The sequence below is a fragment of the Halichoerus grypus genome, chromosome 5 (genome assembly GCF_964656455.1).
Source record: "Halichoerus grypus chromosome 5, mHalGry1.hap1.1, whole genome shotgun sequence".
NCBI lineage: Eukaryota > Metazoa > Chordata > Mammalia > Carnivora > Phocidae > Halichoerus > Halichoerus grypus.
In genome coordinates, this window is record NC_135716.1 from 86,455,255 (window position 1) to 86,525,751 (window position 70,497).

The window sequence follows — 70,497 nt, forward strand, 5'->3', positions numbered from 1 at the left end:
GATGCTTAATCATCTGAGCCACCCAGGCACCCCTGAAAGAGTTTTTGTATATGTCTTTGAATACATGTAGTGGCCACCTTGGGATGACTTATAAACTAATGTTATTATTTTTTTTTAAAGATTTTATTTATTTATCTGACAGAGAGAGCACAAGCAGGGGGAGCGGCAGGCAGAGGGAGAAGCAGGCTCCTTAGGAGCCCAATGTGGGACTCGATCTCAGGACTCGGGCAGGGAGAAATTTTTTTTTAACAACAGAAATCACACAATGAGGTGGTGGAAGTGAAAACAACTGTCAGCAATCTCTAACCAACACTAAATACAACCAATTACAATGGATTCAAATCCTCTCAAATTGGTGTAAAAGTAAGTTCCAGCTATGGCAGTGTGTTAGACAGAAAAGGGCTATATATTAAGAATAGTACAAGTCTAGGGGCACCTGGGTGGCTCAGTCGTTAAGCGTCTGCCTTCGGCTCAGGTCATGATCCCGGGGTCCTGGGATCAAGCCCCACATGGAGCCCCGCATGGAGCCCAGCAGGGAGCCAGGCATCGGGCTCCCTGCTCAGCGGGAAGCCTGCTTCTCCCTCTCCCACTCCCCCTGCTTGTATTCCCTCTCCCTCTCTGTCAAATAAATGAATAGAATCTTCAAAAAAAAAAAAAAAAAAAAAAAAAGAATAGTACAAGTCTGTACCAGGCTAATTGTAAGGCACTGTAAGTGAAGATATGACTCTCATACAAAGACAAAGGGCAGGGGGATGCTTTTAAATTGGTTGAAGAAGTGATATTCTAGTGTCTACAGGAAATGTCAAATTGTTTTTCACTGACTGCCTTCTGTGGCCAAGATGATGTGATGAAGGAAAGAAATCTTGGAATTTTCACTTTTTATCCATCCTGTATAGGTCTCTGCAAGACATCACAGTTTAAAAGCTGGGCTATTTTTTCCTTGGTCTTTTCTAGACACTCAAAAGAAGCTTCAGAGGTGAGAAACTCAATTATCACCCCAATTTTCCTGAGTAACTCCGCGCATACGCAAAGAGCCAGCCTCCTGAACTTTCACTGTATAACGAACTGGTGAAAAAAATGGGAGGAAAGGGTTTGGGAGGCACCAAGCAATGGAAGGGCAGAGTTTGCTTCAGCCAGGGAGGAAATTAGCTTTCCATAGGTCCACACTAGATTTAGGACCGGACACAAGAGTCTGAACTAATTTCTTTTTTTTTTTTTTAAGATTTTTAGTAATCTTGGGCGCCTGGGTGGCTCAGTCATTAAGTGTCTGCCTTTGGCTCAGGTTATGATCTTGGGGTCCTGGAATCGAGTCCCGCATCAGGCTCTCTGCTCCGCAGGAAGCCTGCTTCTCTTTTTCCCACTCCCCCTGCTTGTGTTCCCTCTCTCGCTGTGTCTCTCTCTGTCAAAAAAAAAAAAAAAAAAAAAGATTTTTAGTAATCTCTACACCTAACATGAGGCTCAAACTCACAACAATGAGCTTGAGTTGCATATTCTACCAACTGAGCCAACGAGGTGCCCCATTTTCTGATATTTTTCTAGAAGTCTACTATCTACTTGGGAAGATTCCCGCCCCCCCCCCCCCCAGAATTAGGCTCTTTCAAATCAGATATTTTGATTTGAGTGCCATTACTTTATAGTGCTACTTTACATAAATCCCCTATGCAAGTCTTTGCTGCAAGTGTTTTCTATGTGCTACCTGTTTTCCAAAGAGAACAGCTGTGTAAAGCTGTTTTAGAATTGCTTTTTCAAAGTCCTTCCAGAGACTCGTTCTGATTAGACCTACTCCAGCAGTTGAGAAACAAGCATCAGTGGTTCAGTAGCAGAATTCTGGCCTTCCTTGTGGGAGGTCTGGGTTCCATTGCTGGTCAAAGGAGGGTTTTCCTTGCACTTTTTCGTGTCCAGTGCTCTCTGTTGGATTATCTATTGCACTAGCAGGACAGGTTATTACAGGGTTGTGGGTCTCAGGAGGCAACGCTAAAAAGGAAAAAGGGCAACTATACCCCTTAGGTTAATTCCAAAGCAGAACAGGCTCCAAACAAGGGATTTTTCAGAGCTCTCTGTCTTTGAAAGGACAGGCGAGTATGGTGGGTCATTTTGAATACTTGAAACCAAAGCCATTGCTACTTTTGATCTTTCCGCGGGCAGATGTCTGGAATTTTAGGCGTCGTCAGGTCACTGATTACCATGCTGGGTCTTGGTCTGACCACTGAGCAGCGTCTCACTCTGGAGTGAGTATCAAGAAATGAAGGTCCAGGAAAGAGGGAAACTGGAGCCCAGCAGACACCCTGGTGACTGGGGAGGCATTAGCCGCCTAAGGAAAGGAAAGGTTTGTGTGGAAGAATTAGCGTGAACATGATGAGGGAAGCTACAGAGAAGGGGCCTCAGACTTTTCTGTGGAAGTGGAAGTAGGCCCTCGACTTTGGTGGTCTTGGTAAAATTAAGGACAAGAATGAGCCCCAAGTAGAGAGCAGCACGTACAAGAGAAGCATTATCACCCCTGCTTATTTTACATTCCCCTAAGCAAGACTTTTGGTCATGGGGGTCATGTGGGGGAGGGTCATGACAGTCGCTGGCTCTGGAGGTCTGCAAGAGGAGACTCTGGAAAAGGCTCTTGGAGTCAAATCGTTTGTTTAGGCCTGTTTTCATCAACTCCTTTCCTCAGCAAAGAGTGGGAGAGGTTGCCGAGGAGAGGTGCCCGTGAGACCCGGGGTCCCCAACATCACCAGGTGGACTCCGGGGGACGCAGCAACCGAGGCGGCGCGGCCCGAGACCGCTTTCGGGAAGGTTCGGCGGCCCCGAACTGGACCCCGGTCTTCCCCCTACGACCCGCCGCCCTGCGCTTCCACCCTACCTCCGCCGATGCTCTGCACGCTCGGGCCCGAACTGGCCTCTTGGACGCCGGCCTCTCTCCCGCCACACAGCCGCTCGGTCAGAAACTCGTGTGTCTTCTTTCTTCGGCCGCGGCCTTGGAGCCACGCTTCTCCTTGCTGCCCGCTTTCGGCAAACGACCCTCCCGGTACAGGCGGGGAGAAGGACTCCACTCGCGACCCCCGCTCCGCTAGCACTTCAGGCTTTGGGACCTTTAACCTCGGGACCGGGCCTGGGCCGCCGTGGACACTCCCCCTGCGCTCTGCGCGTCAAACTAGCCTCTTCCGGGCCCGGCCTCGAGGGGCAGGGGCAGCGCCGGGCCCCCTCAGCGCGGCCCCTCTCGCCGGTGCGAGCCCCGCAGCCCTGCGCGCGGCCTGCGGACCAGCTCCGGGCGGCGTCGATTCGGTGTGTCGGGCGGGCGACGCGCAGGTGCGCGATGCGCGCGGACGCGGGCGGCGAACTCGCGACCCCCGCACCCGCTGCCCTCGCGGCCCCCGCACCCGCTGCCCTCGCGGCCCCCGCAGCCCGCACCCGCTGCCCTCGCGGCCCCCGCACCCCGCGCCCGCACCCGCTGCCCTCGCGGCCCCCGCAGCCCGCACCCGCTGCCCTCGCGGCCCCCGCACCCCGCGCCCGCACCCGCTGCCCTCGCGGCACCCGCAGCCCGCACCCGCGGGCCCTAACGTCCCGGCCCGACTGAGCTGCCAAGACGCCCAGGCGGGAGGGACCGGGAGGAGAAGGGCAGCCTCCCCTTTCGGTCCTGCCCAGAATTAGGTTCCCAGAACGCTCTGGAAGAGACAGAGAGGGAGAGGTGGAAATAGAACCAAGGGAAGGGAAGAACTCCGTCCGATTTTCCTCATCTGAAAACCGCATGAAGATGAAATCAGGGTCCTGGCGCTGGTGAAGGTGAGTCGAGCTCTCGTCTTCAGTGGGAGCCAAAGCCTACCTGGCTACTGATAGAGAAAAGACGTTCGGGTTCGAAGCCGAGGGCCAAGAACTTGAGATGTCTTTGGTGCAAAAAGGTGGTTTTATTAAAGCACGGGACAGGACCGGTGGGCAGAAAGAGCTGCCCTGGGGGTCATGAGGAGTGGTTGACTATATACTCTCAAGTTGGGAGGGGAATAGGGATGGTGTAGGTCTCTGAGAAATTTTGGAAGCAAGGTTTCCAGGAACTTGAGGGGGCTAGCTATTGTTGGGAAAAGGTCATTTATTACTGTATAATAAAACCCGAGTCATGAGACCCTTCAGGTGTATATCGGTGGATCATATGCTTGGGGAACGATTGCCAACATGTATCTTGTGGGGTAGAGATAAAGGAAGTTTCCAAAGGAATTTTTATTTGTTAAAGTAGATTTACAGGATCCTGGGGATTGGGCTAGATTGCCTTTTGCCCTTGGCAAAGTATTAACATCCAGGCAGCTGAGTTTCTAGAGGAATGTCATTCTGCCTGTTTCAAGGACTGATCAATGGGCCGTAGATAGTAAGGACATTTTTTAAAAAAGATTTTATTTATTTGAGAGAGAGAATGAGAGAGAGAGAGCACATGAGAGGGGGGAGGGTCAGAGGGAGAAGCAGACTCCCTGTTGACAGGGAGCCCGATGCGGGAGCCGAAGGCAGTCGCTTAACCAATTGAGCCACCCAGGCACCCGATAGTAAGGACATTTTTTAAAAAAGATTTTATTTATTTATTTGACAGAGAGAGAGATAGCGAGAGCCGGAACACAAGCAGGGGGAGTGGGAGAGGGAGAAGCAGGCTGAGCAGGGAGCCCGATGTGGGGCTTGATCCCAGGACTCTGGGATCATGTCCCAGGACTCTGGGATCATGACCTGAGCCAAAGGCAGATGCTTAACGACTGAGGCACCCAGGCGCCCTGGTAGTAAGGAAATCTAATAATTTTTCTTCTGCCTTTGTTTTCCACATCATCTACCAGTGAGTAAGCAGCCCCTGTTCCTTTTGGCACTTGAACATCTCTCCCTGGGCTTTCTGTGGATTCCAAGGATGCAACTGGTAAGTTTATTATTTTTTTTAATATTAAGGATTTTATTTATTTATTTGGGAGAGAGAGAGAGAGCATGAGTGGGGGGGAGGGTCAGAGGGAGAGGGAGAAGCAGACTCCCAGCTGAGCAGGGACCCTCCGACTTGACTTGAGGGCTGGATCCCAGGAGATCATGACCTGAGCCAAAGGCAGACACTTAACCAACTGAGCCACCCAGGCGCCCCTGGTAAGTTTATTTTTAAGGCACTTATTTGAAGTAAAAGTACTTTAAAATCTTTTAGCAAAGGAAATGGTTTCTGATGGGTTTTGAATGAGGACTTCCAGGTGTGGGGGAAACTAGAGAAAGCAACTGTAGAGGCCGCAACAGGCTTGAGTGATAGAATGTAGAAAGGGCCCGCAGCAACCCCCTGGCTGAATACCAGGTGACCCGCCTCAAAATATCTGTAGGCCCTAACTAACCAATGAGCTATTTGCAACCAGACACGGTTACCAAAAAAGGGAAAATGCCATAGTCGCCACACATCCTCACCTTCCTCCTTTAAATACAGCCCCCACCCACTGCCTGGTTGCCGACAGTCTCTGCTTTGCTGACCTGCCCGATACTTCCTTGCAGTGTATTCAATAAACTTCTATCTCCTTTGTTCTGCCTCAGGTGAATGCTTTCACCACCGGTGCCACCGCCCCCCCCACCCCATCAGGCAGACCCCACATTTGGGGGCCCCATCCCAACAGGTGACACCACAGCAACTACAGTTGAGAGTGTCACACACCTCGGGGCACGCCAGCCAGGTAGGTTTGACCTCCAGGTTGGGCCTGTCTTAACTTTCAGTGCATTGTTTGTGGAACTTACTTAAATATGCATTCAAAAAATATATAATAAGTACATCAAGTCCACCTTTTGCTATTTTTACCCAGATAGAAAAGAAGAACTAATGATAGTGTCATAAGATAGCCTTTAAATATCTGATATTTCCATTAAAATTCCTCCTCTCTTATATATAACCATCCAGCCTCCTTTTATCCAAAATCTGATATCCATGGCCAAACCCTAAAATCAATTTACTGGTTCCAGCTTATTCTTCCTTCTACTGTATCTAAACCTCACTCCGATCTTCCTTCATATGCCAAAAAAAGAAAAAAAATCCACTCTCCTGGAGTTGCCAATTTGCAACCTTATGTTTGACAAATCAGTGTAGCAAATGGGGCTCTCCATAAGACTCTCCCTAGAATTAAGCAGAAAATTTAAATAACATTATTTTTCATGATCAGAAATAATTAAAAGGCCTTGAAAGTGAACTAATTTTACTTCAAGAAAAAAATCCAGAGGAAATGCTAAGTATTGTAGACATTGTGCCTCTCCATTATCTTTGCAGACAACTGAAGATTTATTCTCTTCAGAGGGTACAAAATATCTTTAGCCACATGATCAACCAGTACACGTAAGGACATGGATACAATACTAAAGTGAGAGCGGCAAAGTAACAGCATACTTTAATCTGTGTGGTGATTACATAAGTATATGCATATTTCAAAATTTATTGAGCTGTGCAAAAAAAGAAAAATACAAAGCTGGCAAACTAAGGGGTGCTTGGGTGGTTCAGTCAGTTAAGTGTGTGACTCTTGATTTTGGCTCAGGTCGTGATCTCAGGGTTGTGAGATTGGACTCCACCCTAGACATGGAATCTGCTTAAGATTCTCTCTCTCCCTTTTCCCCTCCTCGTTCGTCCTCTCTCTTTAAAAAAAAAAAAAAAAAAAAGCTGGCAAACTTATACTATCTAACTTTAAGACTTACTATAAGCTCTTCTAAGCAAAACAGTGGGCAGTAGCATAAGGAAAATGGTATAGGTAAACGGAACTGAGTTGAGAGGCCTGAAATAGACTCACACCTATATGGTCAGTTGGTTCTCAATAAAGACTTAAACCAATTCAATGGGTAAAGGAATATTATTGAAACCAGTGGTGCTGGAAGAAAACTCTATTCCTATCTCACAAAAGTTAATTTTTTATGACTCATGGATCAAAACATTAAAGTTTTTAGAAGAAAACATATGAAAATATCTTTGTGAACTGGGTAGGCAAATATTCCTAGCACAGGGCACTGAAAAAAAATCATTGTAAGAGAAAGGAATAGTAAATTAGACTTTATCAGCATTTTAAAAAATCTACTCAAAAAGACACCATTATGAAAGGAAAAAAGCAAGCCATAGACTGAGGCTAAATATATCTGATAAAGTACCTGTGTCCAGAATATATTGTGAGCTCCTAAGGTTTGTTTTTAAAAATCAAGCAATGCATCTTTTAAAATATGGGTAAAAGACTTGAACAGACACTTTAGAAATAATGATATAATAGTCAATAAACACATAAGAGTGCTCAGTATCATTAGCTGTCAAGAAAATGGAAATTAAAACCACATTGAGATATCATTACACTCAGTAGAATAAATAAAATTAGAAGTCTGAAAACACCAAATCTTCGTAAAGATGTGGAACAATGTTAAAAAATCATTCACGACATTTGTTAAACAGTAAGGCAGGCTTTATTCAGGAGGACTACTACAATAGGGTTTTCTTTTAGACTAGCCTAGGCTCAACTCCAAGTCCAACAAGGGATAGTGGGAATGTATAGCTTGGAACAGGAACAGAGAGAGGTTTAGTGAAGAAAAATTTACTAAGAGGAAACATCAGGGGTAAGAGAGAAGATTCTGGCTAAATCAACCCAAGGGACTCTTGCTGAAGGCCTGCCAAAATGATCAGGTACCACCCCCGTGATGGTGGAGAATGAGGAACCTGACCAGATATCATGGGAAGGGGAATTCTGGTTAAAAGGACTTGGTAGGATTCTTGCTAAAATTGGACAACACAAAGACAAACTCAGAAGTCTGAAAATCAGGGCCTACTTGAGAAGAGAGTTTAGAGGAGTCTGACAGAGTTTGGTCAAGGAGAGAATTTTTATCAACAACCAGAGCACTCATACATTGTTGGCATGACCATAAAATGGTACAACCACTTTGGGAAACATTGTGGCAGTTTCTTATAAAATTAAACATACACCTCTCCCTCATTGATTCCATCAAACCCTCTCTTAGGTGTTTATCCAAGAGAAATTAAAAAAGAATGTGTATATGAAAACACTTACAATAAGAATACTCTTAGCAGATTTATTCACAACAGCTCAAATTGGAAACAACCCAAATATCCATTATCGGGAGAATGGTAAAGAAATTGTGAAATCTCTATGTGATGGAATCCTACTCAGCAATGAAAAGGAATGAAAATCTGATATACTAAATAACATGGATAAAATTCAAAGACATTATGCAGAGAGAAATAAGTAGACATAAGCATACATACTCTGTGATCCCATTTACAGGAATTTCTAGCAAAAGCAAAACTTAAGGTGAAATAAATAAGGATAGTGGTTGTCAAAAGATTCAGAGGATAATGACAATATTCATGATTCTACTGCTTTTAACATGAATGATCTGGTATTTCCTAAATCCAGCACATCTGACAACAGAATGAAGTAGAATGCTCTTAGTCCCATTTTATAGAACAAAGAATGAGATAATTGAAGTATATTTATCCAAAGCCATACAAGGGCAAAACCATTTATTTTAAATTGAAGTATAATTAGTCAGTGTCATATTAGTTTGTGGTATGCAATATAATGATCCAAAATTCTATAAATTCTATACATTACTCAATGCTAATCACAATAGGTGTATTCTTAATCCCATATATCTATTTCATTCATCCCCCGCCAGGGGCTGAATGAACCATCTTTACAACCAAGAGCTTGTCCTCTGGAGCATACATTAGTTCGGTCTTTCTTCTCAGACAGTATATCAGGATTTTTCAGCTGTAGGGATCAGAAGGGAGAGGGAGAGGGCAAGTGAGGGAGGGATGGAAGTAGAAATTCTTTCATCCCCTCCCTGTCTCTTCCTCCCTCCCTACCCCCCTCTCTCCGCTTCTTTCTCCCTCCTGCTTTTTCTACCACACCTGGCTCTGACCCTTCTCCCCCTTTCTGTTATATAACAAAAACAATTCTCACCATTCTGGATCTGGCTTCTGTCCTCCCCCCCACACACACAAGCCTCCTAGGAGGTCTCATTGCCCTTTTCCAACCCCCATTCCCGCCCACTCCCCCCCCCCCCATGTTTCCTTTCCTGCCCTAGGGATCTACCCCGCCTGCCTCAATGAGTGAGTACACAACACTGCTGAGCTGGGCGTGGGGAGCTCAAGCGCCTAGGGTGCTCGGTAGGCCTTTCAGGTTGCCCGCTGCACGGGGGCTGAGCAGTCAATCCAAATAAAGGCTTTATACAAAGAATTTTCTGCTTTGAAAAACTTCATTATTTCCATTCTCAGAGTTCTTTGCGGGACTAGAAGCTAAACAACAATGTATTTAACAAGTCTTAACAGTGCTTCAGACCCTGTTCTCTGGGAGGAGACACCACGATCCCTGCCTTCCTGGAGTCCGGTGTTAGACACGGGAAACCAAACAACACACCGTCCCCCTAGGCCTCTTGGGGAAGGGCAGGCAGACTCTCCTTTGGGTGAAGGCGGAGCAATGGAAAGAGCCACCTCCGGAGCACAACAGGCCTTCAGCTTCCCAAAGACCCCACGGAGCTCAGGTCCGGGGAATTGCGGCCCCGGGGTCTACGCAGGTGCTGGCGATGAGGCAGGTCAGGAGCAAAGTGTGGCAAGGCTGTTCTGCTGCCCTTTGAGTTTCGGAATCACCCAATGCACCAGTTTCAAATGAGACAAACAACATGGTCTATCTCTGTTCTGCAAAGCTATAAAAATTGCGGTTTTCCTGCAGAATGGACAGCAATAAATCCTGGGGTGCAAGTTCCAACTGCCTATGAAATCGGGGGAACTGCAACATCAAGTCTCTGTGGCGCAATCGGTTAGCGCGTTCGGCTGTTAACTGAAAGGTTGGTGGTTCGAGCCCACCCAGGGACGTGTGCCTGGCTTTTAACTCAATTCCGCCTGTTTCCTGCTGTTTATCACCTGCAGATTTCCTCACATAAAATCTATGTTACTGGATTCTAGGTCCTGCCATCTCACATCAGCTAACTCTTAAAATAAGATCCACCCACCCCACCTCCCCAACTTCATTCTCTTAGAATATCTGCTGGCCTATCAGCTTTATACCCCTAAACAGGAACTCAGACAGAAATAAGAACCCATGTTCTGGTGGGGTAAAGTTTTTTATTCTGCTCTTAAAGATTGGATGAATAAGTTAAACTTTTGTGACTGAATTTTTTTAAAAGTCTAAATTTGTTTGCATTCATTGTTCAAAATTGCTTACTTTAGGAAGATTGTTCTTAAGGGTGCTTACTTTAAAAAAAAATTAAGGCTATTATTGTTTAGAGCAGTCTTAGATTCACAGCAAAATGAGGGGAAGGTACAGAGATTTCCCATACATACTTCCTGCCCTCCACCCCCACATGAATTGCCTCCCTCATTGTCAACATCCCCCACTGGAGTGCTGCATTTGTTACAACTGATGAACCTACATTAGCACATCATAATCACCTGAAGGCTATAGTTTACCTTGCGGTTCACTCTTGGTGTTCTACATTCTGTGGGTTTGGACAAATGTATCATGAAAGTATCCACCATTAGAGTATCACACAAAGTATTTTCACTACCCTGAAAAACCTCTGTGCCCCCTTTCTGGCAACCACTGATCCTTTTACTGTTTCCACAGTTTTGCCTTTTCCAGAATGTCATATAGTTGGAATCATACAATGTAGCCTTTTCAAATCAGCTTCTTTCACGTGGTAATACACATTTAAGATTCTTTGATGTCTTTTCAAGGATTGGCAGCTCATTTCTTTTAAGTGTTGAGTATTACTTCCTTGTCTGTATGTATCACAGTTCATTTATCCCTTCACCTACTAAAGGACATCTTGGTTGCTTCTAAGTTTTGGCAATTGTGAGTAAAGCTGCTATAGGCATGGGTGGGCAGGTTTTTGTGTGGGTGAAACTTTCAACTCCTGTGGCTAATAGCAGGGAGCCTGATTGCTGGCTCCTATATTAAGAAAATATTTTTAGTTTTGTAAGAAAGTGCCAAACTGTCTTCCAAAGTGCCTGTACCATTTTGCATTCCCACCAGCAATAAATGAGAGTTCCTGTTGCTCCACATCTTCGCCAACATTTGGTGTTGATGTGCCTCAGTTTTTTCATCTGTAGCATGAGGCCAACAGGGGTAACCTGTACCCAGGAAGTGCCTGGATTTGGTAATTGCTCTATCAATAATGTCCTGATCAGTGGAATCCTCATCATAATTATCCTTTGCATTTTTTTGACAGAGGCATTTCTACTGTTGTATGTGTGCTATTTATTTAACCTCTTTCATATTGCTTTTGCAATTAAGTCGGTTATATGGTTTTATGATTCTGAATAGGCTGCAACCATCATTCTTGTACACATACCTTTGGCCACCTGTGCAGGTATTTTTATAGTGTACAGAACTGGAAGTGCAACTACTATATTATAGCATTCCTAGGATTCTAATTTTAGGAAATCCTGCAAATTTGCCTTCCAAGGAAGCAGTACCTAAAAATTATATTCCAATTTATTTCCCAGCCTGTCCATGTCCCTTTCTTCGTTTCTTTGCCAAGACAACAATCTCTCTGAACCTCTCTCTATGATATTCTGATAAGAGAAATGATGCCCTCCCGACTTAACTAAAGGGCAGGTACAACACAGGGACATCGTGAACGTTACACAGAAACATTCTGTTGCATATGTTGGACAGCTAACCTTTCAGGATGCAGTCATTGAATACAGAGTCCTCCAATCACTGTCATTGTTTTCTGTAGTCAGCTAAGTTTAGGGCAGACTGCTCAGAGTGATGGCTTTGCTTCCTGCCAAGTAGCTTATCCAAGGGGAGAAAAGTCTCTCTGGCTCCAGATGGCTTTTCCTCTTTTTAAAAATAAATTTAGGGGTGCCTGGCTGGCTCAGTTGGAAGAGCATGCGACTGTTGATCACAGGGTCTTAGGGGCACCTCGCTGGCTCAGTTGAAAGAGCCTTTGACTCTTGATCTCCGGATCGTGAGTTTGAGCCCCCTGTTGGCTGTAGAGATTGCTTAACTAAATAAAACTTTAAAAAATAAATGTTTGTTTTGCTTTTATTTGATGAAAACAATCTCTAATGCCTATTCTCCTTGGTATGCAATGGTGAGCTGGCATGCAGATAACTGTCTCTATAGTATTCCTTGACAGTTTTTGGCTTTTTGCTATGTCCATAAAAATTAGCCTATCTGAGACATATCATGGGAGCCAATAGAATCCTGCCCTTGACCGGCTCTTCCTGCACACCTGGACCATTAAGTGCTATTGGCTCAGTTCTTCTGTTGAATCTCATGAGCAGAAAGTGAACAAAGATCTTTGCCTTTTCTATACTAAGTGGGGTGATTGGAAAACTCTTCTCTCTCTCTCTCTCTCTCTCATTGTGCATCATTATTTTCTCCTATCAGCGGCCATCAGTGTGTGATTGTGGTTTAATTTTATGAAGTAAATTCCTGGGGCTAATCTCTGATGAGTGGTAGTTGACAGGGATCTCTAGTCCCTGGTAGGTCATAGATGACAACTAATCTAGCCTGTGAGACTTTTTGATTGCCTGTTGTCCTGAGGATTCTGGTCGGTATTTTCTGGTATTTACTTGGGGAATGCTATTGTTTGCTGGGTTCACATATATATTTCTGTATATTGTGGGTATGTGGGTGGTGCTGTGGATATTCTTACAGGTTCTCTTGACTCGCTGCAAAAATTTAACAGAGTAATTTGTTGTTTTCAGTGTTCTGACATTTCAAAATCTTATGCCTTGGTGTTGTGCACTGCACGGCTTCTCAGACCTTCTCAAACTTCATTCCTTGTCACACGTTGTTGTTGTTGTTGTTGTTGTTGTTTGCATGGTGCTTGCTTTTTATCACAGCAACCACCCAAATCCAGCTTTGTGAAGAAATGATATCATTGAGAAGAATTTAGCATAATCTAATGTTCATGAATTTTACTGTATGTAAATTACATCTCTATAAACCTGACTTAAAAAATTTTTAAAAACACTGACAATCCCAAATGCTGACAGGATGAGGAGCACTGGAATCTCTTAATTCTGGAAAGAGTAAAAATAAATCCTAAAACTGTTGGAAAAAAAAAATTGGCAGTGTCAACTAAGGGTCATGCATTCATGGTTGTATACTGTGGCCCAGAAATTCGACTTTTAGCTACATACCTTAGTCCTGTGCTGTGCAATATGAAAGTTCAAGCCACATTCAGCTACTGAACACCTGAAACGTTGTTAGTATCACATGTTGCAATGACAATAGTTTTGATATAGTAGGTCTAGTACAATATTAAAATACATTTCATCTTTTTCATTTTACTTTTTTAAAATGTATCTACTATGGAGTGCCTGGGTGGCTCAGTGGTTTCAGTGGCTGCCTTCAGCTCAGGTCATGATCCCAGGGTCCTGGGATCGAGCCCCACGTCAGAGCCTGCTTCTCCTTCTCCCCACTTGTGCTCTCTAGCTCTCCTTCTCCCAAATAAATAAATAAAATCATTTAAAAAATGTATCTACTAGAAAAATTAGAATTATATGTGACTGGCATTATATTTCCATTAAAACGGGCTGTCCTAGAGAAATGTATATGTCCACTAAAAGACATATAAAAGAATGTTCATGTAAATCCATAATATCCTAAACTGGAACCAACTCAAATGTGCAAGAGCAGAATAAATATATTGAGACATAATTCATACAAGGAATATGGAAACAAGAACTACATGGAAAACATGGATAAATTTCAGACATGGTGTTGAGTGAAAGAAGTCAGACCAATGCCTCTCTCCCCGCCCCCAAAAAACAGTATATGCTTTCTGATTCAATGTTTGTGAAAGCAAAGGCCAAGAAAAATTAACATATATTGACAGAAGTGGGGGGCAGTGTGGTGTGGGGGTTTGGGATGGAGATGACTCTGTGAGCTCTTGGGTGGGAAAAGTCATGAGGAAGATTTCTGTGGTCTGTTAAAGTTCTGTACTTTACTTGGTACTACCTCAGTGCTTGTTCGGGTTGGCTTACATTGGTAACGGTTTTTTAGTGGTACACGTTTTGTACTTTATATTTAGTAGGCCTTGGTTTGAAAACGTTTAAAGCCACTTGGCTATGCTAAAGTGAAGTTGATACTTCTTCTGGTTTGGCGGAGGCAAGTGGGCAAAGTAAGTTGAAACTATTTGTTGTGATATTTTTTGCTCTCCTCGGATTTTTGGCTTTCCTCTGCTATCTGCTGTCTAATTACTTCTGTATTGCTCACAGCCATTACCTTAAGCTGACATCCAACTGTTAAAGGTGTGTCAAGCAGAGAACAAAATTGGCTCTTTTCAGAATAATTATGACTCAACAGGGGTGGTGGTGAAGTTGAGAAATCCTGATGGAGAAAGTAGTTCAGTTAGGCTTCATTAAGAGATGCCAAGGGAAGGACCCTGGCAGGTATTACAGAAAGTTGGGTGGGCGGGGCAGGGAGTCACCACATTCACCCCACAACTATACTTTCAAGAACTTCTGGGAGCATTCACAAATAGCCAAAAATATTGACCTGATGAGTTAGGCAGCTTCACCAGAATGAACTGTCTAGACTAGCTGTTTGCAGGCTTTCAGCTCATCCGTTTACCAAGGAAAGGAAAACAAAACCAAAATATTCTCAAGCCTTCTGTGGGTTTTTTCTTTCTCCTCTTGTTTCTGTCTCTTTTCTAAATCCTGTTTTTCTCTTTGTTTAGTGACAACATTCTTATAACTGTTTGCATTTCTATAAGTCGACTTGAGTGAGATAACTCATTCAAAGTCTCTTTACTACTGATATTGAAATAAAATTTTCATATTAACCTCTGTATACACATCATAGCTAGCTTTGAAATATGTTCAGGGGTGGAGAAGCTTCTATGGAAAATGTAGCCCTTGGAACATCCGAAGACAGGTCCTTTCTAGTCTTAAATAAAGCCAATTCCCAGTTATCTTATGGTCAACATACCCGTTGTCATTTTCTGTGTCACTCTCCATTCTGGTCCTTTGTGTCCCACCCTCAGCTTCTGGTGGATCTGGGAGACCTGTTGTGTTTTCGCTTTGTCTAGGATGCTCTTTCACTCTCTGGGACAGACTTGGGGAATGAAAGGTATTGGTAACCAGAGTCAAAGCCCCTAAGGTGCCAGAGCTTTGCTGGGCTTGGCCTTCTGGCTCCCATGGAAGGTCAAACCTCGCCATCACCATTTAAGTCCTACCTCAGAACTTTGTCTTTACTCTTTAATGACCAGTAAAGCCATTGCTTCTGTGACTTCCATTCTTGTTCCGCAGTCTTGTCTGTGCTATAGAGAAATTAGCTTTGCAAAATTCAGTAAAAACGCTGCTCTTGGGAATCAAACGCAGTGTCCTGGGGATGGGACAAAAATTCTACCAGAGACCCACAATGGCTGACATGACTCTTTTACTCCTGCATCACCTAATCCACACAGAGATTGCATGGCTCTGTGTGACCTCCTGCAACCAGAGTCTGGAGTCATGCTCTTGTCCCAGGAACTTTCAAAAACAAGGAAACTTCTGCAGTGTACGACGTTGGTTGTACAACAGTGCTTCAGCAACATCAGTCAAACCTGTGGGGAACGGCGTGAAGCCACCACCTGGGTAGAGCCCCATGACCATCCAAGGGACCGAGACCCCACCTGTGAGAGAGCAGGACTGGCTGAGGCTCCCATTTGTTCCTTTGCTTGGGGAAAGTGTGTGGATCTGATGAGGAAGCAGAGGCAGCAGGGGAGATGGCCCCTGGAGTTGAACTGACATTCAGCTGTATCTAGGCAGCTGAAGAAAGCCATTCAGAATTGTTGTTGGGGCTGCCTGGGTGGCACAGTGGGTTAAGCATCAGACTCTTGGTTTAGGCTCAGGTCATAATCTCAGGGTCGTGAACTGTTGGGCTCTGCACTCAGCACAGAGTGGGCTTAAGACTCTCCTTCCCTCTCCCTCGCCCCCCACCCCACACTTGCTCCTGTGTGTGCACTCTCTCTCTCTCTCTCTCAAATAAATCTTTAAAAAAAAAAAAAGAATTGTTATTAAAAGTGAGGTGTCATTAATCTGTTTACTGCTACAGAGAAATAAAGCAGATGATTTTATGGTATGATGGTTATTCTCTAACCTGTGCTGCCCTATACTGTAGCCACTGGCCACATGTAGCTATTTAAACTTAATTATGAAGTAAAAAAAAACAAATTTGAAAATTCAGTTTCTCAGCACTAGCCACATTTCAAGCACTCAATTGCTGTAGGAGTCCAGTGGCCTCCGCATTTGAAACTGCACATCTGGCTCATTCATCTGGCACGTCAGTTACACATAAGATTTGTTTATTTCAAGGTCCTGACTTTTCCTTTAGCATTAGATTCATTTTAGTGCATCTAGGACATCCCTAGGACCAGCAGCTCCTGTGTCTGTATGATCTCTCCGCTTTCCCTGAGCTATAATGGAGAGGAGGACTTTCCTGTTTTCTCTGGGCTGGTAGAGAGGAACCATTCCATGCCCTGGCTACTGCAGGGCAGTGGTAAACCAGGCATGACCAGGGTCTTGCATTGATCAGTCCAGCCCCAGCGTTGCTCTAGGTTACTCTAAAGGCTGCCCCTGCCCACACCTCAAGGGAATGCTTGTGGAGGCTCCTGGGCTCGCTTATTACTTCTGTTACGAACTATAACAACACGATTTTTTCCTTTTATGTGATATTAGACTTACATCCTGTTTGTGGCAGTTCCTACTGGTATTTCAGTTGTGATGCTGATATACAGTTAACTTTAAAAATAAATTGACTATGTAAAAGATGTAAATCAAAGTATGGAAAATATTAGCTAATCGATGATAAAGGTACGTGGATGTGGCCAAATATGGAAGTGCTGTGTTCACTAATGAACTTTGAAAAGCATGATTCTGTCTCATTTTTGTGGGCTAGCCTCCCTTTCCCTTGTCACTCCAGGAGCACTCCCTTTTGCCCTAAGTCGGGTAGGCAAGAATGCTCAGCGGTCTCTCTGCACTTTGAACACAAAAGGCACAGTCAACCTTTTTTTTTTTTTTTTTTGCGAACCTCTCTAGGGAACTTCCTTGTTCAGACCATTAAGAAGAATCAAAATTTCATAAACACTTCTGATGATGTGATTACATCATCCCTGGGACCTCGGAGTGTGTTTCTGGGGAAGACTAAATCGTTCTGTGTGCTCTTTCTTCTTTATTTCATCAATTAGTCCTCAGTGTTTTGTAGGCTTTACTTTGAATCTTCTCTTTTTTTTCCCCCCAGATCAGGGAGGTTAAGCAAGAAGGAGGGGAGGCACATTTCGGTAAAGTCTTCTCAGTGAGCACTGGCATGATGGCCAGGCACAGGGGCTCTGGAGGGAGACGGCCTGGCTCTGAGTGCTGGCTCTCACTATCACCAGGCTCGGGCCCAGGGAAAGTCAGCTCAGCCTTTCAGTGCCCTAGTGTTCTCGTCTGCAACAAGGGTGGTCATGACCTACACACTCTCAGGGTTGTTACGTGCACTAGATACGCTGCACACGGTACAGCACCGAGGAACTGTGTGCCGGTCACACAGTGAAGCTCTGAGAAGTAGTATGATCATTAAGACTTTGGTTTCCACTTCTAACTGTACCACTGCTGACCTTCGACATTCCTCAGAATAAAGGAGTGTTAAATGGTTTGGTTGGCCTCTTCTCCGCCATATTAGTGACCAGCACCTGGAAAACTGGTTACTTGGTAATTTTGATAGTGATTTAACTGAGTGGAGATAGCGCAGCAGGGAACTGGTTCCAGCTTCATCAAATCCTTGCACCTTGGACAGGCATGATGATTGTTCTGCTCATGGTAGACAGTCTATTGCACATGCTTCTAGCAAGAGCTTTTACTATCATCCAGTCAGACTTATCCCTAGTATTCTAAGAAAACTTCAAGTATGCACCAGTGATCCCTTTAAGGAAAAAAAGGAGTAAATATAATTTATCTGGAAGTTATAGATTTCATCTTTCAGTGATGGTGGGGTATTTGTAGCAAACCAGCATTCACCCTGAAAAGAAAGAAAGTCTGAACGGAAGGAATTCTGTCTGAAGTCTTTGGAGAGCTATCAGTTCAGTTCCAGAGAAGAGAAGACGGAAGAGAAACTCAATGGAATAAAACTAATTTTCTAGCTTTTCCCCCTCAGGGCATTTGCCAGTTCTTGGCAGGAACAAGAGATTGAGAAACTGGAGAGAGGGCGGCTACTAAGAGCCAGAGAAAACAGCCACACATTAAGGAATTTCATAGATCTGGACAGAGAAAGAGGAGAAGGAGGTAGGACGTGTGGAGCTGTCCAAGGATTCAGACTTGAGGAGCCAAGATCCTGGAGTGGGTTGAATGAGCTGGATGCTTGGGACAGAACTTCCCCCTCGATACATTTGCAAATTAAGCTATGTGCACGTAGGAGGCTATGAAGGCAAGCAGAGTGTAGCTGAAAGAGAGTGGAATTTGCAGCACTACCATGGGGCTAAGGAGATACAGACTGAAGTTCAGGGTTCATCGAAGAGGAGGGGCCTGAGGAAACATGCCAAGGTCTCAGGTGGGAGCCCTAGCCGTCTACAGCACAGCAGCCTGAGCAAACTAGCTGTAGACTGAGTCTTCCCATGAGTGCAAACAAGCTGCAAATCAGCGTAGTGAAGGATTGGAGGTGATCCGTTCCTCTGCTGCCTGCTGGGGGAGAGGGTGAATAATCTTCAGAGAAAGACGACATCGTCCAAACAGGCTATCATTCTTCACACAACAGGGTCATCATTCAATCACAATATTCTAGGATTGTAAGGGAAGAGAAGCAAGAGGGGGAAAAAAGCAAACCATGGAAATTGACTCATGGGTGATGGAGATACTGAGTTATCAGATAGGAACTTAAAGTGGTAGGTCTTAGGGCCACCTGGCCGGCTCAGATGGTAGAGCATGTGACTCTTGATCTTGGGCTTGTGAGTTCAAGCCCCACATTGGGTGGAGAGGTTACTTAAAATATTTAAAAGTTACTTCCAATTTTTTAAAAAGATAAAGTGGTATGATTCGGCTGTCCAGAAAGTAGATGACAAGATAAAAATTTTCATCAGAGAAATAGAATCAATTTTAAAAATCAGATGAAAATAATAGAAATAAAAGATGTAATAGCTGACATTTTTTAAAAAAGTCATAGCAGTTTGGAAGAGAGATTATTAACCTGGAAATATAGAAGTAGAAAAAAACTCTCCAGACTTAAGCATAGAGAGCTAAAAGCAAGAGAAATTGAGAAAAAAAGAGTGTTACAAAGATATGGGCCTTGTCCTGAAGGCCTAACACGTGTATAATTAAAGTCTCAGAGGTTGGAGGAGCCAGAAAGTGGGGCAGAAACTATATTGAAAGATAATACGGACAATTACGGAAAAATCGTGATGACCTATCCAACCACATGTGCAAGAAGATCAATGAACTTCAAGCCAGATAAGGACAAGAAAATCACACCCCCAAACTTCTGAACACCAAAGACAAAGGAAAACAATCATAGCAGCACCCGGATTGGGGGAAGGGGGCGAATTCCCATTACATCTTCCAAAGATTGGGAGCTGAATTCTCAGCAAAAACAATGAAAAAGAAGACCTCAGGGAAGGGCTAGAGCAAGATCATTTCCAGCCTATTGGTGCTGCTAACCCCTGGCTGAGTATCTTTCAAGAGGAAGTGAAGACCTTACCACATAAGCAGCTGACACTAACTAAAGGAAATGCAAAAGGTAACTCTTCAGGCAAATGCTAACCGGCCACAAGGGAAATGTGGAAAATGAAGGTAGGAATGAAGAGCAATGGGTGGATAGGTTAAACATGTGACTAAGTCAAATAAATCTCACTATACAAACAATAATAATAATAATGTTTATGAATTCAAAATGTATGTTGAAAGAAAATTAATGTGAAACACTCAAAAATGAGGTGAGTAAATGGAAATGAGGTGTTCCAGAGTTCTAGCATTGTCTAGGAAATGTAAGAGGTTCTAATGTATCAGTCTTTTGCATAGATTTTAGAGAATACATGAAAGTAACTTATTTGTGTCCATATGAAACAAATATTGAACTAAATATTTAGTGTAGTATTTATTGAATTAATATTAACTAGAACTAAAATGAGTCAACCTTTTGGGAATTCTCAGGTTTTAAAAAATAATTAACTTTCTTTATCGATGCTGTATATATCTATCTGTTATGTCCATCTGGTCTAATCTGTCATTCAAAGACACTGTTAATTAACTTCATGTTTGATGTTAAGGTTGTAAAAATAGAAAGTAGACAGTGAAATGTGATAAAGGTCTAAACCCTTGTGACTATCAGACAGACCCATGTATTTCCATCAACCCAGGAAGTTTCTTGGCAAAATATTTCAAAGAGGGAACCACTCTTCTCCGCGGATCCTTCCTGGGAATGGGATCACACAGGAGTATCAGATAGGTACGTTTAAATGCATATGTTTTAGGTGTTCAAAAATGTCTTTATGGTGGTCATCTTTTGCTGAACACACTTTTGGAGGGGGTTGTCCGCGTTATTGCCTTATCCATAGTTTAGATGTTTTTACTACGCAGTACTAATCCATTCTAAAAGTATACAAGGGTTTGGGTATAGACATGTGTTGATGGACATGGGGGTTTTATCCAGCTTTGCCTAGTATAAATGACATCGCACCAACGTTTGTGTAGAAGCCTCTTTGGGATGTAGGCATTCATTGTTCTCAGGAAGTAAATAGCAATATTACTAGGAACAGGGTAGGTATATTTTTTACATTTTCGAGAAACTGCCAAATATCAGGAAAGTAGTTGTGCTTTAATTACACTGCAATCAGTATCACACAGTAACCTCATACTCATTCGAATGGGGGAGGGAGAGGGAAAGCAACTTTAAAAATCTATTTTTCTAGGCTTTTCGTCTTCACTTTGTTCCAAATATTAAAGCCTCTGTGAATGTGGCTGGGGTCACACCAAGTGTCCCCACCAGCCTATTCAGCCACACAGAGGCTCCAAGGCAGCCCACCCAGGAATCACTGATAAACGCCAGGTAGGGATAGACCTTCCCTCCCCAGTCATGGCTCTGTCACTCTTGGGGTCTGTGCTACTAAGAACGGTTTCTTGCGCTTCCTTTTCATCCCGCCGTTCCATGGCCTGGATTTCACTGGACACTGTTCGATGGTCATGGCCACAGGCCTCTTGTCAGTGGCTTGAAAGCAGCCCAGGCAGGAACCGGAGGGACCGCTTTTGCCCGGAGGATACCAAAGAGACGCCCCTCTACCGAGAGGACGGCGCAGAAGCGCAGAGCCCAAGGGCCCGCGAAGGAAGAGCGCGCGGGTGAGGCGCCGCGGGGCAGGCGGGAGGCCGGGGAGGGCGCGTCCTCCGGTTCCTGGGAGGATTCCCGGCGCCGAGCCGCGGCCACGAGCCGAGAGCACCGACCGCGCCCGCGGTGAAAGGGGCCGCCGACAGCTCAGGAGGGCGGGTGACCCCACGGCCGGGCGGCGGGGGCGCCTGGGGGCTCAGACGCCCCTGACCGGCCCCCTCCGGGAGCTGGGGAGTCGGCGGGGCGCCTTCTGCACCGGGGCCGTCGTTCCGGATCTGGAAACCCTGCGCTCGGTGCGGATCCCGGAGCCAGACTGCCGAGGGCCCCCGGGTCTTCGCCTCCTGCGGGGAGACGCGGAAGCCTAAGGCGGCGCCGCGCGGGGGCTGCGGTCCCTTTCCCTGAGGCGTCGCGGGGGCTCCCGGCGGCCTTTCGCACTTGGAAAGAAGTTGGTGGCACGAGCGAAGGTGTTCAGGGTTCCGGCCCGAGACCCGCCACCCGTCCCGTTTCCGTAGTGTAGTGGTTATCACGTTCGCCTCACACGCGAAAGGTCCCCGGTTCGAAACCGGGCGGAAACAGCTCCCTTTTGCCCCCAGTTCTATTCTATTGTTGGTGAAAACACAAAGGAGGAGCCTTGGAGCCAAGGCGGCCTCGGCGGGCGCAGCCCCATTTTCCATTCAGAAAACCAAACACAAAGCAAGACTGCGCTTCCCTTGCTTCCTGAAAGCCTGCTCGGCACTTCACAGCCTGGCCTCGCTCGTCCGCGGCGAGTCTCAGCGGAGAGCAGCGCACAGCCAGTTCGTCAGGCCCACGAGGGCTCCCGGCACCAGGCCCACTGCAGGTTTCCTCTACCTCCAGAAAGCCCCTGAGCTGCTCCCCTGGCGCCTCAATCCGCTGTCCGGGCGGACGGGCCCCGTGGCTCTGAACACCAACCCAGTCTCCCCGGCGGGGCACACGTGGCTTTCCCGACCCCAGCACGCCGGCGCAACGGGTGCATTTGCCCCACAGAGCAAAGGAAAACCAACTGCGCCTGGGACTCGTAGAGGAAGAGTTTCGGGCTCCTCCTAATGAGCCCGCAGGTGCCAGCAACAGGAGAGCCCCTGAGCTAGCTGGCGGGTCCCGAAGTAGAGGGACCCCACCCGCTGCGAGCCAAGTCCGCCCCGCACTCACCAGGAAACCGAGGCTCGGACAGAGAGCGTGGCCTTGGCTCTGCCGCACACAGGGCTAAAGCTCGACTAGAATGTAGCACAGGCCAGTTACCTTGGGGTCAGACCTCAGAGCCCAAAGCGCCTCTGAGGCTGGGAGAGGTGATGAGCAGCGGGGCAAGGGCTGGGAGCCTTGGGCCGCTGGGAATCGCCCCCACTTTTGCTCCGTCCCTCTGGGAAATCTAACCTTTACTTTCAGGGTTTTCACCTGCAAGGGCCAAAGCAGGGATCCTGTGTGGACTCCTGGTGATCTGTGTGATCCGATTTGGATTTTCAGCGCTGTGGCTCAGGTTCCATTCCCAATCAGGGAGACCTTTTGGCATTGTCACCTTACTTAGGATTTTCCTTTTCATCCCGGTAAGTGTGGTGTACAGCAACGGGCATGCGCAGAAGTGTCTCTACGCTGAGTCCCTAAATACCAGAGGTCCAGACTCAGGGTCCTTGTGATCTCCTGGCTGGGAGAGGAGAGCTGGGATGAGCAGCCAGGGCAGCGGCTCACCTCCATTCACCTCACAAACCTAAAGTCTCACTTCAAGGGTTTTCATCTAAAGAGAACCTGGGACTTGACTTTATCACTCCTTTAAAACAAACAAACAAACAAACAAACACTTTGAAACATACAAAACAAGTTGCAGGAGTGGTAACGTCCTGTATCCCTCAGCTAAGTGCACCAGTTAGCATTTGCCCACATTTACTTTCTCTCTCTCCATATATATGTTTGAAAGTACCCTGCAGACATCTCAAGGTAACTGGCTGGGCCACTGTTGCTCCTTTCCTTGGGCGATGTCCGTCAAAACCAGCCTCTGCAGGACCTTTCCTCCAAGGCCAGGGGAGGACATTGTCCTCTGGAGGAGGTCCCTCTTGTCCCTTCAGGAACCAGACACCTGTTGCCTTCAGGCTGTTAGAGAAGCTTCAGGCAGGCCGAGTGTTACTTGCCTCTCCCAGATGGTGCAGGCCAGGTGTGCCCTGTGCTTGTAGGAACTCGTTGAGGTTGTCATGCCCCCAGCACCACCTGCCCTCTGGACTCCTTCTGGTGGCTTTGGTAGGCAGTGGGTCCAGGGTCAGCCTGAGCTCTAGAACCCCCCACCCCAGGAGAGACCCTTCAGGGAGGTGCAGCTGCCCCCTTAGCTCCTGCCCTCCCGACTCTCTGTGCCCTGCAGGGATCTTAGAGGGTCCTGGCCCAGCAAAAAGTGAAGAATCCTTTCCTATGGTGGGAGGATGAGGGCAGCAGGTGGAAAATTCTTCAAAGGGAAGGGGGAAGTTTTCAAGAGCTTTTCAGAGTTGTCTGTGTTGATGCTGTCAGGTAGGTGGCTGTCCTGTGATGATGGTGCTTAGTCTTACCTTGTCCTGGCCTTGAGCTGGTCCTGGCTCCAGTCTGAGTCCAAGCCGACACAGGCAATTTGAAGTTTGTATTCAGTTGTGCCTCTCCCCGAAGTGAGGAAGTGCCTGACCTTCTATTTCCAGGACCCCAGTGGGGGTCCAAGGATGCTATTGATGCCATTGATGGGGTTTTCTCCCTTCCTTCTTTTCTTTTTTCCTTTTTCCTTCCTCCCTTCCTTCCTCCCTCCCACTCTCCCTCCCTCCCTCCCTCCCTCCCTCCCTCCCTCCCTCCCTCCCTCCCTTCCTTCCTCCCTCCCTCCTTCCCTTCCTGCCTTCCTTCCCTTCTTTCTTTATCTCTCTCCTTTTTTTCTTTCTTACTTTCTTTTCATGTTATTTTTAAGTAATCACTACACCCAAGGTGTGTCAGCTGGAACTCACAATCCAGAGATCAAGAGATGCATGCTCTACCAACTGAGGCAGCCAGGCACCCATCCCACTTCCTTTCTTGCTGAATCTGTAACTCAGGGAAAAGAACAAAAACAAAAAACAAAAACAGTTTAGCTGAGATCGGTTAGTGGTGTCGGTGCCAGGTACAAGAAAAAAAAATCAAGTGGAGTCTTGAGTATTTTTAAAACACTTTAAAGGATTTAAATAATTTATATATAATGGCATAGAACATGTTTATATCATGTCGTATTTCTAAAGAGGACTCCTTGTGTGCATCAGACTGGTTTAATAACTTTGATCTAAAAACTGCTTTATGTTGTCTTCTAGATTTTCGAATACTGTAGAAAATATTGGTAGGTAGTATTCCAGTTTATACAAGTCTTGGGTTCATTTTCTCTTCAAAATCCCAGTGACCCTTAGCTGCCTAAATCTCCTATACTGGTTTTACTGGTCCAACAAACACAGTTTAATCCAATACTATTTAAGAGTTTATACAACATGAAATTATGTGTTTCAGTAAGATAAATACATCATATGATATTTTTAATGGAGATTAAGTCTTACAATTCTGGAAATCATAGTGACTCAATTATTCTTACAATCCTGGGGGGTAAACCTTTTTAGGTATCATATATGATCCCAGCATGCATTTCTCCATTATGTGTCAGGGGCATTTGCAATTTTAAGATCTATTGTGATCTTTAAGTTCTCCCAATGATACTAAATTCAGTTAATTAATGTACCTATCATCTCAGCCTAGAGCATTTCTAATTAGGAGAGAAATCATAAAACACCTTTAATATAGTGCTGCTGCCCATTTTTAGGCATTAGCTAGAGTGGCTGCTGGAACAGGTTAAGAGGAGTGAACCTTTAGGAGATATCGGTGAGTGTAAAAAACACATGCGATATCTGCTCCAGCAAGGAAAGGGCTATCAGTGAATGATAGGGCAACTTTAAAAGATATGAGCGATTGGGGAAAAAAAAAAAAAAAAGGAATGATTGGAGTCCCTGAAAAGACTGGGGGGAAAGAAGCAATTTTTGAGGAAACAACGACAGAAGAATTTCCAATCATAATAAAAATTATAAACCCACCAATCCAAGGAGCCAAATGAACACAACGAATGAGCACAAGACACATGAAGAAAACCGTATCTAGTCACATCCTAATTATATTGCTCAAATCCATGGAAAAAGAAAACAAAATCTGCAAAGCGGCCAGAGGAAAAAGGCATGGTACCTACAGTTTTCTGGTGGGAAGGAGTGTGAGAAGGCACTGGAGCAACCTCAAAGTCAAGGAGGATGTCCCCTCCAAAAGAGGCTTTTTTCAAAAATGAAGGTGAGTGACATTGACAGACATCGAAATGTTGAAAGACTACATCACCAGCAGACCCACACTACAAGAAACGTTAAAGGAGTCCTCCAGGAAGAAGGACAACCATACCAGATGGGAATCTGCGTGTAGCCAAAGGGATGAAGGACAACAGAGTGGTAACCGCATGGGAAGACAGATGAGATTTTTTTCTTATTATTTCAGTCTCTTTAAAAACACGAGGCAGATGAAACCAAAGTAGTAAGGATGGGTTTGGGGGTTTCTAACACGCAAAGTAAAGTAAAACGCACGAGAGCTACAGCATAAAGGCGGGCAGGGGAGAAACGTGAAGAGGTAGGAGATCCCTTGGAGGGAGGCTGGTAAGTTGCACGTGTATGCGGCTATGAAGCCTAAAGCAGTGGCTGAAATAACAAAAGAAAGAGTTATAGCTAATAAGCCAACAAGGGACAGAAGCGGATCATATAAAAACCATGGGACCACTGTGTTAGAGCAATTGCTCTTCCAGGACTCTATCCTGTAGAAATACTAGTCAAGTACGAGAACGATGACGACAGCAGTATTTGTAACCATAAAACTCTAGAATCAACCGAATGTAAAGAGTATAAGGAAAGGGTTAAATAAGTACTGGCACAAACGCACGGTGGCAGAAACTGCACTGTTAAAAGGCATTCGAGGACTTCCGGATTCCCGGCGACCTGCTTTCCTCCAGAGCTCTCCCCCTCCAGAAGCCCTGGTGGCCTTCTGATCTTGGCTTCGGTCCTCCTGTTGTGCACGTGCCAAACGACACTCTGTCTTGTCCCTTCTAAAAGGAACCACCTCGTCCCTGGGTGGGCTCGAACCACCAACCTTTCGGTTAACAGCCGAACGCGCTAACCGATTGCGCCACAGAGACCTTCGGGGAGCCCCCGCCCACACCCCAGTAGAGAGCAAGCACGCGCTCAACGCCAGGGGGAGCCACCCGCCTCCTGTCTGAGGCGACTGGGGCCCGAGGGGAGCTGAAGGCCGGTGGCTTCCCGGGACCGTTCTTCGCGTTTGGTCCGCCGGCACCCGCCCTTCGGCGCCGCTGGCGCTCCGCTCGCTCCACTCGGCCGCCGTCCGTGTGGGGGAAGCTGGAGAGCGGGGGAGGTGCGGGCGGTCAAAAGGGGGCAAACGCCAAGAGGCGGCAAGGGAAAGCGGGGGAGGCGTGGACGGGACAAGGAGACTTCCCAGGACGGCCGTGCAGAGGCGCCGGCCGGACTGGGGGACCGGAGAATGGTTTTTGTGGTGGTTTTGTCCTTACCGCGTAGGAGAGTTGAGAGGAAGGGAAGGAAAATCCGAAGAGCCGGCGGGGAAGAGAGCACAGCGCCCGTACCTGCGGTTTGTCCGAAAAGAAAACAGCGCAGTAACTGGAACGACATTGCGTCAAGAGTCCTGGAGCGACGACCAGGCTTGCCGCCGGGAGGGTGGCGCGCCGTGATCGTATAGTGGTTAGTACTCTGCGTTGTGGCCGCAGCAACCTCGGTTCGAATCCGAGTCACGGCAGTGCTCCCGGGCGCTCGCCGCCCCTCCCCTTTTGCTTCGGGTTTAAGCCCGCCGCGGCTGCGCCCCTTACCTGGGGGCCAGAGAGCCCTGCTTCCCGCTGGCCGCTGGGCGCCGGGAGGTCGTCTTCGTTCCCCCGAAAGAAAGGAAAACTCCACTCGGCCTTAACCCGGGGACCTCCTCCGCTCTGACTCTGAGCGCAAGTCAACTGAACGAAATGGCTTCTCTTCAGCGCGGCTCCCAACCAGGACAAGTCCTTGAGTCCCCAACTGTCCCGCGAGGAGCCTCGTGGGCCGGCGTTGCTGGGAAACGGCGTCTCTGTGTTCCTCAAAAAAACCTTAAGGATCTTCAAAGACCATCGGATAAGTGACAGCCCCTCCATAGACCCGCTGAGCGCCTCGAACCTTGGCTCCTGGGAATCTCTGCTTCGGGGGACTTTTTCAGTCCTTGGCTGTTGTCCTCCTTGTCGTCATCACAGCACCCTCTCTAGTACTCGCGGCATACCCTCAGGGATTGGAAAAGGCCTGTCGGCAGCCACTTCCCGCCAGATGGTAGTCATCGGGATGCCACTGAGAGTTGTGCTCCTTCCACACCTTTGCCAAGACTGGGTGTTTCCTATCCTTATCATTTGAGTCGTGCTGCTGGGAGTAGTGCTCTCTCCATGTGATTTTAACATCCATTTCTCTGGCGGCTAAAAATATCGAGCTCTCTTTTAGGTGCTCTCTAGGCCTCGGGTATCTTCTTTTCCGAAGGATCTGTTCGTGTCTTTTCACCATCTAAAAAAAACTTGAGTTGTCTGAATTTTTTTTTTTTTTTTTTTTTGAATTGTCAGTTTGAAGGAGCTCATTGCACCTTATAGTTACAGGTTTGGGGGTTTGCTTGCTTGCTTGCTTGTTTTGTCAGATAGGTTTTGTGAACATTTTCTCCCTGTCTGTGGCTTGCTGTTTTCACTGTCTTGGGGGCGTCTTTGGATGAGAAGATATGGTTAATGTTGATGAAGTCTAACTTGTCATGTCTTTTTTATATATACATATTTTTTCCTGGGTCTTGTTTAGTAAATCTCTGCCTACCACCAAGTCACAAAGTATCCTCAAAAACTGCTTTTGCCTTTAGCCTTTAGCCTTTATGTTTTACGAGGCACCTCCAATTAATTTCTATGCGTAGTGTGAGGTAGAAGTAACGCTGTTTCCCGCCCCCGATATTGAACCTATTTCCTTTCCCCGTTGAACCGTTTCTGTTGAAAATGAATTCACCAGGTCAGCTGGGGTCAGTTTCAAGTGTTTCAGCTGAGTCCATTTATCCGTGTCTCCTGATGCCACCGGCACACTGCACCGTCTATAGGGACTCAGAGTGAGTCTTCAGGTCCGGTAGCGTAATTAGGTGTGGGGGCAGCAGGTGCGGGGTGTGGGGGCAGAGATCCGGAATCCAGTTCGGGGCCGCCGAGCCTTCCTTGAAAGCGGTCTCCGTCCCCCCCGGAGTCTACCGGGTGATGTTAGGGACCCCGGGATCTGACGCCGGGCGCCTCCCCTCCCGCGCCCTCGCGGCGACGTCGTGTCCTCACGCGGCCGCCTCGGGAAGGCGCGTCTCCAGGGCAGCTCTGAGGGGCGGCGGGGCCGGGCCGGGGCGACTCGCTCCGGGACTTGCGGACCTGGCGGCCCTCGGAGCGTCTGGTGCGGGCTCTTGTTTTGGAGGGAGCGGGGAGGGAACGTCCTTATGAAAGCGGTCCTTGGGAGGACAGGTGACCTCCCGAAGGCCCAACGCCTCCCACAGCTCAGGGGAAAATGTCACTCCCGTGGGAAGCCCGCAGAAGAAGAGTCTTCCACCGGCTCCCTGGTGGTCTAGTGGCTAGGATTCGGCGCTTTCACCGCCGCGGCCCGGGTTCGATTCCCGGTCAGGGAATTGCCTTTTGCGCGGGCATCTTCCTTTCCTAAAACCCGGAGGTGTGGCGTGCGGTGTGCGTCCCGCACCGCTCGGACTGTTCATCTCCCGCGCCGGGGGGTTGGGGACGGCGGGCCGCTTTTCAGGGCGCACGCACCTGGCTTGCTGGCCTCCAGGTCCGCCGCCCGCAGAGGTGACTTCAGAGCTTCTAAGCAGCTGGCTCGTGTTCACGCTACGCGGCAGAGGTTCAAAACCCTGTGGGGCCGCCCCAGGGGCGCAGAGCAGGCTGAGCCCCGAAAAACCCAGCTCTGCAGGCCAAGCCACGGCGCGCTGTTCGCGTGTACCCCAGACACCGGCCGGTGGGCCCAGCTCCTCAGCTCAGTTCGCGCAGAAAAGGCTTACTACGCGTTCGGAAGCCACGCCTGGACCGATACCCGCGAGGAGGGTTGAGAGGAAGGGGAGCGCCGGGACGGGAGCGGGTCCTCCTCGAAGGCTGTCCCACTCGCGGATTAAGCGGTGTAGGGAGGTGACGCTAACTGACCCAACAGAGGCAGCAAGGGAGGCGTGCCCTAAATGGAAAACTGGTATAGCTTCCGCAAGCCGAAGGTAGGGGTAAAAATCAACAAACACCAGGATACCAAAACGATGATCCCACAGTCACATCCCACCGTTTCTCCGCGGGCTGTTGCATTTAAACCCTGTAGACTCTACCAGGCACCGGGCACATTTTCTTTTTTCCCTTCGACACTGGCTCCGAAGACCTGTTGGGGTAAACGCGACGTCTTCTGTGAGGCACGAAGAGAGCGAGCGAGGGCCGGGAGAGGTGCCGCGGAGCGAGGCTGCAGGGGCTGCGGGGCGGTGGGTGCGGAGCCGCTGCTGAAAGGCGGACGGTCCGAGCGGCGAACTCGTGGGTTCTCGGGAGGCGGGTGTGTGTTGTGGGGGCGGGGGCGGGGGCGGAAGGGGGTCGCTTGAACTCCTTTCGGGAGCGGTTTGGAAGAATGGCGAGGGTTGGGTGGAGGGGAAGGTGGTGACCCTGAGCGTACCAGGGAGGGAAGGAAGGCTGCCGAGGTGGGTAGGGGGGAAACCTTGGTAGGTAGGGAGACTATAGTTTCGATGGTGGTTTTTCACAACGAGTTTCGTCCGTTACATCCTGAGTGCTCTTGACCCTGTGGGTCGTTTTTAGGCCCCATACGGGTCTTTCCTCCTGGGGTTGTCAATCGGGGCACCAAAACTGCCTTTTCCCCTTTTGTTCACACTCAGACCCGGGGCTTTTGCACAGTGTGGCATCAAGAGGCTGCTTTTTAAGAGACGTTCCGTGTTGAGAAGCATGGATGACGTGTTGGAGGTACAGAACGCCACCCGGTTCCAGCAAGCGGCCCCGGAAGCTTCTCTGGTGATTCACTCCAAGAAGTCCAGGAATTTTAAATTCATCCCTGCCATCTGGGTAATGAATGATAAAGGTAGAGTTTTCAAAGTAAGAGAATACAAATCTATTTCATTTCCGATTACAAGATGGGTTTTGTTTTTGTTTTGTTTTGTTTTGGGGGGTTTTTTTGGTGTTTTGTTTTGTTTTGTTTTTTGGTGTTCTTTGATTTGTTTTTCCTTAAGCTTGATCGGTACCTTAAAAAAAAGAGAGAGAGAGAGCTTAAAGGTAGATGGCAAGCTTGGCACTAACATTCGCAGGCGCCCATGCAAAAAGTAAAAACAGAGGCATCAAAGCTCCTTCCGCTCCTAGGTGGATTGCCAGGATAGCTTATTTTGTTGTCTGTTCCAGGACCTTGAGGGCTAGGAACACAGAAATGGACATTTTCAGTCCCATCTAGTCCTGCCCCTTCAAGTCCCAGGGCTCTTTGGACAAGGCGGCCTTGGTACTACAAACATTATAAAGAAAAGGAAAGTTTTAAAACGCCCATGAGAATAAATAAATTGAGTAAGCAAGCACACAAGCAAGCAGGCGCCTGGCTGGCTGACTCGGTTTAGCCTGGGACTCTTGATCCTCGGGGTTGCAAGTGCCAGCTCCACGTTGGATGTAGAGATTACTTGAAAATAAGATCTTGAAAAATAAAGTAAATAAAAAGCCCCCGAGGAAATTGTGGCCACGGGCGCTTGACCTCTATTGGATTTAGCCTTGAGTACACATAGCCTGGGTAGTCTGGGAGACCTTAGGCCATCAACTTGGTGTGGTATGTCCCAAGAGCCTGCCAGAGGAGAACATATTCAAAGGAGAACAGGCTCATCCTAGGGCTGTAGAGGTACCCTCCAATAACATTTCCAGAGAATCCACTAGCATCTAGAATTCAGTTACAAGACATAAGAAGGAAAGCTCAGGTATCTGGAATTCTAGAGATGTTTCCATCAGTCCTGGTATCAGAGCAGACATGAAGACGGAAATTAGGAGAAATAATTCTGAATCAAACAAAACTGAAAAGACTGCAGCTATGGCACAAGGTGTGCTGAAACCAGTCTTCAGAGGACAAAACACAGCTTTAAATGTAAATCATGACAATTAGGGCTGATCGCTAACGAGCTAACCCTCCATCACAAAGAGTTACCCCCAAAATAACAAGAACAACAAAAGCAGATAGGACCAGAAATTAAATATAAAAGCAGGAATTTGAAAATTAGAAATGCAATTTTAAAAATTAAGAAAGAGGGGCGCCTGGGTGGCTCAGTCGTTGGGCGTCTGCCTTCGGCTCAGGTCATGATCCCGGGGTCCTGGGATCGAGCCCCGCATCGGGCTCCCTGCTCAGCAGGAGGCCTGCTTCTCCCTCTCCCACTCCCCCTGCTTGTGTTCCCTCTCTTGCTGTGTCTCTCTCTGTCAAATAAATAAATAAGTAAATAAATAATCTTTTAAAAAATTAAAATTAATTAATGTAAATAAGAAAGAAAATCAGAAATAAGTATACAAAAGAGAAAAGTCAATGGTTGCATCCTTGAAAAGACTGCTCTGATAAAACTGGGAAGAAGGAAGTCACTGCTACTGAACGGGTAGACATAAGGAAACAATACGTGAATATCATAAACACGCATATGCCAACCAGTTAAAAGTTTTAGAGGAAATGTAGGTATACTGCAATAATGATTTGGGCAGGGGTGGGGAGGAGGACTAGTCCTACAAGCATTAAACTTTTTTAAAAAATTAGAATTCAAAAGTCTTCCTGCAAAGAAAGCTCAAGGAGCAAGAAAGTTCATTAGAAGAAATGACTCCAAAAAAAAAAGAAATTCTAAAAGTATCAGAAGATGGCAGAATCCCCCAACTTACGTTTATGAGTTTGGGTGGAAACCAAAACCCCCAAAAAGTCAATGTGAAAAACAGAAATTGCAGGCCTCACTTATTGCTGAGGATACATAGCTGCAAAAATTCTTTAAAAGACTGAATCAAAATATATATTAAAAAATATGTCATGACAAAATTGGTCTTACACTGGGGAAACAGTTGATTATCGTCAGAAAAAAATGATTTCATCACATCAACAACTTATAGGAGTAAAATCAGAATCACTAAAGCACAGAAAAGGTGTTTGAAAAAATTCATTATCAGTTTATGATTTTTCAAAACCTCTTAGCATAACAGGAAGAGAAGAGAACAGCCCTAATCTGTTAAAAGGTAGCTCCCAAACCAAAAACAAACCAAAAAAAACCCTTCAGCACATGTCACGGTTGATGATAAAATACTGACTTTCCCCCCTACCCTAACCAATTAGGAACCATCAAGAAGCAGACAAAGAGGCCCACGGCGACCAAGTCTCTTCACCACCGTGATGGAGATCTCAGCCAGTGAGAAAAGGCAAGAAAAAGTATGAGAAGTGAAAATGAAAAAAAGAATACTATAAGTATTTATATATATGAAATAAATTACTGGAAGTATTAAGAGAACCGAGTTTCTTTGGTATATACACAAATAGAGAAAGTGGGCTAAATTGAAGATTCAAAAACTGAAGGTATTCAAAACATTATAAATGTTCAATGATTATAACATATAAGAATTCAATCCCATGTACTGGGGGGGGGGCGGGCAGGGGAGGGATGAAATATGATCCCTACCTCCACCATAACCAAAATCACTTCCATGTGGATTAGGCACCAAAATATGAAACGAAACCGCAAATGAGTTTAGTTGGTATTACTGTAGCGGGGTATTCCCATGATCTCAAGGATTTAAAAACTAAGGATTTAAAAAATAAGACAAAAAGACGAATTCTTAATGAAGAGGCTGACTAAGTCAACTACTTCAAGAATCTCTGTTCATCGCAGCACAGAATCAAGGGTAAAAAGTCAAGGCACAATTTGGGCGCATGTATTTGCAGTCAGCATAATCAACTGGTACCGATGATAGTTAATGAGTTCTTGCAAAACAAGAAGAAAAAGACCTATAGGAAAATCACCAAGGTTGGGGGAAGAAACATAGGAGAAAATTCAAGTGGCTAACCAACATGCAATGGTGCTCAAATTCATTACCAAGAAGGGCTTTCAAAACGGAACCCTAATGAGAGAACATTAGAGATAGGCAAAATAACAACAGCACCACTAATAATTAAATGGGAGTAAGGGATGAGGTAGAAGCTTATGACCCGGCAAAGCATGGGAGTGACTGATTTAGGGCTAATACCATTTTACTTCTTCATCTGTGTGTAGGTTACACAAGTGTGTGCATAATAGTCATTTGTTATATGATGCATACAGGTTCTGTGCATTTTACCTTATGTACGTTACAATTTTTCAAACCCCCCAACCCCCACACCCCAATGATTCTATGACAGACAGAGAGAATGTTGTTGAGATTCCAAGATTTTGTTTCAAGAGAAAGGTGTGGACATTGCTCTTTAGTACATACCTCCAAGGACAACCCCATGCAGACCAGGCCCATGAAGTTGAGTTTTGGGTTGATGTGAGCTCAAAGAGTATTCTCCAAGAACCAACCCTAATTGAAAATACCTGTAGGGGTGCCTGGATGGCTCAGTCAGTTGGCCTTCCCGCTAGGGTCATGATCCCTGGGTTCTGGGATCGAGCCCCGGGACAGGCTCCCTGCTCCTCGGTGAGCTTGCTTCTGTCGCTCCCCCTGCTTGTGCTCTCTCTCTCTCTCTCTCTGTCTGTCAAATAAGATCTTTATTTTTAAAAAAAAAAGAAAGAGAGAGAGAAAGAAAGGATGAAAGAAAGAAAGAAAGACAGAAGGAAAGACAGAAAGAAAAAGAAAGAAAATACCTGTAAAGGCTAAATTCCTTTAGTCCTGTTATTTGAATACTCTGAAAAGGCTGTAGGCGGGAGCCATAACCATTCAGATCTCTCCTTTGCTTTCTCATTGCTTATTTCACAACCCACAGCTCCTTTTTCCTCCTCTCCTCTAAACTCTCCAAGAAATTCTCCTGCAGTCCTGTCCTTGTGTGTCTCCTCCCTCCCTGGCAACTTTCCTCCAGCTTCCTCACTGAAGATGGAGAAGCAAGAGGGGGAGGAAGGGGAGACCGCCTGAATATGGAGCAAGCTTCTCACAGGCCAGGAGAGTTAGGTAAGGAAGGGAGGCAAAGACAATTTTTTTTTTTTCCAGCAAACAGTAAAGGGGAAATTTGGGGGATGTTACAGTCCTTAACACCTTTAGTCCATCCAGTGAGTAATCCCATCATTTCCTTGACATAAATCAGAACTCCTCCTCCCTCCCCCGAACCCCACGGTCTAAATCCTGATTCCTGTTTACAGAGAAAAATGTATATCACAGTTCAGAATTTATTCATTAAAATTTCAGATTTCCAAAAAAAATTTTTTTTAATTTTTCAGATTTCCAAGAGTTTAAAAATAAGTTAATGACCAAAACAACTTGGGTGTTTCCAACACAGTATCCTCATCGTTCTATACTCAAAAGTAGAAAGACAGTCTCGGAATGACAAAACTCTTGAAATGGAATAAATCACGTGTATTTTTAAAAAAATTTAAAGATTTTATCTATTTATTAGAGAGAGAGAGAGCGCGTGCGAGCATGAGCTGGGGGAAGGGGCAGAAGGAAGGGGAGAAGCAGACTCCCCGCTGAGCAGGGAGCCCAGCCCAGAGCTCCATTCCAGGACCCCGGGATCGTGACCTGAGCAGAGGGCAGAGGCTTTAACCGACTGAGCCACCCAGGCGCCCCTAAATCAAGTTTATTTTTAAAACGGAAAGGGGGGAGAAACTCCCCCATTGTCACTAATCTTCGATTTCAAGCTACTGTTAGGTAGGTGAATCCTCCAAAGATTTTCGGATGAAAATTAATCACCCAGAGGGTCTAACGCAGTCACGCCCCTACTACCCTCAAATCGGAATCCTTTCCAAGGAGCGCCCAAGAGCTAGAAAACAAACCCGGGCCAACAGTTCCCAGAGTCCTTAGTTCCCTTTCCCTTTTTACAAATACACGCTTGGGGCTAACGCCTGTTGAGGCGCATCGCGCGGCACCCGCGAGAGGTGCCTGTTGAGGCGGAACCGCGAGGCGCCGGCGGGAGGAGCGCAGGCCGCGGCGGCGGACCACGCGGACCGACTCGGTTGCTGGAGTGCGGTGCGGCGGCGCGAGCGAGGGGTCTCTGGCCCCAGCTCCCCTCGCGTCCACGCGGGTCCCTCTCCACCAGCCTCCGCCTTCCTTGGGCCGCCGACGCCGCCCCGGCCACCGGGGTGTCTGCCGGGCTCCGTGGTGAGACGTGGCCCCGCGGCCGACCCAAGGTCCAGCACGGGCCTCCGTGACCTGGTGGCTCTTTGGGTCCCGTGGGTCCTCCAGGGGAAAGGCTGAAAGTAACTGGGGTCTTAGGTCCAAACAGTCTAAACCGCAAAGCCCGCGGAGACACTTGCGGGTGGACAGGTAAGAACTCGCGAGTGAGCTGCTTGCTGCGCTGCACGCCAATTGGTACTCCACGCAGGCCCAGCCCCAGTGTAGATCGACTCCTTACTGCTTTCTGCTCAGAAACGCCCTGCGGATCTGGGGTCTCATTCTCCTGCTCCTGGCGGCCAGAATCAATCAGGAAACCACAGGACTTGGCCTGTGCCTCGGGGAAAGCGAGGAGGAGGCGCCTGGTGAAGGTCTGAGGTCTGCGGGGGAGGGGAGGGGGAGAGGCACCCGTGTCGCGGGTGGAAAAAGAAGAAGGCCAGGCGGGATGCATTGGCCGGGAATCGAACCCGGGTCTCCCGCGTGGGAGGCGAGAATTCTACCACTGAACCACCAATGCTTCATGCCGAGGGGAAGCGCATGGTGGGGCTCTAGAAAGAATTCCCAGAATGACCACCCCCCCCCACCCCCCCCCCCCCGCCCGGGACGGGGCACGGGGAAAAGTAAACGCTCCAGAATAGGTTTACAGGGTTGTCTTTGGGGCACAGAGCTAGCAAACCCGCAGGTACTCAGAAGCAACGGCTTGAGAAGGAGACTTCCGTCAGGCAACAGCGTCAAGTGGGGGACATTCGAACAAAATAGCAAAATAAACTGTTCCGTCGGCTCACACCACAACTCTGAGAAAGGCTCTTTCCAACTGTACGACAGACCCGGGCAGGGAAACGTCCGAAATTCATCCAGACCCCTTGATGATGACCCTAAACCTTCAACCATCAACCTCGAACTGTCACTTTACAGAGTCTGAGAACGTAATCTAACTTGCCACGTTAGGCAAGTAAAATTCTAACCGGGGGAAGACAGAAGCCCCTGACGCAGACTGGAATTAGAAGAAGGAATTAGAACAGCTAAGGAAGAAACACATTTCCGTCAATGGAGTTAGGTCTTTGTAACTGTTTGTTTATTTATTTAGTACAAGAATTATGAGTCGGTCTGTGATCATTATAACAATAGTATGTGTCTGCCTCTTAAGGTGTTCAAAGCATTTCGATGGGTATGTGATAGATCACAATTATGACAAGATTACTAGTAAGCTTGGGACCGATCATTAACTGTTTTGGAGAATCTAATCTCCTAAACTGGACTCCCTGCTGCACTGAGTTGTAGCATTTGTTGACTCTGAGATGCCTATGAAGCACAGGCCCTGGTGTACTGGCCATATCAGGAGCAGGCTAATATTTTAGAAAAATGTGGGTGGTTGAAATGTCCTTTGATGACATTGAAATAGAGAGAGATTTCTTTCCCCAGTGTTCCCTGGGGAAATTAAACTGAAGAAGGGAAACTGGAGAGCTCCCCCACATGTTGGGACTAGGAATCAGTATGACTTTTTGAACTAGGGGAGCCACAGAGGTGCAGTGATGCCGTTCTTGTCAGAAGGCAAGCACTGAAGAGTGAAAATATAAATATCAGAGTATCAGACAAAGGCAAAGGACAAAAACAGTTTACATTGGATAGAAGGGTAACATTCCAGCATCTGTCCAGAATCTAATCCAATTGTTTTGCCTTGGCGTGTTCTCCTTCGTGGCTAAAGAAGGTGTGGTCCATTGGAAGATCTTGGAATGAAATTTTCACATATTCACCCTTTTGTACATCTCTTTCAAATGCAAGAAAAAAGCAGGCCCATTTGATCCCCGGCCTCTTTCAAGGACTCAAAATAGAAGTATGATGAGAGAAGCTCAATTATCACCCAGATTTTCTGGATTAACTCAGGTACATCCCCAAACATCCAGCTTCCCAAACTGTTACTGGGTCCTGAATGCCTATTGAGGGGGAAAAATATGTTGGCATCAAGGTTGGGAGCAAAGGGCTTTGGGAGGCACTAAGCAATGGGCCAGCAAAGGAAATGCATCTGAAGCGAGGAAATGATTTTTATTTGAATACCTCAACTTTATAGTGCTGCGTGATTTAAGTTTCCTATGCAAGCCTTTTCTCTGGGTGTCTTTTCTGTTTGTTCTGTGTGTCTACCAAAGAGGTCTATACAAATTTATTTTAAGAATTCTTTTCAAAGTCCTTTGAAGACTACATGGTTAGATCTAGGCTGAAGGCTAAGGCAAAGCCTTGGTGGCTCAGGGGTAGAATTATCTGTCTCCTACAGAAGCGGCCCAGGTTCAATTCCTGGGTATGTGTTAGCTACTATGTTTTCCTTTTTGCACAGACAAAAGGGGTTGATCCTGGGTTCTGGCTTCTACGAGTGGCAGTGGCAGTACAGGGAGAAAAATAGCAACAATACCTCTTTAGTTAATTCCAGAACAGAAGACCTTAAGGAATTGCTCTAAATAGGGATTTTGCAGGGCTCTGAGCCTTGCAGTGATCACACATGTTTGTTGACCTGCTGTGCAGTCCTAACCTGGCAGGAGTATGTCTTTGAAGCCTCAAATGTGCCTGGTGGGTTTCTGCAATTTGAAATAGTACTTAAAACCAAAACTACAGTTACCATTGTTCTTTCTCCTATCCTCTCCTTTGGCCACATAGCACATGTAGTGGGATCAAAAAGTAAAGTTCACTGAAGGATAGAAGTGGCTATGGGAGAGGCATTAGGGGCCCAAAGAAGGGGGACACTTGGATGCAGGGAGTTGGGTGGTGGGGCTTCTGACCTTTCTAAGGAGTTAAGTCCTAGTTTGCTGGTCTTGGTAGAATTAAGGACAAGAATGAGCCCCAAGTGGAGAGCCACACTCACAAGAAAATAATTTTTATTGTGCCTTTTTGTTTTACACTCCACCAGTCAAATCTGATTGAAAGATCTTTGAGTTTGTATTAATTGATACACTTTAGTTTTAGAACTGTTTTAGGAATACAAAAAAATTGAGCAGATAGCAGAGTTCTCTTAGTCAGCCCCCCCGTCCTATTATTAATATATTGCATTTATATGATACATATGTTACAAATAATGAACCAATATTGATACCTTATTATTAACTAAAGCTCTTCACTCTTTTTTAAAGTTCTGTGAGTTTTGACAAATTGATAATGTCATGTATCTATCATTACTATGTCATACAGAATACTTTTGATACCTTAAATATTCCCTATACTCCACATAATCATCCTTCTCACCTCCAAGTCCTGGCAACTACTGATCTTTTTTAGTCTCCATAGCTTTGCCTTTTTCAAAAATGTCATATGTGGTCTTTTCAGACAGGCTTCTTTCACTTAGCAATATGAATTTAAGATTCTTTTATACCTTTTTATAGTAGCCCATTTCTTTTTATTCCTTAATACTATTCCACAGTTTGTTCAATCCATTCACCTATTGAAGGGCATCTTAATTGCTTCCAGTTTCTATGAACATTCATGTGTGAGTTTCTGTGTGGACATAAATTTTGAACAAATTTCGGTAGATACCTAGGACATATGGTAAGATTATGTTTACTTTGCAAGACACTGCCAAACACTCTCCCCAAGTGGTTGTATCATTTTGCATTCCCCAATGCAATGAACGATGGTTCCCACTACTCCACATCTTCACTGCATTTGGTAGTGTTACTTTTTAGATTTAACCATCCTAACAGGTGTGTACTGGTATCCCATTGTTGTTTTAATTTGCAATTCCCTAATGACAAATAATGTTGAAAAATTTTTCATATCCTGAGCTGTCACCTATATATCTTTGACTGTTTGGATATTTTGCTCATTATTTAATTGAGTTTTGAAATTCCTATTGTTGGGGTGCCTGGGTGGCTCAGTTGTTAAGCATCTGCCTTCAGATCAGGTCGTGATCCCAGAGTCCTAGTATCGAGCCCCACATTGGGCTCCCTGCTCTGTGGGAAGCCTGCTTCTCCCTCTCCCACTCCCCCTGCTTGTGTTCCCTCTCTTGTTGTGTCTCTCTCTGTCAAATAAATAAATAAAATCTTAAAAAAAAAGAAAAATTAAATTGAAATTCTTATTGTTGAGTTATAGAGTTCTTAGTATATTTTGAATACAAGTCCTTTTATCAGATAAGCACTTTGCAAATATTTACTCCCAGATTCTGTCTTGTCTTTTGACTGGGTGTCTTTTGCAGAGCAGAAGGATTTCATTTTGATGAAGTCAAACTTAATCCATTTTTTTCTTACATGGATGGTACTTTTAGATTCATACTCAAAAGAGTTACCATGAGAATGAATTTGAAGAACAAAGGGGGCATTGTGAGAGACCATCCCCTGTAGAGGGAAGCAAGTGCCAGGATGTGAGATCCTGAGATCCTTCCTAACCTGTCAAGCACTTCACTGTTGCCAGACCTGAGAATTGGCAAGAGATAGTCAGATAATGGGTATGGTGGAGGGGTGGGGAGCAGAGTACACATACAGGTATCAAGGCATTGTAGTGAAGGAATATGAGGACACTAGGTGGTTTTAGGTTAGAGGTATGTCCAGATTTAGGCTGTGGAAGGGTCCCTCAGGATGCAGTGTGGCAAATGGATTGGAGTAGAGCAGACTGGCGTGAGGACGCTGCCTTCTTATCTGGTTGTATTAAAGGAGGAAAGAGTTGTGCAGTCATAAAGTGGCAGTGAGCCAGCGGTGCACCCAGTAGAGTTAGGCAGTATCCTACTGAGAATACTGGGCATGTGTTTCTGTGCCGGGAGGATGAGAGAGCATATCCAAAGAGGGCAGCAAGATCTGGTTTGGGCAAAAGGATGGTTGTTGGTGAGGGTACATATACTAGGTAGGGGTAGGAACAGATGCGGGTGTTGTTTTGGTGATTGACGGGAACAGTCGTGACAGTGCACTACCTACCACTTTTGAGAGCGGCTGTGCCCAGGTCTGATCCGAGAGTGTTGCGGTACCGTGGGCGGTGCTGTGTGAGGCGGGCAGGGAACTCACTGGTACGTCGAGTTTTAGCACGTGCGTCTCTGACCTCAATGAGGCATTGACTTGTGAATCAGGAGTTGTGACTTGGAAGTGCAAGTTTGTAGTTTTGAAAGAGATGTGGGAATAAATGTATGCCTGGTCAATGCAGGTGGTAACGCAAAGCCTGTTGGCCAGAGCCCGTGTGTGTCTTGGGTGTTGGGCAGAGGGCAGATGGAGCCAAAGCTCTTCAAGGTTGAGGTGACAGTCAGTTGCCTTGTTGACCTCAAGTTTATGACTCAGCCTCCACCTAGCTTACCTTCTAGAAAGAGCGGCATCACTGCACCTCTGTGGCTCCCCTAGTTCAAAAAGTCATACTGATTCCTAGTCCCAACATGTGGGGGAGCTCTCCAGTTTCCCTTCTTCAGTTTAATTTCCCCAGGGAACACTGGGGAAAGAAATCTCTCTCTATTTCAATGTCATCAAAGGACATTTCAACCACCCACATTTTTCTAAAATATTAGCCTGCTCCTGATATGGCCAGTACACCAGGGCCTGTGCTTCATAGGCATCTCAGAGTCAACAAATGCTACAACTCAGTGCAGCAGGGAGTCCAGTTTAGGAGATTAGATTCTCCAAAACAGTTAATGATCGGTCCCAAGCTTACTAGTAATCTTGTCATAATTGTGATCTATCACATACCCATCGAAATGCTTTGAACACCTTAAGAGGCAGACACATACTATTGTTATAATGATCACAGACCGACTCATAATTCTTGTACTAAATAAATAAACAAACAGTTACAAAGACCTAACTCCATTGACGGAAATGTGTTTCTTCCTTAGCTGTTCTAATTCCTTCTTCTAATTCCAGTCTGCGTCAGGGGCTTCTGTCTTCCCCCGGTTAGAATTTTACTTGCCTAACGTGGCAAGTTAGATTACGTTCTCAGACTCTGTAAAGTGACAGTTCGAGGTTGATGGTTGAAGGTTTAGGGTCATCATCAAGGGGTCTGGATGAATTTCGGACGTTTCCCTGCCCGGGTCTGTCGTACAGTTGGAAAGAGCCTTTCTCAGAGTTGTGGTGTGAGCCGACGGAACAGTTTATTTTGCTATTTTGTTCGAATGTCCCCCACTTGACGCTGTTGCCTGACGGAAGTCTCCTTCTCAAGCCGTTGCTTCTGAGTACCTGCGGGTTTGCTAGCTCTGTGCCCCAAAGACAACCCTGTAAACCTATTCTGGAGCGTTTACTTTTCCCCGTGCCCCGTCCCGGGCGGGGGGGGGGGGGGGGTGGGGGGGGTGGTCATTCTGGGAATTCTTTCTAGAGCCCCACCATGCGCTTCCCCTCGGCATGAAGCATTGGTGGTTCAGTGGTAGAATTCTCGCCTCCCACGCGGGAGACCCGGGTTCGATTCCCGGCCAATGCATCCCGCCTGGCCTTCTTCTTTTTCCACCCGCGACACGGGTGCCTCTCCCCCTCCCCTCCCCCGCAGACCTCAGACCTTCACCAGGCGCCTCCTCCTCGCTTTCCCCGAGGCACAGGCCAAGTCCTGTGGTTTCCTGATTGATTCTGGCCGCCAGGAGCAGGAGAATGAGACCCCAGATCCGCAGGGCGTTTCTGAGCAGAAAGCAGTAAGGAGTCGATCTACACTGGGGCTGGGCCTGCGTGGAGTACCAATTGGCGTGCAGCGCAGCAAGCAGCTCACTCGCGAGTTCTTACCTGTCCACCCGCAAGTGTCTCCGCGGGCTTTGCGGTTTAGACTGTTTGGACCTAAGACCCCAGTTACTTTCAGCCTTTCCCCTGGAGGACCCACGGGACCCAAAGAGCCACCAGGTCACGGAGGCCCGTGCTGGACCTTGGGTCGGCCGCGGGGCCACGTCTCACCACGGAGCCCGGCAGACACCCCGGTGGCCGGGGCGGCGTCGGCGGCCCAAGGAAGGCGGAGGCTGGTGGAGAGGGACCCGCGTGGACGCGAGGGGAGCTGGGGCCAGAGACCCCTCGCTCGCGCCGCCGCACCGCACTCCAGCAACCGAGTCGGTCCGCGTGGTCCGCCGCCGCGGCCTGCGCTCCTCCCGCCGGCGCCTCGCGGTTCCGCCTCAACAGGCACCTCTCGCGGGTGCCGCGCGATGCGCCTCAACAGGCGTTAGCCCCAAGCGTGTATTTGTAAAAAGGGAAAGGGAACTAAGGACTCTGGGAACTGTTGGCCCGGGTTTGTTTTCTAGCTCTTGGGCGCTCCTTGGAAAGGATTCCGATTTGAGGGTAGTAGGGGCGTGACTGCGTTAGACCCTCTGGGTGATTAATTTTCATCCGAAAATCTTTGGAGGATTCACCTACCTAACAGTAGCTTGAAATCGAAGATTAGTGACAATGGGGGAGTTTCTCCCCCCTTTCCGTTTTAAAAATAAACTTGATTTAGGGGCGCCTGGGTGGCTCAGTCGGTTAAAGCCTCTGCCCTCTGCTCAGGTCACGATCCCGGGGTCCTGGAATGGAGCTCTGGGCTGGGCTCCCTGCTCAGCGGGGAGTCTGCTTCTCCCCTTCCTTCTGCCCCTTCCCCCAGCTCATGCTCGCACGCGCTCTCTCTCTCTCTAATAAATAGATAAAATCTTTAAATTTTTTTAAAAATACACGTGATTTATTCCATTTCAAGAGTTTTGTCATTCCGAGACTGTCTTTCTACTTTTGAGTATAGAACGATGAGGATACTGTGTTGGAAACACCCAAGTTGTTTTGGTCATTAACTTATTTTTAAACTCTTGGAAATCTGAAAAATTAAAAAAAATTTTTTTTGGAAATCTGAAATTTTAATGAATAAATTCTGAACTGTGATATACATTTTTCTCTGTAAACAGGAATCAGGATTTAGACCGTGGGGTTCGGGGGAGGGAGGAGGAGTTCTGATTTATGTCAAGGAAATGATGGGATTACTCACTGGATGGACTAAAGGTGTTAAGGACTGTAACATCCCCCAAATTTCCCCTTTACTGTTTGCTGGAAAAAAAAAAAATTGTCTTTGCCTCCCTTCCTTACCTAACTCTCCTGGCCTGTGAGAAGCTTGCTCCATATTCAGGCGGTCTCCCCTTCCTCCCCCTCTTGCTTCTCCATCTTCAGTGAGGAAGCTGGAGGAAAGTTGCCAGGGAGGGAGGAGACACACAAGGACAGGACTGCAGGAGAATTTCTTGGAGAGTTTAGAGGAGAGGAGGAAAAAGGAGCTGTGGGTTGTGAAATAAGCAATGAGAAAGCAAAGGAGAGATCTGAATGGTTATGGCTCCCGCCTACAGCCTTTTCAGAGTATTCAAATAACAGGACTAAAGGAATTTAGCCTTTACAGGTATTTTCTTTCTTTTTCTTTCTGTCTTTCCTTCTGTCTTTCTTTCTTTCTTTCATCCTTTCTTTCTCTCTCTCTTTCTTTTTTTTTTAAAAATAAAGATCTTATTTGACAGACAGAGAGAGAGAGAGAGAGAGCACAAGCAGGGGGAGCGACAGAAGCAAGCTCACCGAGGAGCAGGGAGCCTGTCCCGGGGCTCGATCCCAGAACCCAGGGATCATGACCCTAGCGGGAAGGCCAACTGACTGAGCCATCCAGGCACCCCTACAGGTATTTTCAATTAGGGTTGGTTCTTGGAGAATACTCTTTGAGCTCACATCAACCCAAAACTCAACTTCATGGGCCTGGTCTGCATGGGGTTGTCCTTGGAGGTATGTACTAAAGAGCAATGTCCACACCTTTCTCTTGAAACAAAATCTTGGAATCTCAACAACATTCTCTCTGTCTGTCATAGAATCATTGGGGTGTGGGGGTTGGGGGGTTTGAAAAATTGTAACGTACATAAGGTAAAATGCACAGAACCTGTATGCATCATATAACAAATGACTATTATGCACACACTTGTGTAACCTACACACAGATGAAGAAGTAAAATGGTATTAGCCCTAAATCAGTCACTCCCATGCTTTGCCGGGTCATAAGCTTCTACCTCATCCCTTACTCCCATTTAATTATTAGTGGTGCTGTTGTTATTTTGCCTATCTCTAATGTTCTCTCATTAGGGTTCCGTTTTGAAAGCCCTTCTTGGTAATGAATTTGAGCACCATTGCATGTTGGTTAGCCACTTGAATTTTCTCCTATGTTTCTTCCCCCAACCTTGGTGATTTTCCTATAGGTCTTTTTCTTCTTGTTTTGCAAGAACTCATTAACTATCATCGGTACCAGTTGATTATGCTGACTGCAAATACATGCGCCCAAATTGTGCCTTGACTTTTTACCCTTGATTCTGTGCTGCGATGAACAGAGATTCTTGAAGTAGTTGACTTAGTCAGCCTCTTCATTAAGAATTCGTCTTTTTGTCTTATTTTTTAAATCCTTAGTTTTTAAATCCTTGAGATCATGGGAATACCCCGCTACAGTAATACCAACTAAACTCATTTGCGGTTTCGTTTCATATTTTGGTGCCTAATCCACATGGAAGTGATTTTGGTTATGGTGGAGGTAGGGATCATATTTCATCCCTCCCCTGCCCGCCCCCCCCCCAGTACATGGGATTGAATTCTTATATGTTATAATCATTGAACATTTATAATGTTTTGAATACCTTCAGTTTTTGAATCTTCAATTTAGCCCACTTTCTCTATTTGTGTATATACCAAAGAAACTCGGTTCTCTTAATACTTCCAGTAATTTATTTCATATATATAAATACTTATAGTATTCTTTTTTTCATTTTCACTTCTCATACTTTTTCTTGCCTTTTCTCACTGGCTGAGATCTCCATCACGGTGGTGAAGAGACTTGGTCGCCGTGGGCCTCTTTGTCTGCTTCTTGATGGTTCCTAATTGGTTAGGGTAGGGGGGAAAGTCAGTATTTTATCATCAACCGTGACATGTGCTGAAGGGTTTTTTTTGGTTTGTTTTTGGTTTGGGAGCTACCTTTTAACAGATTAGGGCTGTTCTCTTCTCTTCCTGTTATGCTAAGAGGTTTTGAAAAATCATAAACTGATAATGAATTTTTTCAAACACCTTTTCTGTGCTTTAGTGATTCTGATTTTACTCCTATAAGTTGTTGATGTGATGAAATCATTTTTTTCTGACGATAATCAACTGTTTCCCCAGTGTAAGACCAATTTTGTCATGACATATTTTTTAATATATATTTTGATTCAGTCTTTTAAAGAATTTTTGCAGCTATGTATCCTCAGCAATAAGTGAGGCCTGCAATTTCTGTTTTTCACATTGACTTTTTGGGGGTTTTGGTTTCCACCCAAACTCATAAACGTAAGTTGGGGGATTCTGCCATCTTCTGATACTTTTAGAATTTCTTTTTTTTTTGGAGTCATTTCTTCTAATGAACTTTCTTGCTCCTTGAGCTTTCTTTGCAGGAAGACTTTTGAATTCTAATTTTTTAAAAAAGTTTAATGCTTGTAGGACTAGTCCTCCTCCCCACCCCTGCCCAAATCATTATTGCAGTATACCTACATTTCCTCTAAAACTTTTAACTGGTTGGCATATGCGTGTTTATGATATTCACGTATTGTTTCCTTATGTCTACCCGTTCAGTAGCAGTGACTTCCTTCTTCCCAGTTTTATCAGAGCAGTCTTTTCAAGGATGCAACCATTGACTTTTCTCTTTTGTATACTTATTTCTGATTTTCTTTCTTATTTACATTAATTAATTTTAATTTTTTAAAAGATTATTTATTTACTTATTTATTTATTTGACAGAGAGAGACACAGCAAGAGAGGGAACACAAGCAGGGGGAGTGGGAGAGGGAGAAGCAGGCCTCCTGCTGAGCAGGGAGCCCGATGCGGGGCTCGATCCCAGGACCCCGGGATCATGACCTGAGCCGAAGGCAGACGCCCAACGACTGAGCCACCCAGGCGCCCCTCTTTCTTAATTTTTAAAATTGCATTTCTAATTTTCAAATTCCTGCTTTTATATTTAATTTCTGGTCCTATCTGCTTTTGTTGTTCTTGTTATTTTGGGGGTAACTCTTTGTGATGGAGGGTTAGCTCGTTAGCGATCAGCCCTAATTGTCATGATTTACATTTAAAGCTGTGTTTTGTCCTCTGAAGACTGGTTTCAGCACACCTTGTGCCATAGCTGCAGTCTTTTCAGTTTTGTTTGATTCAGAATTATTTCTCCTAATTTCCGTCTTCATGTCTGCTCTGATACCAGGACTGATGGAAACATCTCTAGAATTCCAGATACCTGAGCTTTCCTTCTTATGTCTTGTAACTGAATTCTAGATGCTAGTGGATTCTCTGGAAATGTTATTGGAGGGTACCTCTACAGCCCTAGGATGAGCCTGTTCTCCTTTGAATATGTTCTCCTCTGGCAGGCTCTTGGGACATACCACACCAAGTTGATGGCCTAAGGTCTCCCAGACTACCCAGGCTATGTGTACTCAAGGCTAAATCCAATAGAGGTCAAGCGCCCGTGGCCACAATTTCCTCGGGGGCTTTTTATTTACTTTATTTTTCAAGATCTTATTTTCAAGTAATCTCTACATCCAACGTGGAGCTGGCACTTGCAACCCCGAGGATCAAGAGTCCCAGGCTAAACCGAGTCAGCCAGCCAGGCGCCTGCTTGCTTGTGTGCTTGCTTACTCAATTTATTTATTCTCATGGGCGTTTTAAAACTTTCCTTTTCTTTATAATGTTTGTAGTACCAAGGCCGCCTTGTCCAAAGAGCCCTGGGACTTGAAGGGGCAGGACTAGATGGGACTGAAAATGTCCATTTCTGTGTTCCTAGCCCTCAAGGTCCTGGAACAGACAACAAAATAAGCTATCCTGGCAATCCACCTAGGAGCGGAAGGAGCTTTGATGCCTCTGTTTTTACTTTTTGCATGGGCGCCTGCGAATGTTAGTGCCAAGCTTGCCATCTACCTTTAAGCTCTCTCTCTCTCTTTTTTTTAAGGTACCGATCAAGCTTAAGGAAAAACAAATCAAAGAACACCAAAAAACAAAACAAAACAAAACACCAAAAAAACCCCCCAAAACAAAACAAAACAAAAACAAAACCCATCTTGTAATCGGAAATGAAATAGATTTGTATTCTCTTACTTTGAAAACTCTACCTTTATCATTCATTACCCAGATGGCAGGGATGAATTTAAAATTCCTGGACTTCTTGGAGTGAATCACCAGAGAAGCTTCCGGGGCCGCTTGCTGGAACCGGGTGGCGTTCTGTACCTCCAACACGTCATCCATGCTTCTCAACACGGAACGTCTCTTAAAAAGCAGCCTCTTGATGCCACACTGTGCAAAAGCCCCGGGTCTGAGTGTGAACAAAAGGGGAAAAGGCAGTTTTGGTGCCCCGATTGACAACCCCAGGAGGAAAGACCCGTATGGGGCCTAAAAACGACCCACAGGGTCAAGAGCACTCAGGATGTAACGGACGAAACTCGTTGTGAAAAACCACCATCGAAACTATAGTCTCCCTACCTACCAAGGTTTCCCCCCTACCCACCTCGGCAGCCTTCCTTCCCTCCCTGGTACGCTCAGGGTCACCACCTTCCCCTCCACCCAACCCTCGCCATTCTTCCAAACCGCTCCCGAAAGGAGTTCAAGCGACCCCCTTCCGCCCCCGCCCCCGCCCCCACAACACACACCCGCCTCCCGAGAACCCACGAGTTCGCCGCTCGGACCGTCCGCCTTTCAGCAGCGGCTCCGCACCCACCGCCCCGCAGCCCCTGCAGCCTCGCTCCGCGGCACCTCTCCCGGCCCTCGCTCGCTCTCTTCGTGCCTCACAGAAGACGTCGCGTTTACCCCAACAGGTCTTCGGAGCCAGTGTCGAAGGGAAAAAAGAAAATGTGCCCGGTGCCTGGTAGAGTCTACAGGGTTTAAATGCAACAGCCCGCGGAGAAACGGTGGGATGTGACTGTGGGATCATCGTTTTGGTATCCTGGTGTTTGTTGATTTTTACCCCTACCTTCGGCTTGCGGAAGCTATACCAGTTTTCCATTTAGGGCACGCCTCCCTTGCTGCCTCTGTTGGGTCAGTTAGCGTCACCTCCCTACACCGCTTAATCCGCGAGTGGGACAGCCTTCGAGGAGGACCCGCTCCCGTCCCGGCGCTCCCCTTCCTCTCAACCCTCCTCGCGGGTATCGGTCCAGGCGTGGCTTCCGAACGCGTAGTAAGCCTTTTCTGCGCGAACTGAGCTGAGGAGCTGGGCCCACCGGCCGGTGTCTGGGGTACACGCGAACAGCGCGCCGTGGCTTGGCCTGCAGAGCTGGGTTTTTCGGGGCTCAGCCTGCTCTGCGCCCCTGGGGCGGCCCCACAGGGTTTTGAACCTCTGCCGCGTAGCGTGAACACGAGCCAGCTGCTTAGAAGCTCTGAAGTCACCTCTGCGGGCGGCGGACCTGGAGGCCAGCAAGCCAGGTGCGTGCGCCCTGAAAAGCGGCCCGCCGTCCCCAACCCCCCGGCGCGGGAGATGAACAGTCCGAGCGGTGCGGGACGCACACCGCACGCCACACCTCCGGGTTTTAGGAAAGGAAGATGCCCGCGCAAAAGGCAATTCCCTGACCGGGAATCGAACCCGGGCCGCGGCGGTGAAAGCGCCGAATCCTAGCCACTAGACCACCAGGGAGCCGGTGGAAGACTCTTCTTCTGCGGGCTTCCCACGGGAGTGACATTTTCCCCTGAGCTGTGGGAGGCGTTGGGCCTTCGGGAGGTCACCTGTCCTCCCAAGGACCGCTTTCATAAGGACGTTCCCTCCCCGCTCCCTCCAAAACAAGAGCCCGCACCAGACGCTCCGAGGGCCGCCAGGTCCGCAAGTCCCGGAGCGAGTCGCCCCGGCCCGGCCCCGCCGCCCCTCAGAGCTGCCCTGGAGACGCGCCTTCCCGAGGCGGCCGCGTGAGGACACGACGTCGCCGCGAGGGCGCGGGAGGGGAGGCGCCCGGCGTCAGATCCCGGGGTCCCTAACATCACCCGGTAGACTCCGGGGGGGACGGAGACCGCTTTCAAGGAAGGCTCGGCGGCCCCGAACTGGATTCCGGATCTCTGCCCCCACACCCCGCACCTGCTGCCCCCACACCTAATTACGCTACCGGACCTGAAGACTCACTCTGAGTCCCTATAGACGGTGCAGTGTGCCGGTGGCATCAGGAGACACGGATAAATGGACTCAGCTGAAACACTTGAAACTGACCCCAGCTGACCTGGTGAATTCATTTTCAACAGAAACGGTTCAACGGGGAAAGGAAATAGGTTCAATATCGGGGGCGGGAAACAGCGTTACTTCTACCTCACACTACGCATAGAAATTAATTGGAGGTGCCTCGTAAAACATAAAGGCTAAAGGCTAAAGGCAAAAGCAGTTTTTGAGGATACTTTGTGACTTGGTGGTAGGCAGAGATTTACTAAACAAGACCCAGGAAAAAATATGTATATATAAAAAAGACATGACAAGTTAGACTTCATCAACATTAACCATATCTTCTCATCCAAAGACGCCCCCAAGACAGTGAAAACAGCAAGCCACAGACAGGGAGAAAATGTTCACAAAACCTATCTGACAAAACAAGCAAGCAAGCAAGCAAACCCCCAAACCTGTAACTATAAGGTGCAATGAGCTCCTTCAAACTGACAATTCAAAAAAAAAAAAAAAAAAAAAATTCAGACAACTCAAGTTTTTTTTAGATGGTGAAAAGACACGAACAGATCCTTCGGAAAAGAAGATACCCGAGGCCTAGAGAGCACCTAAAAGAGAGCTCGATATTTTTAGCCGCCAGAGAAATGGATGTTAAAATCACATGGAGAGAGCACTACTCCCAGCAGCACGACTCAAATGATAAGGATAGGAAACACCCAGTCTTGGCAAAGGTGTGGAAGGAGCACAACTCTCAGTGGCATCCCGATGACTACCATCTGGCGGGAAGTGGCTGCCGACAGGCCTTTTCCAATCCCTGAGGGTATGCCGCGAGTACTAGAGAGGGTGCTGTGATGACGACAAGGAGGACAACAGCCAAGGACTGAAAAAGTCCCCCGAAGCAGAGATTCCCAGGAGCCAAGGTTCGAGGCGCTCAGCGGGTCTATGGAGGGGCTGTCACTTATCCGATGGTCTTTGAAGATCCTTAAGGTTTTTTTGAGGAACACAGAGACGCCGTTTCCCAGCAACGCCGGCCCACGAGGCTCCTCGCGGGACAGTTGGGGACTCAAGGACTTGTCCTGGTTGGGAGCCGCGCTGAAGAGAAGCCATTTCGTTCAGTTGACTTGCGCTCAGAGTCAGAGCGGAGGAGGTCCCCGGGTTAAGGCCGAGTGGAGTTTTCCTTTCTTTCGGGGGAACGAAGACGACCTCCCGGCGCCCAGCGGCCAGCGGGAAGCAGGGCTCTCTGGCCCCCAGGTAAGGGGCGCAGCCGCGGCGGGCTTAAACCCGAAGCAAAAGGGGAGGGGCGGCGAGCGCCCGGGAGCACTGCCGTGACTCGGATTCGAACCGAGGTTGCTGCGGCCACAACGCAGAGTACTAACCACTATACGATCACGGCGCGCCACCCTCCCGGCGGCAAGCCTGGTCGTCGCTCCAGGACTCTTGACGCAATGTCGTTCCAGTTACTGCGCTGTTTTCTTTTCGGACAAACCGCAGGTACGGGCGCTGTGCTCTCTTCCCCGCCGGCTCTTCGGATTTTCCTTCCCTTCCTCTCAACTCTCCTACGCGGTAAGGACAAAACCACCACAAAAACCATTCTCCGGTCCCCCAGTCCGGCCGGCGCCTCTGCACGGCCGTCCTGGGAAGTCTCCTTGTCCCGTCCACGCCTCCCCCGCTTTCCCTTGCCGCCTCTTGGCGTTTGCCCCCTTTTGACCGCCCGCACCTCCCCCGCTCTCCAGCTTCCCCCACACGGACGGCGGCCGAGTGGAGCGAGCGGAGCGCCAGCGGCGCCGAAGGGCGGGTGCCGGCGGACCAAACGCGAAGAACGGTCCCGGGAAGCCACCGGCCTTCAGCTCCCCTCGGGCCCCAGTCGCCTCAGACAGGAGGCGGGTGGCTCCCCCTGGCGTTGAGCGCGTGCTTGCTCTCTACTGGGGTGTGGGCGGGGGCTCCCCGAAGGTCTCTGTGGCGCAATCGGTTAGCGCGTTCGGCTGTTAACCGAAAGGTTGGTGGTTCGAGCCCACCCAGGGACGAGGTGGTTCCTTTTAGAAGGGACAAGACAGAGTGTCGTTTGGCACGTGCACAACAGGAGGACCGAAGCCAAGATCAGAAGGCCACCAGGGCTTCTGGAGGGGGAGAGCTCTGGAGGAAAGCAGGTCGCCGGGAATCCGGAAGTCCTCGAATGCCTTTTAACAGTGCAGTTTCTGCCACCGTGCGTTTGTGCCAGTACTTATTTAACCCTTTCCTTATACTCTTTACATTCGGTTGATTCTAGAGTTTTATGGTTACAAATACTGCTGTCGTCATCGTTCTCGTACTTGACTAGTATTTCTACAGGATAGAGTCCTGGAAGAGCAATTGCTCTAACACAGTGGTCCCATGGTTTTTATATGATCCGCTTCTGTCCCTTGTTGGCTTATTAGCTATAACTCTTTCTTTTGTTATTTCAGCCACTGCTTTAGGCTTCATAGCCGCATACACGTGCAACTTACCAGCCTCCCTCCAAGGGATCTCCTACCTCTTCACGTTTCTCCCCTGCCCGCCTTTATGCTGTAGCTCTCGTGCGTTTTACTTTACTTTGCGTGTTAGAAACCCCCAAACCCATCCTTACTACTTTGGTTTCATCTGCCTCGTGTTTTTAAAGAGACTGAAATAATAAGAAAAAAATCTCATCTGTCTTCCCATGCGGTTACCACTCTGTTGTCCTTCATCCCTTTGGCTACACGCAGATTCCCATCTGGTATGGTTGTCCTTCTTCCTGGAGGACTCCTTTAACGTTTCTTGTAGTGTGGGTCTGCTGGTGATGTAGTCTTTCAACATTTCGATGTCTGTCAATGTCACTCACCTTCATTTTTGAAAAAAGCCTCTTTTGGAGGGGACATCCTCCTTGACTTTGAGGTTGCTCCAGTGCCTTCTCACACTCCTTCCCACCAGAAAACTGTAGGTACCATGCCTTTTTCCTCTGGCCGCTTTGCAGATTTTGTTTTCTTTTTCCATGGATTTGAGCAATATAATTAGGATGTGACTAGATACGGTTTTCTTCATGTGTCTTGTGCTCATTCGTTGTGTTCATTTGGCTCCTTGGATTGGTGGGTTTATAATTTTTATTATGATTGGAAATTCTTCTGTCGTTGTTTCCTCAAAAATTGCTTCTTTCCCCCCAGTCTTTTCAGGGACTCCAATCATTCCTTTTTTTTTTTTTTTTCCCCAATCGCTCATATCTTTTAAAGTTGCCCTATCATTCACTGATAGCCCTTTCCTTGCTGGAGCAGATATCGCATGTGTTTTTTACACTCACCGATATCTCCTAAAGGTTCACTCCTCTTAACCTGTTCCAGCAGCCACTCTAGCTAATGCCTAAAAATGGGCAGCAGCACTATATTAAAGGTGTTTTATGATTTCTCTCCTAATTAGAAATGCTCTAGGCTGAGATGATAGGTACATTAATTAACTGAATTTAGTATCATTGGGAGAACTTAAAGATCACAATAGATCTTAAAATTGCAAATGCCCCTGACACATAATGGAGAAATGCATGCTGGGATCATATATGATACCTAAAAAGGTTTACCCCCCAGGATTGTAAGAATAATTGAGTCACTATGATTTCCAGAATTGTAAGACTTAATCTCCATTAAAAATATCATATGATGTATTTATCTTACTGAAACACATAATTTCATGTTGTATAAACTCTTAAATAGTATTGGATTAAACTGTGTTTGTTGGACCAGTAAAACCAGTATAGGAGATTTAGGCAGCTAAGGGTCACTGGGATTTTGAAGAGAAAATGAACCCAAGACTTGTATAAACTGGAATACTACCTACCAATATTTTCTACAGTATTCGAAAATCTAGAAGACAACATAAAGCAGTTTTTAGATCAAAGTTATTAAACCAGTCTGATGCACACAAGGAGTCCTCTTTAGAAATACGACATGATATAAACATGTTCTATGCCATTATATATAAATTATTTAAATCCTTTAAAGTGTTTTAAAAATACTCAAGACTCCACTTGATTTTTTTTTCTTGTACCTGGCACCGACACCACTAACCGATCTCAGCTAAACTGTTTTTGTTTTTTGTTTTTGTTCTTTTCCCTGAGTTACAGATTCAGCAAGAAAGGAAGTGGGATGGGTGCCTGGCTGCCTCAGTTGGTAGAGCATGCATCTCTTGATCTCTGGATTGTGAGTTCCAGCTGACACACCTTGGGTGTAGTGATTACTTAAAAATAACATGAAAAGAAAGTAAGAAAGAAAAAAAGGAGAGAGATAAAGAAAGAAGGGAAGGAAGGCAGGAAGGGAAGGAGGGAGGGAGGAAGGGAGGGAGGGAGGGAGGGAGGGAGGGAGGGAGGGAGGGAGGGAGGGAGGGAGAGTGGGAGGGAGGAAGGAAGGGAGGAAGGAAAAAGGAAAAAAGAAAAGAAGGAAGGGAGAAAACCCCATCAATGGCATCAATAGCATCCTTGGACCCCCACTGGGGTCCTGGAAATAGAAGGTCAGGCACTTCCTCACTTCGGGGAGAGGCACAACTGAATACAAACTTCAAATTGCCTGTGTCGGCTTGGACTCAGACTGGAGCCAGGACCAGCTCAAGGCCAGGACAAGGTAAGACTAAGCACCATCATCACAGGACAGCCACCTACCTGACAGCATCAACACAGACAACTCTGAAAAGCTCTTGAAAACTTCCCCCTTCCCTTTGAAGAATTTTCCACCTGCTGCCCTCATCCTCCCACCATAGGAAAGGATTCTTCACTTTTTGCTGGGCCAGGACCCTCTAAGATCCCTGCAGGGCACAGAGAGTCGGGAGGGCAGGAGCTAAGGGGGCAGCTGCACCTCCCTGAAGGGTCTCTCCTGGGGTGGGGGGTTCTAGAGCTCAGGCTGACCCTGGACCCACTGCCTACCAAAGCCACCAGAAGGAGTCCAGAGGGCAGGTGGTGCTGGGGGCATGACAACCTCAACGAGTTCCTACAAGCACAGGGCACACCTGGCCTGCACCATCTGGGAGAGGCAAGTAACACTCGGCCTGCCTGAAGCTTCTCTAACAGCCTGAAGGCAACAGGTGTCTGGTTCCTGAAGGGACAAGAGGGACCTCCTCCAGAGGACAATGTCCTCCCCTGGCCTTGGAGGAAAGGTCCTGCAGAGGCTGGTTTTGACGGACATCGCCCAAGGAAAGGAGCAACAGTGGCCCAGCCAGTTACCTTGAGATGTCTGCAGGGTACTTTCAAACATATATATGGAGAGAGAGAAAGTAAATGTGGGCAAATGCTAACTGGTGCACTTAGCTGAGGGATACAGGACGTTACCACTCCTGCAACTTGTTTTGTATGTTTCAAAGTGTTTGTTTGTTTGTTTGTTTTAAAGGAGTGATAAAGTCAAGTCCCAGGTTCTCTTTAGATGAAAACCCTTGAAGTGAGACTTTAGGTTTGTGAGGTGAATGGAGGTGAGCCGCTGCCCTGGCTGCTCATCCCAGCTCTCCTCTCCCAGCCAGGAGATCACAAGGACCCTGAGTCTGGACCTCTGGTATTTAGGGACTCAGCGTAGAGACACTTCTGCGCATGCCCGTTGCTGTACACCACACTTACCGGGATGAAAAGGAAAATCCTAAGTAAGGTGACAATGCCAAAAGGTCTCCCTGATTGGGAATGGAACCTGAGCCACAGCGCTGAAAATCCAAATCGGATCACACAGATCACCAGGAGTCCACACAGGATCCCTGCTTTGGCCCTTGCAGGTGAAAACCCTGAAAGTAAAGGTTAGATTTCCCAGAGGGACGGAGCAAAAGTGGGGGCGATTCCCAGCGGCCCAAGGCTCCCAGCCCTTGCCCCGCTGCTCATCACCTCTCCCAGCCTCAGAGGCGCTTTGGGCTCTGAGGTCTGACCCCAAGGTAACTGGCCTGTGCTACATTCTAGTCGAGCTTTAGCCCTGTGTGCGGCAGAGCCAAGGCCACGCTCTCTGTCCGAGCCTCGGTTTCCTGGTGAGTGCGGGGCGGACTTGGCTCGCAGCGGGTGGGGTCCCTCTACTTCGGGACCCGCCAGCTAGCTCAGGGGCTCTCCTGTTGCTGGCACCTGCGGGCTCATTAGGAGGAGCCCGAAACTCTTCCTCTACGAGTCCCAGGCGCAGTTGGTTTTCCTTTGCTCTGTGGGGCAAATGCACCCGTTGCGCCGGCGTGCTGGGGTCGGGAAAGCCACGTGTGCCCCGCCGGGGAGACTGGGTTGGTGTTCAGAGCCACGGGGCCCGTCCGCCCGGACAGCGGATTGAGGCGCCAGGGGAGCAGCTCAGGGGCTTTCTGGAGGTAGAGGAAACCTGCAGTGGGCCTGGTGCCGGGAGCCCTCGTGGGCCTGACGAACTGGCTGTGCGCTGCTCTCCGCTGAGACTCGCCGCGGACGAGCGAGGCCAGGCTGTGAAGTGCCGAGCAGGCTTTCAGGAAGCAAGGGAAGCGCAGTCTTGCTTTGTGTTTGGTTTTCTGAATGGAAAATGGGGCTGCGCCCGCCGAGGCCGCCTTGGCTCCAAGGCTCCTCCTTTGTGTTTTCACCAACAATAGAATAGAACTGGGGGCAAAAGGGAGCTGTTTCCGCCCGGTTTCGAACCGGGGACCTTTCGCGTGTGAGGCGAACGTGATAACCACTACACTACGGAAACGGGACGGGTGGCGGGTCTCGGGCCGGAACCCTGAACACCTTCGCTCGTGCCACCAACTTCTTTCCAAGTGCGAAAGGCCGCCGGGAGCCCCCGCGACGCCTCAGGGAAAGGGACCGCAGCCCCCGCGCGGCGCCGCCTTAGGCTTCCGCGTCTCCCCGCAGGAGGCGAAGACCCGGGGGCCCTCGGCAGTCTGGCTCCGGGATCCGCACCGAGCGCAGGGTTTCCAGATCCGGAACGACGGCCCCGGTGCAGAAGGCGCCCCGCCGACTCCCCAGCTCCCGGAGGGGGCCGGTCAGGGGCGTCTGAGCCCCCAGGCGCCCCCGCCGCCCGGCCGTGGGGTCACCCGCCCTCCTGAGCTGTCGGCGGCCCCTTTCACCGCGGGCGCGGTCGGTGCTCTCGGCTCGTGGCCGCGGCTCGGCGCCGGGAATCCTCCCAGGAACCGGAGGACGCGCCCTCCCCGGCCTCCCGCCTGCCCCGCGGCGCCTCACCCGCGCGCTCTTCCTTCGCGGGCCCTTGGGCTCTGCGCTTCTGCGCCGTCCTCTCGGTAGAGGGGCGTCTCTTTGGTATCCTCCGGGCAAAAGCGGTCCCTCCGGTTCCTGCCTGGGCTGCTTTCAAGCCACTGACAAGAGGCCTGTGGCCATGACCATCGAACAGTGTCCAGTGAAATCCAGGCCATGGAACGGCGGGATGAAAAGGAAGCGCAAGAAACCGTTCTTAGTAGCACAGACCCCAAGAGTGACAGAGCCATGACTGGGGAGGGAAGGTCTATCCCTACCTGGCGTTTATCAGTGATTCCTGGGTGGGCTGCCTTGGAGCCTCTGTGTGGCTGAATAGGCTGGTGGGGACACTTGGTGTGACCCCAGCCACATTCACAGAGGCTTTAATATTTGGAACAAAGTGAAGACGAAAAGCCTAGAAAAATAGATTTTTAAAGTTGCTTTCCCTCTCCCTCCCCCATTCGAATGAGTATGAGGTTACTGTGTGATACTGATTGCAGTGTAATTAAAGCACAACTACTTTCCTGATACTTGGCAGTTTCTCGAAAATGTAAAAAATATACCTACCCTGTTCCTAGTAATATTGCTATTTACTTCCTGAGAACAATGAATGCCTACATCCCAAAGAGGCTTCTACACAAACGTTGGTGCGATGTCATTTATACTAGGCAAAGCTGGATAAAACCCCCATGTCCATCAACACATGTCTATACCCAAACCCTTGTATACTTTTAGAATGGATTAGTACTGCGTAGTAAAAACATCTAAACTATGGATAAGGCAATAACGCGGACAACCCCCTCCAAAAGTGTGTTCAGCAAAAGATGACCACCATAAAGACATTTTTGAACACCTAAAACATATGCATTTAAACGTACCTATCTGATACTCCTGTGTGATCCCATTCCCAGGAAGGATCCGCGGAGAAGAGTGGTTCCCTCTTTGAAATATTTTGCCAAGAAACTTCCTGGGTTGATGGAAATACATGGGTCTGTCTGATAGTCACAAGGGTTTAGACCTTTATCACATTTCACTGTCTACTTTCTATTTTTACAACCTTAACATCAAACATGAAGTTAATTAACAGTGTCTTTGAATGACAGATTAGACCAGATGGACATAACAGATAGATATATACAGCATCGATAAAGAAAGTTAATTATTTTTTAAAACCTGAGAATTCCCAAAAGGTTGACTCATTTTAGTTCTAGTTAATATTAATTCAATAAATACTACACTAAATATTTAGTTCAATATTTGTTTCATATGGACACAAATAAGTTACTTTCATGTATTCTCTAAAATCTATGCAAAAGACTGATACATTAGAACCTCTTACATTTCCTAGACAATGCTAGAACTCTGGAACACCTCATTTCCATTTACTCACCTCATTTTTGAGTGTTTCACATTAATTTTCTTTCAACATACATTTTGAATTCATAAACATTATTATTATTATTGTTTGTATAGTGAGATTTATTTGACTTAGTCACATGTTTAACCTATCCACCCATTGCTCTTCATTCCTACCTTCATTTTCCACATTTCCCTTGTGGCCGGTTAGCATTTGCCTGAAGAGTTACCTTTTGCATTTCCTTTAGTTAGTGTCAGCTGCTTATGTGGTAAGGTCTTCACTTCCTCTTGAAAGATACTCAGCCAGGGGTTAGCAGCACCAATAGGCTGGAAATGATCTTGCTCTAGCCCTTCCCTGAGGTCTTCTTTTTCATTGTTTTTGCTGAGAATTCAGCTCCCAATCTTTGGAAGATGTAATGGGAATTCGCCCCCTTCCCCCAATCCGGGTGCTGCTATGATTGTTTTCCTTTGTCTTTGGTGTTCAGAAGTTTGGGGGTGTGATTTTCTTGTCCTTATCTGGCTTGAAGTTCATTGATCTTCTTGCACATGTGGTTGGATAGGTCATCACGATTTTTCCGTAATTGTCCGTATTATCTTTCAATATAGTTTCTGCCCCACTTTCTGGCTCCTCCAACCTCTGAGACTTTAATTATACACGTGTTAGGCCTTCAGGACAAGGCCCATATCTTTGTAACACTCTTTTTTCTCAATTTCTCTTGCTTTTAGCTCTCTATGCTTAAGTCTGGAGAGTTTTTTTCTACTTCTATATTTCCAGGTTAATAATCTCTCTTCCAAACTGCTATGACTTTTTTAAAAAATGTCAGCTATTACATCTTTTATTTCTATTATTTTCATCTGATTTTTAAAATTGATTCTATTTCTCTGATGAAAATTTTTATCTTGTCATCTACTTTCTGGACAGCCGAATCATACCACTTTATCTTTTTAAAAAATTGGAAGTAACTTTTAAATATTTTAAGTAACCTCTCCACCCAATGTGGGGCTTGAACTCACAAGCCCAAGATCAAGAGTCACATGCTCTACCATCTGAGCCGGCCAGGTGGCCCTAAGACCTACCACTTTAAGTTCCTATCTGATAACTCAGTATCTCCATCACCCATGAGTCAATTTCCATGGTTTGCTTTTTTCCCCCTCTTGCTTCTCTTCCCTTACAATCCTAGAATATTGTGATTGAATGATGACCCTGTTGTGTGAAGAATGATAGCCTGTTTGGACGATGTCGTCTTTCTCTGAAGATTATTCACCCTCTCCCCCAGCAGGCAGCAGAGGAACGGATCACCTCCAATCCTTCACTACGCTGATTTGCAGCTTGTTTGCACTCATGGGAAGACTCAGTCTACAGCTAGTTTGCTCAGGCTGCTGTGCTGTAGACGGCTAGGGCTCCCACCTGAGACCTTGGCATGTTTCCTCAGGCCCCTCCTCTTCGATGAACCCTGAACTTCAGTCTGTATCTCCTTAGCCCCATGGTAGTGCTGCAAATTCCACTCTCTTTCAGCTACACTCTGCTTGCCTTCATAGCCTCCTACGTGCACATAGCTTAATTTGCAAATGTATCGAGGGGGAAGTTCTGTCCCAAGCATCCAGCTCATTCAACCCACTCCAGGATCTTGGCTCCTCAAGTCTGAATCCTTGGACAGCTCCACACGTCCTACCTCCTTCTCCTCTTTCTCTGTCCAGATCTATGAAATTCCTTAATGTGTGGCTGTTTTCTCTGGCTCTTAGTAGCCGCCCTCTCTCCAGTTTCTCAATCTCTTGTTCCTGCCAAGAACTGGCAAATGCCCTGAGGGGGAAAAGCTAGAAAATTAGTTTTATTCCATTGAGTTTCTCTTCCGTCTTCTCTTCTCTGGAACTGAACTGATAGCTCTCCAAAGACTTCAGACAGAATTCCTTCCGTTCAGACTTTCTTTCTTTTCAGGGTGAATGCTGGTTTGCTACAAATACCCCACCATCACTGAAAGATGAAATCTATAACTTCCAGATAAATTATATTTACTCCTTTTTTTCCTTAAAGGGATCACTGGTGCATACTTGAAGTTTTCTTAGAATACTAGGGATAAGTCTGACTGGATGATAGTAAAAGCTCTTGCTAGAAGCATGTGCAATAGACTGTCTACCATGAGCAGAACAATCATCATGCCTGTCCAAGGTGCAAGGATTTGATGAAGCTGGAACCAGTTCCCTGCTGCGCTATCTCCACTCAGTTAAATCACTATCAAAATTACCAAGTAACCAGTTTTCCAGGTGCTGGTCACTAATATGGCGGAGAAGAGGCCAACCAAACCATTTAACACTCCTTTATTCTGAGGAATGTCGAAGGTCAGCAGTGGTACAGTTAGAAGTGGAAACCAAAGTCTTAATGATCATACTACTTCTCAGAGCTTCACTGTGTGACCGGCACACAGTTCCTCGGTGCTGTACCGTGTGCAGCGTATCTAGTGCACGTAACAACCCTGAGAGTGTGTAGGTCATGACCACCCTTGTTGCAGACGAGAACACTAGGGCACTGAAAGGCTGAGCTGACTTTCCCTGGGCCCGAGCCTGGTGATAGTGAGAGCCAGCACTCAGAGCCAGGCCGTCTCCCTCCAGAGCCCCTGTGCCTGGCCATCATGCCAGTGCTCACTGAGAAGACTTTACCGAAATGTGCCTCCCCTCCTTCTTGCTTAACCTCCCTGATCTGGGGGGGAAAAAAAGAGAAGATTCAAAGTAAAGCCTACAAAACACTGAGGACTAATTGATGAAATAAAGAAGAAAGAGCACACAGAACGATTTAGTCTTCCCCAGAAACACACTCCGAGGTCCCAGGGATGATGTAATCACATCATCAGAAGTGTTTATGAAATTTTGATTCTTCTTAATGGTCTGAACAAGGAAGTTCCCTAGAGAGGTTCGCAAAAAAAAAAAAAAAAAAGGTTGACTGTGCCTTTTGTGTTCAAAGTGCAGAGAGACCGCTGAGCATTCTTGCCTACCCGACTTAGGGCAAAAGGGAGTGCTCCTGGAGTGACAAGGGAAAGGGAGGCTAGCCCACAAAAATGAGACAGAATCATGCTTTTCAAAGTTCATTAGTGAACACAGCACTTCCATATTTGGCCACATCCACGTACCTTTATCATCGATTAGCTAATATTTTCCATACTTTGATTTACATCTTTTACATAGTCAATTTATTTTTAAAGTTAACTGTATATCAGCATCACAACTGAAATACCAGTAGGAACTGCCACAAACAGGATGTAAGTCTAATATCACATAAAAGGAAAAAATCGTGTTGTTATAGTTCGTAACAGAAGTAATAAGCGAGCCCAGGAGCCTCCACAAGCATTCCCTTGAGGTGTGGGCAGGGGCAGCCTTTAGAGTAACCTAGAGCAACGCTGGGGCTGGACTGATCAATGCAAGACCCTGGTCATGCCTGGTTTACCACTGCCCTGCAGTAGCCAGGGCATGGAATGGTTCCTCTCTACCAGCCCAGAGAAAACAGGAAAGTCCTCCTCTCCATTATAGCTCAGGGAAAGCGGAGAGATCATACAGACACAGGAGCTGCTGGTCCTAGGGATGTCCTAGATGCACTAAAATGAATCTAATGCTAAAGGAAAAGTCAGGACCTTGAAATAAACAAATCTTATGTGTAACTGACGTGCCAGATGAATGAGCCAGATGTGCAGTTTCAAATGCGGAGGCCACTGGACTCCTACAGCAATTGAGTGCTTGAAATGTGGCTAGTGCTGAGAAACTGAATTTTCAAATTTGTTTTTTTTTACTTCATAATTAAGTTTAAATAGCTACATGTGGCCAGTGGCTACAGTATAGGGCAGCACAGGTTAGAGAATAACCATCATACCATAAAATCATCTGCTTTATTTCTCTGTAGCAGTAAACAGATTAATGACACCTCACTTTTAATAACAATTCTTTTTTTTTTTTTAAAGATTTATTTGAGAGAGAGAGAGAGAGAGTGCACACACAGGAGCAAGTGTGGGGTGGGGGGCGAGGGAGAGGGAAGGAGAGTCTTAAGCCCACTCTGTGCTGAGTGCAGAGCCCAACAGTTCACGACCCTGAGATTATGACCTGAGCCTAAACCAAGAGTCTGATGCTTAACCCACTGTGCCACCCAGGCAGCCCCAACAACAATTCTGAATGGCTTTCTTCAGCTGCCTAGATACAGCTGAATGTCAGTTCAACTCCAGGGGCCATCTCCCCTGCTGCCTCTGCTTCCTCATCAGATCCACACACTTTCCCCAAGCAAAGGAACAAATGGGAGCCTCAGCCAGTCCTGCTCTCTCACAGGTGGGGTCTCGGTCCCTTGGATGGTCATGGGGCTCTACCCAGGTGGTGGCTTCACGCCGTTCCCCACAGGTTTGACTGATGTTGCTGAAGCACTGTTGTACAACCAACGTCGTACACTGCAGAAGTTTCCTTGTTTTTGAAAGTTCCTGGGACAAGAGCATGACTCCAGACTCTGGTTGCAGGAGGTCACACAGAGCCATGCAATCTCTGTGTGGATTAGGTGATGCAGGAGTAAAAAGAGTCATGTCAGCCATTGTGGGTCTCTGGTAGAATTTTTGTCCCATCCCCAGGACACTGCGTTTGATTCCCAAGAGCAGCGTTTTTACTGAATTTTGCAAAGCTAATTTCTCTATAGCACAGACAAGACTGCGGAACAAGAATGGAAGTCATAGAAGCAATGGCTTTACTGGTCATTAAAGAGTAAAGACAAAGTTCTGAGGTAGGACTTAAATGGTGATGGTGAGGTTTTGACCTTCCATGGGAGCCAGAAGGCCAAGCCCAGCAAAGCTCTGGCACCTTAGGGGCTTTGACTCTGGTTACCAATACCTTTCATTCCCCAAGTCTGTCCCAGAGAGTGAAAGAGCATCCTAGACAAAGTGAAAACACAACAGGTCTCCCAGATCCACCAGAAGCTGAGGGTGGGACACAAAGGACCAGAATGGAGAGTGACACAGAGAAAATGACAACGGGTGTGTTGACCATAAGATAACTGGGAATTGGCTTTATTTAAGACTAGAAAGGACCTGTCTTCGGATGTTTCAAGGGCCACATTTTCCATAGAAGCTTCTCCACCCCTGAACATATTTCAAAGCTAGCTATGATGTGTATACAGAGGTTAATATGAAAATTTTATTTCAATATCAGTAGTAAAGAGACTTTGAATGAGTTATCTCACTCAAGTCGACTTATAGAAATGCAAACAGTTATAAGAATGTTGTCACTAAACAAAGAGAAAAACAGGATTTAGAAAAGAGACAGAAACAAGAGGAGAAAGAAAAAACCCACAGAAGGCTTGAGAATATTTTGGTTTTGTTTTCCTTTCCTTGGTAAACGGATGAGCTGAAAGCCTGCAAACAGCTAGTCTAGACAGTTCATTCTGGTGAAGCTGCCTAACTCATCAGGTCAATATTTTTGGCTATTTGTGAATGCTCCCAGAAGTTCTTGAAAGTATAGTTGTGGGGTGAATGTGGTGACTCCCTGCCCCGCCCACCCAACTTTCTGTAATACCTGCCAGGGTCCTTCCCTTGGCATCTCTTAATGAAGCCTAACTGAACTACTTTCTCCATCAGGATTTCTCAACTTCACCACCACCCCTGTTGAGTCATAATTATTCTGAAAAGAGCCAATTTTGTTCTCTGCTTGACACACCTTTAACAGTTGGATGTCAGCTTAAGGTAATGGCTGTGAGCAATACAGAAGTAATTAGACAGCAGATAGCAGAGGAAAGCCAAAAATCCGAGGAGAGCAAAAAATATCACAACAAATAGTTTCAACTTACTTTGCCCACTTGCCTCCGCCAAACCAGAAGAAGTATCAACTTCACTTTAGCATAGCCAAGTGGCTTTAAACGTTTTCAAACCAAGGCCTACTAAATATAAAGTACAAAACGTGTACCACTAAAAAACCATTACCAATGTAAGCCAACCCGAACAAGCACTGAGGTAGTACCAAGTAAAGTACAGAACTTTAACAGACCACAGAAATCTTCCTCATGACTTTTCCCACCCAAGAGCTCACAGAGTCATCTCCATCCCAAACCCCCACACCACACTGCCCCCCACTTCTATCAATATATGTTAATTTTTCTTGGCCTTTGCTTTCACAGACATTGAAAGAGGAGAGAGGCATTGGTCTGACTTCTTTCACTCAACATCATGTCTGAAATTTATCCATGTTTTCCATGTAGTTCTTGTTTCCATATTCCTTGCATGAATTATGTCTCAATATATTTATTCTGCTCTTGCACATTTGAGTTGGTTCCAGTTTAGGATATTATGGATTTACATGAACATTCTTTTATATGTCTTTTAGTGGACATATACATTTCTCTAGGACAGCCCGTTTTAATGGAAATATAATGCCAGTCACATATAATTACAATTTTTCTAGTAGATACATTTTTAAAACGATTTTATTTATTTATTTGGGAGAAGGAGAGCTAGAGAGCACAAGTGGGGAGAAGGAGAAGCAGGCTCTGACGTGGGGCTCGGTCCCAGGACCCTGGGAGCATGACCTGAGCTGAAGGCAGCCACTAAAACCACTGAGCCACCCAGGCACTCCATAGTAGATACATTTTAAAAAAGTAAAATGAAAAAGATGAAATCTATTTTAATATTGTACTAGACCTACTATATCAAAACTATTGTCATTGCAACATGTGATACTAACAACGTTTCAGGTGTTCAGTAGCTGAATGTGGCTTGAACTTTCATATTGCACAGCACAGGACTAAGGTATGTAGCTAAAAGTCGAATTTCTGGGCCACAGTATATAACCATGAATGCATGACCCTTAGTTGACACTGCCAATTTTTTTTTCCAACAGTTTTGGAATTTATTTTTACTCTTTCCAGAATTAAGAGATTCCAGTGCTCCTCATCTTGTCAGCATTTGGGATTGTCAGTCTTTTTAAAAATTTTTTAAGTCAGGTTTATAGAGATGTAATTTACACACAGTAAAATTCATGAACACTAGATTATGCTAAATTCTTTGCAATGATATCATTTCTTCACAAAGCTGGATTTGGGTGGTTGCTGTGATAAAAAGCAAGCACCACGCAAAGAACAACAACAACAACAACAACAACAACAACAATGTGTGACAAGGAATGAAGTTTGAGAAGGTCTGAGAAGCCGTGCAGTGCACAACACCAAGGCATAAGATTTTGAAATGTCAGAACACTGAAAACAACAAATTACTCTGTTAAATTTTTGCAGCGAGTCTAGAGAACCTGTACGAATATCCACAGCACCACCCACATACCCACAATATACAGAAATATATATGTGAACCCAGCAAACAATAGCATTCCCCAAGTAAATACCAGAAAATACCGACCAGAATCCTCAGGACAACAGGCAATCAAAAAGTCTCACAGGCTAGATTAGTTGTCATCTATGACCTACCAGGGACTAGAGATCCCTGTCAACTACCACTCATCAGAGATTAGCCCCAGGAATTTACTTCATAAAATTAAACCACAATCACACACTGATGGCCACTGATAGGAGAAAATAATGATGCACAATGAGAGAGAGAGAGACAGAGAGAGAGAGAGAGAAGAGTTTTCCAATCACCCCACTTAGTATGGAAAAGGCAAAGATCTTTGTTCACTTTCTGCTCATGAGATTCAACAGAAGAACTAAGCCAATAGCACTTAATGGTCCAGGTGTGCAGGAAGAGCCGGTCAAGGCAGGATTCTATTGGCTCCCATGATATGTCTCAGATAGGCTAATTTTTATGGACATAGCAAAAAACCAAAAACTGTCAAGGAATACTATAGAGACAGTTATCTGCATGCCAGCTCACCATTGCATAGCAAGGAGAACAGGCATCAGAGATTGTTTTCATCAAATAAAAGCAAAACCAACATTTATTTTTTAAAGTTTTATTTAGTTAAGCAATCTCTACAGCCAACATGGGGCTCAAACTCACGATCCAGAGATCAAGAGTAGAAGGCTCTTTCAACTGAGCCAGCGAGGTGCCCCCAAATTTATTTTTAAAAAGAGGAAAAGCCATCTGGAGCCAGAGAGACTTTTCTCCCCTTGCATAAGCTACTTGGCAGGAAGCAAAGCCATCACTCTGAGCAGTCTGCCCTAAACTTAGCTGACTACAGAAAACAATGACAGTGATTGGAGGACTCTGTATTCAATGACTGCATCCTGAAAGGTTAGCCGTCCAACATATGCAACAGAATGTTTCTGTGTAATGTTCACGATGTCCCTGTGTTGTACCTGCCCTTTAGTTAAGTCAGGAGGGCAGCATTTCCCTTATCAGAATATCATAGGGGCGCCTGGGTGGCTCATTCCTTAAGCGTCTACCTTCGGCTCAGGTCATGATCCCAGGGATCGAGCCAGAGTCCTGGAATCGAGCCCTGCATAGGGCTCCCTCCTCGGCGGGAAGCCTGCTTCTCCCTCTCCCACTCTCCCTGCTTGTGTTCCCTCTCTCGCTGTGTCTCTCTCTGTCAAATAGATAGATAAAAGCTTAAAAAAAAGAAAAAAAAGAATATCATAGAGATTCAGAAAGATTGTTGTCTTGGCAAAGAAACGAAGAAAGGGACATGGACAAGCTGGGAAATAAATTGGAATATAATTTTTAGGCACTGCTTCTGTGGAAGGCAAATTTGCAGGATTTCCTAAAATTAGAATCCTAGGAATACTATAATATAGTAGTTGCACTTCCAGTTCTGTACACTATAAAAATACCTGCACAGGTGGCCAAAGGTATGTGTACAAGAATGATGGTTGCAGCCTATTCAGAATCATAAAACCATATAACCGACTTAATTGCAAAAGCAATATGAAAGAGGTTAAATAAATAGTACACATACTATAGAAGAAATGCCTCTGTCAAAAAAATGCAAAGGATAATTATGATGAGGATTCCACTGATCAGGACATTATTGATAGAGCAATTACCAAATCCAGGCACTTCCTGGGTACAGGTTACCCCTGTTGGCCTCATGCTACAGATGAAAAAACTGAGGCACATCAACACCAAATGTTGGCGAAGATGTGGAGCAACAGGAACTCTCATTTATTGCTGGTGGGAATGCAAAATGGTACAGGCACTTTGGAAGACAGTTTGGCACTTTCTTACAAAACTAAAAATATTTTCTTAATATAGGAGCCAGCAATCAGGCTCCCTGCTATTAGCCACAGGAGTTGAAAGTTTCACCCACACAAAAACCTGCCCACCCATGCCTATAGCAGCTTTACTCACAATTGCCAAAACTTAGAAGCAACCAAGATGTCCTTTAGTAGGTGAAGGGATAAATGAACTGTGATACATACAGACAAGGAAGTAATACTCAACACTTAAAAGAAATGAGCTGCCAATCCTTGAAAAGACATCAAAGAATCTTAAATGTGTATTACCACGTGAAAGAAGCTGATTTGAAAAGGCTACATTGTATGATTCCAACTATATGACATTCTGGAAAAGGCAAAACTGTGGAAACAGTAAAACGATCAGTGGTTGCCAGAAAGGGGGCACAGAGGTTTTTCAGGGTAGTGAAAATACTTTGTGTGATACTCTAATGGTGAATTCTTTCATGATACATTTGTCCAAACCCACAGAATGTAGAACACCAAGAGTGAACCGCAAGGTAAACTATAGCCTTCGGGTGATTATGATGTGCTAATGTAGGTTCATCAGTTGTAACAAATGCAGCACTCCAGTGGGGGATGTTGACAATGAGGGAGGCAATTCATGTGGGGGTGGAGGGCAGGAAGTAGGTATGGGAAATCGCTGTACCCTCCCCTCAACTTGCTGTGAACCTAAAACTGCTCTAAAAAATAATAGTCTTAATTTTAAAAAAAGTAAGCACCCTTAAGAACAATCTTCCCAAAGTAAGCAATTTTGAACAACGAATGCAAACAAATTTAGACTTTTCTAAAATTGAGTCACAAAAGTTTAACTTATTCATCCAATCTTTAAGGGCAGAATAAAAAAATTTACCCCACCAGAACCTGGGTTCTTCTGTCTGAGGAGTTCCTGTTTAGGGGTATAAAGATGATAGGCCAGCTGATATTCTGAGAGAATGAAGTTGGGGAGGTGGGGTGGGTGGGTGTTATTTAAGAGTTAGCTGATGTGAGGTGATAGGACCCAGAATCCAGTAACTTCGATTTTAAGTGAGGAAATCTGCACGTGATAAACAGAAGGAAAGACGCCGAATTGAGTTAAAAGCCAGGCACACGTCCCTGGGTGGGCTCGAACCACCAACCTTTCGGTTAACAGCCGAACGCGCTAACCGATTGCGCCACAGAGACCCGTTTCCCGTCGTTCCCACCTCCTTAGGTAGTAAGTACCTGCTAACCTCCTGGACGTGCCACCCGCTAGATAAAAGGAGTTCCAAAGCCTTGGAAAGCCGGAAACCAGGATCGTAGTCGACGCAGCGTGTTCATCAGGTGAAGCCCTGCGTTGAGCGAGTCTGAAGACAAAAGGGCAACCCAACGGTCTCGCCCCATTTGCTCCCCACCGCCTCAAATGCTAGCGTCTCCGCGGTCTGAGGCGAGTGGGCTCCACAGGAAGCTGCAAGTCGGTGGGCTCGCCTGATTTGGCACTTGCCGTTTCTCCGCCTTCACCAGACCGCCCTTCGTCGCCACTTCTCCTCTTGCCCAGGACGCAGGTGCGTGCTGGAGGGGCTGGGAAGGATATAAGCGGTCGGAAGGAGAGCATTTGTCCACCATGCAGTGATGTCTTCGTGGCTGGAGGGGTGCTTCCGCTGCCTTCTTCGGTTTCCTGTGCCAAGCAGGGAAACTCTACGAGGACAGTGGTCATGGTGATGGTCGCTCTTGTGTCTCGTCGCCGAGAACAGGGTCACAGATGCACCAGGACCCTCTCCTGAGACTTGTTGAATTCCATTGTCGTCTTTAGCTTTGGGGCCCTCGACGAACTGAAGAACCCCGTGAATGGAAATAATCAAAAGCTTTTCAAATGGAAATTTCTTTTTTCAAACTTCTCAAACTTCTAACAGTTCATTGCGCAGCATTCCCAGCGGGGCAACAGGAAAGGCCTACGGCGGGCCGTGCGCACGCTGGAGCTCTGCGCGCCCAGCCCCGCCGCACGCGTGCTCCGCCGCTCTGTGGGGGTGGGCGTGGTCGCAGGCCGCCTGAAGGTGGCGGGAGGAAAGGGAGGCGCAAGGGCGCAGAGAAGCTGCGGAGGCACGTCCCGGGGCAACAAGACCTCCTTAGGCGGCCTGCGCGGCGGTCAGGGCCCGATCCTGGAGAGAGCAGAATGGTTCTTTTATCGTAGCTGAATGAGGAGGAAGGAAGGAAAAAGAGAACCCGAAAGAACGAAGACTGCGTAGACCTGTAGCTCTCTTAAAAAAAAAAAAAAGAAAAAAAGGCACCAAAATATTACGAAGGCTGTTAGAACGACTTAGAGCACAGCGGTTGCCAGCCGGCCCGTGGCTCTCGGTCACTGCGTAGTGTTTAGTACTCTGCGTTGTACTTGTAGCAACCTCGGTTCCAGTCCGCCTCAAAGCCGTGTCTTGGTTGTGGCGAGGGTCACAAAGCTGCAGGATCTGCGCCACTTGCCCGCGGCTCGAGAGCACTGTTTCCCGTGACTCCGGAGCTCTGCGCTGAGAAAAGGGGAAACCGCACGGTGCACGTTTGAGTCACAGTCATCTTGAAATGCTGGACTGCCCCATGTCTGGAAGGAGGTGAGGGAGGTGCCACCTTGTGTTGATATCTTTCTAAAAATGGTGAGGCTACAGCAATTTTTCTGGTTATTTCAAACATTCAGTGGGGCCTTTTCAGACCAAAAAAGAAAGGAGATGAAATGAGAGTTCGCACTCCAACTGTATACTTTAAATAAAATCTAACAAATAAAATAAAATCTAAACTTGATAACATTTCCCCCGCCCCAATTTTTTTTCGAACAGTAAATGATTGAACATAAGTGCACAAATCTTAAGTGCAGAGCCCAGTGAATTTTGCTAAAAGTAACTGGTATCTAGATCAAGTTAGGGAAAATTTATATTAGTCCAAAAATTTAGAATTCCTTTGCAGTTAAGAATCTGAAAGGTGGAATGAAATGGGGTCACTTGCGTGAAGGGGTTTTAAAATGGAGCCAGGAAGCCATTAAGGAGATGGGCTTTTATGCACGTCTCCACTGGGTAGAACCAGGAACTTTTGAATTGCGCCAAACCCCAAATATTACAAGGACTGAGCCTGAAAACCTGTAACTTGCCACAGGAAAAGACTTTGCTTAGTGATAGCCTTAGCAATCAATCATAGCCAGTCAAGATTAGCTTTCTGCCATCAACATTCTAAGTGTGGAAAAGTCTAGCTAGGGGCGCTCCAGTGGCTCGGTGGGTTAAGTGTCAGATCCAGGATCTGAAGGTCGTGAGTTCAAGCCCCTCGTTGGACT

General features: G+C 46.7%; 12 non-coding genes across 12 annotated transcripts; 6 read left to right on the forward strand and 6 right to left on the reverse strand.

The window, feature by feature from the left end:
- Window positions 1–9,752: 9,752 nt before the first annotated feature.
- Window positions 9,753–9,826, forward strand: TRNAN-GUU (transfer RNA asparagine (anticodon GUU)). The gene has a single exon. It is a non-coding gene; the product is annotated as a tRNA-Asn (tRNA).
- Window positions 9,827–21,741: 11,915 nt separating this feature from the next.
- On the forward strand, window positions 21,742–21,814 carry TRNAV-CAC (transfer RNA valine (anticodon CAC)). The gene has a single exon. It is a non-coding gene; the product is annotated as a tRNA-Val (tRNA).
- A 4,542-nt stretch (window positions 21,815–26,356) lies between these two features.
- TRNAN-GUU (transfer RNA asparagine (anticodon GUU)) lies at window positions 26,357–26,430 on the reverse strand. The gene has a single exon. It is a non-coding gene; the product is annotated as a tRNA-Asn (tRNA).
- A 557-nt stretch (window positions 26,431–26,987) lies between these two features.
- TRNAH-GUG (transfer RNA histidin (anticodon GUG)) lies at window positions 26,988–27,059 on the forward strand. Its single transcript has one exon. It is a non-coding gene; the product is annotated as a tRNA-His (tRNA).
- Window positions 27,060–28,883: 1,824 nt separating this feature from the next.
- TRNAE-UUC (transfer RNA glutamic acid (anticodon UUC)) lies at window positions 28,884–28,955 on the forward strand. Its single transcript has one exon. It is a non-coding gene; the product is annotated as a tRNA-Glu (tRNA).
- Window positions 28,956–36,038: 7,083 nt separating this feature from the next.
- Window positions 36,039–36,109, reverse strand: TRNAG-CCC (transfer RNA glycine (anticodon CCC)). The gene has a single exon. It is a non-coding gene; the product is annotated as a tRNA-Gly (tRNA).
- A 5,775-nt stretch (window positions 36,110–41,884) lies between these two features.
- On the forward strand, window positions 41,885–41,955 carry TRNAG-CCC (transfer RNA glycine (anticodon CCC)). The gene has a single exon. It is a non-coding gene; the product is annotated as a tRNA-Gly (tRNA).
- Window positions 41,956–49,038: 7,083 nt separating this feature from the next.
- On the reverse strand, window positions 49,039–49,110 carry TRNAE-UUC (transfer RNA glutamic acid (anticodon UUC)). Its single transcript has one exon. It is a non-coding gene; the product is annotated as a tRNA-Glu (tRNA).
- A 1,825-nt stretch (window positions 49,111–50,935) lies between these two features.
- On the reverse strand, window positions 50,936–51,007 carry TRNAH-GUG (transfer RNA histidin (anticodon GUG)). The gene has a single exon. It is a non-coding gene; the product is annotated as a tRNA-His (tRNA).
- Window positions 51,008–51,564: 557 nt separating this feature from the next.
- On the forward strand, window positions 51,565–51,638 carry TRNAN-GUU (transfer RNA asparagine (anticodon GUU)). Its single transcript has one exon. It is a non-coding gene; the product is annotated as a tRNA-Asn (tRNA).
- Window positions 51,639–56,176: 4,538 nt separating this feature from the next.
- Window positions 56,177–56,249, reverse strand: TRNAV-CAC (transfer RNA valine (anticodon CAC)). The gene has a single exon. It is a non-coding gene; the product is annotated as a tRNA-Val (tRNA).
- A 12,070-nt stretch (window positions 56,250–68,319) lies between these two features.
- On the reverse strand, window positions 68,320–68,393 carry TRNAN-GUU (transfer RNA asparagine (anticodon GUU)). The gene has a single exon. It is a non-coding gene; the product is annotated as a tRNA-Asn (tRNA).
- Window positions 68,394–70,497: the final 2,104 nt, after the last annotated feature.